The sequence below is a fragment of the Procambarus clarkii genome, chromosome 69, assembly GCF_040958095.1.
Source record: "Procambarus clarkii isolate CNS0578487 chromosome 69, FALCON_Pclarkii_2.0, whole genome shotgun sequence".
Taxonomy (NCBI): Eukaryota; Metazoa; Arthropoda; class Malacostraca; order Decapoda; family Cambaridae; genus Procambarus; species Procambarus clarkii.
Genome location: NC_091218.1, coordinates 20,617,244 through 20,687,857, shown reverse-complemented (window position 1 = coordinate 20,687,857; position 70,614 = coordinate 20,617,244). Strand labels below are relative to the sequence as shown.

The following is a 70,614-nucleotide window of genomic DNA, read 5'->3' as shown; positions in this document are numbered from 1 at the left end:
AGAGAGAGAGAGAGAGAGAGAGAGAGAGAGAGAGAGAGAGAGAGAGAGAGAGAGAGAGAGAGAGAGAGACGGAGAGAGAGAGAGACGGAGAGAGAGAGAGAGAGAGAGAGAGAGAGAGAGAGAGAGAGAGAGAGAGAGAGAGAGAGAGAGAGAGAGAGAGAGAGAGAGAGAGAGAGAGAGAGAGAGAGAGAGAGAGAGAGAGAGAGAGAGAGAGAGAGAGAGAGAGAAAGAGAGAGAGAGAGAGAGAGAGAGAGAGAGAGAGAGAGAGAGAGAGAGAGAGAGAGAGAGAGAGAGAGAGAGAGATGACATTAGCATACACATAAAGCCTCAGACAGTGAGAGAGAGACGGGGACGTACTGGCCAGAGGCTACAGTTCCAGGAAAGCAAGGGCCACCAGGATGCCGCCGCCGCCACCCCATGAACGTGGTCAAGCCCCACGCCTGCCTCTGTAACTCACTCCACCACCCCCCACGGCATGGGTATGGGGTGCATAATTAAGAAAAAAATTGAAACTGCTCGGCCTCACTCCCTCTTCCTCCACTAAAAAGCTTTTGGTTTACGAGGAAAATTAAGCAACACTCTCCACCATCTACAGGGGCCCCGACGGGAATACGACGTTATTTATTTATTTATTTATTTATTTATTTATATACAAGAAGGTACATTAGGATTGTGAGGATACATAGCCTGGTATTTACAATCTTGTAAAGCCACTAGTAACCGCAGCGTTTCCTTTATTCCTGAGAACGTCAACCCGCTAAATATTAAACTGATTTACGGCTTCGGTGAAGAGGCATCTATTCACCGAAGCCTATCCTTCGTCCTATCCTTATGTCCTATCTTGTGGCTTGTTGAGCTCTTGCCCCTTCCCCTCCTTACATTTGACCCCATTACATCTGCCTTAATATCTCTGTTCGGTATTTTAAAGGTCTCGATAAATTAGCGCTGACAAATTTGGCTTATAGTGTTATTAGTGCTGAAGCCCTCTATACCGATCCTGGTATGACAGTTGACAATTCTGCGATGAGTTTTTTTGTCAGCTGGATAAACATTACTTTTCCTTGACGTCAAAAGGATATTTGGACTATTTCTAAGATCTGGTTGACTTCATTTACCTCGGCCCCCACTTAGTGAGCAACTTTCAGTGAATGGGGGATCCTAGGTCCTTTTCTTCACCAATCAATAAGGCGCCTGACGGCTGAATGGACAGCGCTTCGGATTCGTAGTGCTGAAGTTCCGGGTTCGATCCCCGGTGGAGGCGGAGACAAATGGTCAAAATGTTTCACCCTGATGCCCCTGTTACCTAGCAGTAAGTAGGTACCTGGGAGTTAGACAGCTGCTACAGGCTGCTTCCTGGGGGAAGGGCGTGTAACAAAAAAAATGCCTAGTCGAGGACCGGGCCGCGGGGACGCTAAGCCCCGAAATCATCTCAAGATAACCTCAAGATAACCTCAAGATGGTTGTATTGTTGATATGATACGATGTGCCATGTTATACCCTACATGCAAGGTCTTGCGTTTTCAATATTAAAAGCCTTTGCCAGTCGTCCGACCATTTGTGGAGTTTATGTAGAATTTATGTATTTTATCTGAAAGGCCTCAGTATAGTTTTGCTTCCTGCTTTGCCATAAATATTATTGTACATTTTACAGATAGTATAGTCCATCTTATACATATTATTATACATTTTACAGATAGTATTGTCCATCTTATACATATTATTATACATTTTACAGATAGTATTGTCCATCTTATACATATTATTATACATTTTACAGATAGTATTGTCCATCTTATACATATTATTATACATTTTACAGATAGTATTGTCCATCTTATACATATTATTATACATTTTACAGATAGTATTGTCCATCTTATACATATTATTATACATTTTATAGATAGTATTGTCCATCTTATACATATTATTATACATTTTACAGATAGTATTGTCCATCTTATACATATTATTATACATTTTACAGATAGTATTGTCCATCTTATACATATTATTATACATTTTATAGATAGTATTGTCCATCTTATACATTTTATAGATAGTATTGTCCATCTTATACATATTATTATACATTTTACAGATAGTATTGTCCATCTTATACATATTATTATACATTTTACAGATAGTATTGTCCATCTTATACATATTATTATACATTTTACAGATAGTATTGTCCATCTTATACATATTATTATACATTTTATAGATAGTATTGTCCATCTTATACATATTATTATACATTTTATAGATAGTATTGTCCATCTTATACATATTATTATACATTTTATAGATAGTATTGTCCATCTTATACATATTATTATACATTTTACAGATAGTATTGTCCATCTTATATATATTATTATACATTTTACAGATAGTATTGTCCATCTTATACATATTATTATACATTTTACAGATAGTATTGTCCATCTTATACATTTTACAGATAGTATTGTCCATCTTATACATTTTACAGATAGTATTGTCCATCTTATACATATTATACATTTTACAGATAGTATTGTCCATCTTATACATATTATACATTTTACATATATTGTCCATCTTATGTATATTATTATACATATTTTATGTTCATTATTGTTTAAATCCTATATACACTTGTCTTCATAAAAACAAATTGTTAGGTAGCATGTTGTTATCACTGGCCGCTAAGGTTATTATCTCCCAAATAATCAATACAACAAATAATATTTAATAAAATCATCAATAAAATAGGTCCCCAGGAATTAGGCAACTGTTGCGTCCTGGGGAAGTTGAGTCGTTGGCATGAGGAGACCTGGATGACACTTACAGGCTTCCTGTCCCCAACAATACGAAACCATTCATTCCTAAATGTAGACGATGAGTCACTATAACATGGCTGAAGGTATGATGACCATCAACGCATCACAAGATGAAGAAACGACGATGTTTTCTGTCACGCCACGTCCAATTACTCGGGGTGGACGGTAGAGCGACGGCTTCGCTTCATGCAGGTCGGCGTTCAATCCCCTCGACCGTCCAAGTGGTTGGGCACCATTCTTTGGTGTTTTCTCCTGATAGTTCCCTTCCATTCGGTCCCTTCTCTCGCACACGACTCAATAATGGTCCAGGACGGACCGAAACGTCATCGTTTATCTCTTCATCTTGTGATGTGGGGTTTGATCCTTCCTAAATGTATCATGCATGTAAGTTTCCGAGTTTCCATCCCTGGAGGCTACGCTATCGAGGCACTCCCAGGGCCTTGTGCTCCTCATCACACGGTATCTGTGTTATCCGATATGTTATCTTGTATTGTGATTATATGGTAGTAGATACATGATGGGGGGCGCCGTCTACACCTCTACATGTGTTACATGTGTGTGAAGCACGGAGTGAACTATTGTGTATTAACTTTATTACCAGCCAACGTATGAGAGATTATTTAACTTTACTTACGGGATGTTAGCTTTGGCGCTCGGGTCCCGCCTTCTATAGTTATTAGTACATGGGATATTGTTCACCAGACCACACACTAGAAGGTGAAGGGACGACGACGTTTCGGTCCGTCCTGGACCATTCTCAAGTCGATTGTGAGAATGGCCCAGGACGGACCGAAACGTCGTCGTCCCTTCAACTTCTAGTGTGTATGGTCTGGTCAACATACTTTAGTCACGATATTGTGACTCATCGCCTGTACATGGGATAGTTACACCTCCCGACATTATTGGCCACAGATATTTCACCAAATCACTTCAGCGCTAGGGCGTGCCTCAAGTGTGCATAAAGCCAGGATTCGAACCTGCCTGACCGGGTTCGAATCCTTCAAGGGCCAAGAGTTTTCGGTTGTATATTGGCTTGGGGGACCATTCAAGCTTTATGCATATTTGATGCTCATGCGTGAACAAAGGCATCAGGTGAAAGAAACTCTGCCCATTTGTTTCAGCCTCGGCCTTGAATCGAACTCTGGCCCCTAGGACTACGACCTCCCCCCCCCCCTGTGCGTGCGTGCGTGCGTGTATATATTCATCTAGATGTGCTTCCGGGGGTTGAGCTCTGCTCTTTCGGCCCGCCTCTCAACTGTCAGTCAACTGTTACTAACTACTATTCCCCCCCCCCACACACACATCCCCAGGAAGCAGCCTGGGACAGCTGACTAACACCCAGGTACCTATTTACTGTTAGGTAACAGGGGCATAGGGTGAAAGAAACTCTGTCCATCGTTTCTCGCCGGCGCCTGGGACATGTGAGGTAGCACATATGTGTTGAAGTTACAGTATTACAGACTACTGTGTGTGTGTGTGTGTGTGTGTGTGTGTGTGTGTGTGTGTGTGTGTGTGGGAAGGTGTGGCTAGTGTGAGCTGACTCACCCACCCCATACTCACTACCCCCCTCCCTCCCTCCCCAAGGCCCAGTACACTTCCTCAACACACGTGACTCACCTCAGCCAGGAGTCATGAACCATTTACGCAACTACTTACGAAACCTGTACATCTTTCCGTAATAAATAGATTAAACAGTACATGAGTTCTGATCAGCTACGAAGCTGTTCATAAGGAACAAACCTTTGATCGTAATGTTTTTAAGCTGGTAAACTGTTTATTTAATGTAAACAAAGCTGCTATAATTGTTGAAACGTGTACAGGTGGTCGTAGGTGGCTGCGTCAGTGGTTAATGGAAGATGTCTCACCTGTAATGTAGACATAACCAAATGTAATGTCACCAGATAAACAGATAAACAAATATAAATACAATATATTTAGTTCACCTCAACTGTAAATTACTTAGCTTAAAGATGTTTCGGGTCCAGTTAGTACGGGTTCGAGGTTCTTTACAAGCTAATTTCAATTGAACTAAAAATGTGTATCGTATTCTCTAAGGGATAAGGTTAGAAGTCAGACGCTTCGGGCTAGCCTCATTAAACTTTGCGAGGTGACTAAGAGCCATGACGGGGGTTGGGAATGTCATAGGCGGCTCGGGCTGGCTGGCCCCATTGCCGCGAAGTCAGTCAAGATGAACTGGTGGCCGCAGAGTTCACAGAGCTTCATTATCTGTTCATAATGCTCAGAATTTGTATGTTACGACTGTAACTGTAACTTGTAAAGTTACAGTTACCGTACAGCAACAATCACCTGCTACGGCCGAGTGTTTAGTAGCCCTTGACGCCATGTAAGTGTGTATGTACATAAGTCAGAGCAATAGTATGCACCATTATAACTGAAATGAGGCAGTTATGAAGAGGAAGCGCTAGATCAGCGCTTTGCAGGGATACGAGGATTGAGTGAAGATATAGTGCCCAACCGGAGATGAGATAATGACATAAAAGGCTTCAATATGCCACAAACGAACTTGCTCATTGTAACTGACTTGCTCTTCCTTTGTGGTAAGATGTGACACAATGATATAATGGAACTCCGTGCACACTGTCATTATGTCATCTACACCGGGGCGTGTGAACTCACGCGGTATGAATTTCATTTTTTCTTAAAAGTAGATGACCAATATTTTTTTTTTTTCACCAGACGTTCTTTACCTTGTTTGTCTTCACTGGTCATTATTATTATTATACAACCAAGCAATGTTGACCACACCACACACACTAGAAGATGATAAGACGACGACGTTTCTGTCCGTCCAGGACCATAATCAAATGAGTCGATTGTAATGAGACAAGTTGTTGTTTTAGATTCAGCTACTCAGAACAAAAAGTTCCAAGTAGCACGGGCTATGGTGAGCCCGTAGTGGACTTACCTGGCACAGGAGCGGGGCTGTAACTGAGACGAAGGATGTTGTTGTTGTTTTAGATTTAGCTACTCAGAACGAAGTGTCCATGTAGCACGGGCTATGGTGAGCCCGAGGACGAGGGAGGCAGTACGGACATAAGTAAGACAAGAGAGAGAGAGAGGTGAGGAGGAAAACTTATTAGGAAAGCGCCTAAACGCTGACTACTCAGCCACAGGCCCCGCGTGTGTGTGTGTGTGTGTGAGAGAGAGAGAGAGAGCCCGGTAGGTGTGGTGACCTCTGGGGTGTTGGGTAAGTTTATGCCTATTACAAGATGGTGACATCATCATCAATAATAGTGTGACGTGTTTTCGGTAGCACAGTTTTTTTTTTGTTTTTTTTAGGGATATTCCTGCGCGGGCCCTAACCCTCTGGTTGGCTAAGTGTTGCTTGTTTCTGTTTTACTTGAGCAGAGTATGAGTATTTATGACTCATATGGTCGCTTCAGTAAGATTTTGTCCCATGTGTTTAACAACTTCTGCTCTGTTGAATCTAAGTTAAAATCTTATTGGGTTTGTAACTGTGCACTATGTTAGATAATGTTCCAGTGGTCTGTCGGGCATTTCTCCACGGTGCTACCAATTAGATCCGGCGTAATTGATGAGCAATTGGTGAACGCTTGACAAGCCTGGCAAGTTACACCTGGCTGGGGGTCACAGGGCTTGGTAGGGTGAGCCTGGTACAGTGTGCAGAGGTCTATCTGGGGCGGCTGTCTGGTTTTGCTGTCGTAGAGGGTATGCTGTAGCATGTAGGCTTTGAAGGTGTGAGGAAGAGGCAGCTTTCCACTATGCAGGGGAATTACGTGACAGTATCAACAGCAACAACGATTCTTTTAGCAGTAACAGTAACAACGGCACTAGTAAAGTAACAACAGCACCAGTAATAGTAGCAATAGCATCACTAAAAGTAGCAACAGCCTCAGTAACAGTAACAACAGCAACAGTAGCAACAAGAACACAAACAACGGCATGAGCCAAATACCCAAAATATGACTCAAGTTAACTGAAGGAAAACTTTGAGGTTGGTCATTGCCAGGTCTCACCAGCCAGGGAGCGTGAAGTGGCCCACGATGTGGTCGAATACGCCTCGATAAAGCTCGCCTTTGGAGGTTAGAATATATATTACCTTAGGGTAGGTTGTTAGGCTTAGTTGGCTTGGATTAGGCTCGGCTGGGATAGGTGAGGTTGATTTGGGTTAGGTAAGGTTAGGTTAGTTAAGCTGGTTTGGGTAAGGTTAGATTACGTTAGGTAAGGTTAGGTTCAAGTTCAAGTATGTTTATTGAGACAAGAAACACATCTCAAAGGGATAGAGTAGCTTAGGCTATTTCTACCCCCTCTCTCCCCCCCCCCCCCCCCCCGGCCCCAAAGTTAGGTAGGCTTTTAGATCTTTTGGCGAACTGTCTTGTGTACGATGTGACTTGTATCCATTGTACAATATATATTATTCGCTGTTAACTTAAAACTTTAGACAACCTTACCTTGCGATGATGTCCGGGCTCAACGTCCCCGCGGCCCGGTCCTCGACCTGGCCTCCATTGATCTCTTTGTGGAGGTAATTTCTTAATAATTGTCAAATATCCAGCTGATGGGTCTCTGAATTCTCTGCCGAGTAGCTTTACTCTATCCTGTAGACCTTTCACACCATCATGTATCATCGCTCATTCGTAAAATGTATTTCCTAACAGCAAAGTTGCTATTGTTGTTTAAGATTCGCTACTTGGAAGAAAAAGTTCCAAGCAGCACGGGCTATGGTGAGCCCGTGATAATTCTGACAGTGTGGGTGGCTAGTGATAGCGAGCACCTAAAAAAAGTTTATGGAGGTTGGTACGTGGGTGACTCCTTTTGGACATGTTGACGAAAGGAATTAGTTTGTGGAGCTCAGTCTGGCGGAAGATTGCAAATGAATGCGAGGATTGACTCATAAGAGACGTCTACAAGTTCTTAATCAGTTTAGCTTGCTAAGATCAACATTTTGAATATGTTTCCTTCCACCTGATGCCTCTGTTCACTTAGCAGTTAATAGGTACCCTGGAGTTTGGCAAGTATTGTGGGATGTCCGCGTCCTACCGCCATTGTGATCAGCATACATAATGAATTATACCGTAAGTCAGCCGCAGCCTCGCGCACTGAAGGGCGTCTATAGCCGACGTCAATATCCCTCAGTATAGTCAAGTTTTATCATGCTCAAAACACTATTTTGGGTTAAAAATTTGCGTCGCAAACAGCGACGCATCTTTCTAATGCCATTTGACAAACTATGACCATTACAGTAGCCAAAACCTGTAGAAAGTACAGTTGTGACGTAATGCTTGTGATAAGCACTTGTCAAGCAGAGAGCCTGAGATAAGCTCAGAGATATAATATACACACACATATATACATATGACTACATTATGTATTATACAAATCCTGGTACATTCTAGAAACAAGAGTGACATTTACGCGGGCTTAAGAGATCGAAGAGTAATAATGATGACTCGAGAAATTTGATGCCAGGGTGGTGTGCCAGTGTTGCCAACGTGTGCGTCCTACACAGCTTTTGTGTACACGTCTGTCGTACACATGACTGTTATGTACACTGTTGTCATACACACTGCTGTCATACACACGGCTCTCGTGTATACCGCTGGCAATGCACACTCGCTCTAAAGAAGAAAAACTTGTGCAACCATTGTTGAGCACAGACAATGTTGTTGCACCAAGATCCTCTGCTGCTCTCTCCCCTCCACCCAGATCCGGTACCCACACAGTTAGTTATAATGTTGCTGCAGGAACACTCTTGACAACACAGTGTTGCTGCAGGAACACTCTTGACAACACAGTGTTGCTGCAGGAACACTCTTGACAACACAGTGTTGCTGCAGGAACACTCTTGACAACACAGTGTTGCTGCAGGAACACTCTTGACAACACAGTGTTGCTGCAGGAACACTCTTGACAACACAGTGTTGCTGCAGGAACACTCTTAACAACACAGTGTTGCTGCAGGAACACTCTTGACAACACAGTTTTGCTGCAGGAACACTCTTGACAACACAGTGTTGCTGCAGGAACACTCTTGACAACACAGTGTTGCTGCAGGAACACTCTTGACAACACAGTGTTGCTACAGGAACACTCTTGACAACACAGTGTTGCTACAGGAACACTCTTGACAACACAGTGTTGCTGCAAGAATGTATCAGATGGTCGTGGTGGTAATACTTAAGATAATACCAGATCAGATCAAATAATACTCAGTCCAGTCAGAACTGTAACGACTTGTATAACTTCTTAAGAATATAGTTTCATGTTCAGATTCCTCGAGCCGTTCAAGAATATGTATTTCAAACGAGTTCAATATCTGGGGCCAGATTCACGAAGCAGTTACGCAAGTACTTACGAACGTGTACATCTTTCCTCAATCTGTGACGGCTTTGGTTACATTTATTAAACAGTTTAGAAGCATGAAAACTTGACAATCAACTGTTGTTGTTATAAACAGCCTCCTGGTGCTTCCGAGCTCATTAACTGTTTAATAATTGTAAACAAAGCCGCCAAAGATTGAGAAAAGATGTACAGGTTCGTAAGTGCTTGCGTAAATGCTTCGTGAATCTAGTCCCTGGCCACAATACCTTACGTAAGGTATCTTAACGTAATCTTAACGAATCTTAACGTAAGCAATAAAGTAACTTACCAAGATACCAATACCTTAAAGATCAGTTATCTTCACACCTATCAAGCTATGGAGAAATCCGGCCACATTGAGGGGTATGTATCTTTTAGCACAAATCTGGTTACAGATTTCGTAGGCTTTTAAAGGTTATAGATCTATTGACTATTGGGATTATTGAGGCCTTTGTTTACCGTAGTTTGCAACCTAGATGAATACTTTAATCACAGAGTTCAGGAGTAAACTTATTGTAAGTACACTGACAAATACACTTCTGGGTGTAGATACACTGAAATAATGAGCGTATGGGTTGTAGATGGTGTGCGGTGAGTGTGTGTCAAGTGTGTTGACGAACTGAAACACTTAAGTCACTAGTGTAGAGGGTGGTGGGCGGGGCCCTCACCACCCTATGAGGGTGTGAGGGTGGTGGGCGGGGCCCTCACCACCCTGTGAGGGTGTGAGGGTGGTGGGCGGGGCCCTCACCACCCTGTGAGGGTGTGAGGGTGGTGGGCGGGGCCCTCACCACCCTGTGAGGGTGTGAGGGTGGTGGGCGGGGCCCTCACCACCCTGTGAGGGTGTGAGGGTGGTGGGCGGGGCCCTCACCACCCTATGAGGGTGTGAGGGTGGTGGGCGGGGCCCTCACCACCCTATGAGGGTGTGAGGGTGGTGGGCGGGGCCCTCACCACCCTGTGAGGGTGTGAGGGTGGTGGGCGGGGCCCTCACCACCCTATGAGGGTGTGAGGGTGGTGGGCGGGGCCCTCACCACCCTGTGAGGGTGTGAGGGGGCTCCTCGTGTCCTCACACTCAAGATAAAAAGTACGTTGATTTATTTGACGATTGAGATAAGATTACCGACACATTACCGTTGTTCTCTGTCCCAGCTGTTATGGACGCAAGACTTGGCGCGCGACGACACGCATGCACGCACGCGCGAACACACACACACACACACACACACACACACACACACACACACACACACACACACACACACACACACACACACACACACACACACACACACACACACACACACACACACACACACACACACACACACTTGCAAGTAGTCATAACTCCAGACCTAACACCAGAGGCACACACTATTACCTAGCATATACCGCACTGACAAATGGTAGAAATTTCCGCAAATATATAAACCAAAGAATGGTGCAAAGATATGAAACACTGATCATTCCTAGTAAGAAAGAGTAAGAGAAATGGACCTCATCATCCCACTGTAGGAAAGACAGGACAATGATCTAAAGAGAAGTTATAGAATTATTGACGAAATGTCACATCTTAGATTGTGTCACAGTTCCGTCTCTGAGCTCATCTGCTTTGTTTTGCATTCCATCAGCATTGCTTCACCAGAGTTGTAGACTCTTCAGTGTCACTGCTCTCTATCTGGGGGTGACAGGATGAACAACCCAGCGGGTTTTCTTTCTATTGGGGAGTGTTGTACATGCTGCTATGGCGGTGTGTCCACTCACAAGATGAGTGACGCTGCCCAATACTGTCACTATGGCGGTACGTGTGTCCACTCACAAGATGAGTGACGCTGCCCAATACTGTCACTATGGCGGTGTGTCCGCTCACAAGATGAGTGACGCTGCCCAATACTGTCACTATGGCGGTGTGTCCACTCACAAGATGAGTGACGCTGCCCAATACTGTCACTATGGCGGTGTGTCCACTCACAAGATGAGTGACGCTGCCCAATACTGTCACTATGGCGGTGTGTCCACTCACAAGATGAGTGGACGCTGCCCAATACTGTCACTATGGCGGTGTGTCCACTCACAAGATGAGTGACGCTGCCCAATACTGTCACTATGGCGGTGTGTCCACTCACAAGATGAGTGGACGCTGCCCAATACTGTCACTATGGCGGTGTGTCCACTCACAAGATGAGTGGCGCTGCCCAATAAACTCGCCCCTCGGGGCAAAATTTAAAATTTATCTAGGGAAGCCCCTAGGCCGGAGTACTGGGTTGGTTGGTGTGTAGAGCGGGAAAAGGTGAAAGAGGGGGGGGGGGGGAGTTTTAGTGTGGACTAGTGAAGTAGTGTGGGGGGGGGTGTGTGGGGGGGGGGGCGGGGGTTACCTTGGGGACAGCTGTGGTAAACATGGTCTCCAGGTTACAACAGCCATCACCACCACACTACCACGCCCACCGCTCTCAACCACTACAACTACCAATCACCACTACTACCGACAACCACCACTACTACCAACAACCACCACTACTACCAACAACCACCACACTACTACCAACAACCACCACTACTACCAACAACCACCACTACTACCAACAACCACCACTACTACCAACAACCACCACACTACTACCAACAACCACCACTACTACCAACAACCACCACTACTACCAACAACCACCACTACTACCAACAACCACCACACTACTACCAACAACCACCACTACTACCAACAACCACCACACTACTACCAACAACCACCACACTACTACCAACAACCACCACACTACTACCAACAACCACCACTACTACCAACAACCACCACACTACTACCAACAACCACCACACTACTACCAACAACCACCACACTACTACCAACAACCACCACTACTACCAACAACCACCACACTACTACCAACAACCACCACTACTACCAACAACCACCACACTACTACCAACAACCACCACACTACTACCAACAACCACCACACTACTACCAACAACCACCACACTACTACCAACAACCACCACACTACTACCAACAACCACCACACTACTACCAACAACCACCACTACTACCAACAACCACCACACTACTACCAACAACCACCACTACTACCAACAACCACCACACTACTACCAACAACCACCACACTACTACCAACAACCACCACACTACTACCAACAACCACCACACTACTACCAACAACCACCACACTACTACCAACAACCACCACTACTACCAACAACCACCACTACTACCAACAACCACCACACTACTACCAACAACCACCACACTACTACCAACAACCACCACACTACTACCAACAACCACCACTACTACCAACAATCACTACTACCAACAACCACCACACTACTACCAACAACCACCACACTACTACCAACAACCACCACAATACTACCAACAACCACCACTACTACCAACAACCACCACACTACTACCAACAACCACCACACTACTACCAACAACCACCACTACTACCAACAACCACCACACTACTACCAACAACCACCACACTACTACCAACAACCACCACTACTACCAACAACCACCACACTACTACCAACAACCACCACACTACTACTAACAACCACCACTACTACCAACAACCACCACACTACTACCAACAACCACCACACTACTACCAACAACCACCACACTACTACCAACAACCACCACTACTACCAACAACCACCATACTACTACCAACAACCACCACTACTACCAACAACCACCATACTACTACCAACAACCACCACTACTACCAACAACCACCATACTACTACCAACAACCACCACTACTACCAACAACCACCACTACTACCAACAACCACCATACTACTACCAACAACCACCACTACTACCAACAACCACCACACTACTACCAACAACCACCACACTACTACCAACAACCACCACACTACTACCAACAACCACCACTACTACCAACAACCACCACTACTACCAACAACCACCACACTACTACCAACAACCACCACTACTACCAACAACCACCACACTACTACCAACAACCACCACACTACTACCAACAACCACCACTACTACCAACAACCACCACACTACTACCAACAACCACCACACTACTACCAACAACCACCACTACTACCAACAACCACCACACTACTACCAACAACCACCACACTACTACCAACAACCACCACTACTACCAACAACCACCACACTACTACCAACAACCACCACACTACTACCAACAACCACCACTACTACCAACAACCACCACACTACTACCAACAACCACCACACTACTACCAACAACCACCACTACTACCAACAACCACCACTACTACCAACAACCACCACACTACTACCAACAACCACCACTACTACCAACAACCACCACACTACTACCAACAACCACCACTACTACCAACAACCACCACACTACTACCAACAACCACCACACTACTACCAACAACCACCACACTACTACCAACAACCACCACACTACTACCAACAACCACCACTACTACCAACAACCACCACTACTACCAACAACCACCACTACTACCAACAACCACCACACTACTACCAACAACCACCACACTACTACCAACAACCACCACACTACTACCAACAACCACCACTACTACCAACAACCACCACACTACTACCAACAACCACCATACTACTACCAACAACCACCACACTACTACCAACAACCACCACTACTACCAACAACCACCACTACTACCAACAACCACCACACTACTACCAACAACCACCACACTACTACCAACAACCACCACTACTACCAACAACCACCACACTACTACCAACAACCACCACTACTACCAACAACCACCACACTACTACCAACAACCACCACACTACTACCAACAACCACCACACTACTACCAACAACCACCACTACTACAAACAACCACCATACTACTACCAACAACCACCACACTACTACCAACAACCACCACACTACTACCAACAACCACCACTACTACCAACAACCACTACTACTACCAACAACCACCACTACTACCAACAACCACCACACTACTACCAACAACCACCACACTACTACCAACAACCACCATACTACTACCAACAACCAGCACTACTACCAACAACCACCACACTACTACCAACAACCACCACACTACTACCAACAACCACCACTACTACCAACAACCACCACACTACTACCAACAACCACCACTACTACCAACAACCACCACTACTACCAACAACCACCACACTACTACCAACAACCACCACACTACTACCAACAACCACCACACTACTACCAACAACCACCACACTACTACCAACAACCACCACACTACTACCAACAACCACCACACTACTACTAACAACCACCACACTACTACCAACAACCACCACTACTACCAACAACCACCACTACTACCAACAACCACCACACTACTACCAACAACCACCACACTACTACCAACAACCACCACTACTACCAACAACCACCACTACTACCAACAACCACCACACTACTACCAACAACCACCACACTACTACCAACAACCACCACACTACTACCAACAACCACCACTACTACCAACAACCACCACACTACCAACAACCACCACACTACTACCAACAACCACCACTACTACCAACAACCACCACTACTACCAACAACCACCACTACTACCAACAACCACCACACTACTACCAACAACCACCACTACTACCAACAACCACCACTACTACCAACAACCACCACACTACTACCAACAACCACCACTACTACCAATCAAGAAGCCCAAGTAGCAACCTCACCCAAGATATAACCCCACAACATTTGCCTAACTCAAAGGTAACTTTTTAGTGTTGGGTGAACAGAGGCATCAGGTGAAAGGAAACGTGCCCAATCGTCTCTGTCCCGCCCAGGGATCAAACCTGGGAACCTTAAGCCGTACACATAGACTACTGCGCTACAGGACCCTTTCATTGCTCCTATATCGTAGCTTCTTTCTTATTCCCTACTTTATTCGCGAATTAATTGATGATTGCATCTTGCGGGGTAAAATATACAGTATAATTGTATACATATAAATATACATGATAACTGAAGACCCGATGGTATGTGTTTAGTGTTTGGCAAGAGCCCAAAATGGAGTATAAGCGCTCTACCTGGATACATAGTCATGTGTTGATCAACATGACGGGTGTGTTGCGTGGGGGACACTGCCCTCTCCCGCTACACTGTCATGCTCCACACTGCCCTCTCCCGCTACACTGTCATGCTCCACACTGCCCTCTCCCGCCTGGTTGATACCTGGTTGATGGGGTTCTGGGAGTTCTTCTACTCCCCAAGCCCGGCCCGGGGCCAGGCTTGACTTGTGAGAGTTTGGTCCACTAGGCTGTTGCTTGGAGCGGCCCGCAGGCCCACATAACCACCACAGCCCTCTGATGTTTATATCACACTGATAATATCACCTCTGATGTTTATATCACACTGTCCTCTCCCGCCACACTCATGCTCTAGACACACAGCTCCCCCCTAGACACGCTAAACATAAGTTCACTCCACACATTCTCTTGTGTCAATTACATTTACAAAACCTTTTCTTAAGTACAAACCCTGTTCTGAAACTCTTCCTGGACAGATGTAATAGAACACATAATCACCACACCAGACATAAATATCTCTTTGATATCCCCAGAGTTAAACTTAACCTGTGTAAACATTCTATGCAAATAAAGGGACCTAGTCTATGGAACTCACTCCCTAATGAATTGAAAAGCTGTCCAACTTTTGCCTTATTCAAAAATAAAACCATAAAGTACCTAATTTCGTCTTCATAATTTCCTACCTTGTGCTTTAACTCTCACTGTCTCTAGTGCTACTCAATCCCCCAATATATGTACCTATGCCATACAACTTACCATTGTAATCATTGCTGCTATCTTGTATCATATTATACACATGTTTGCTACATTATATCTTGAAATAAACTCAAATTATGCTAAAATGTACTTATGGATGACCCTTAAATTTACTTTAATGTACCTACCTTTTTTACTGCCAAATTTCTTATACAATGCATTTTTTTTGTACTTTCTTGCAATGGGTTTTGGTACCTTGCGATGTGTTTTTATACTTTCTTACTATGTATTTTTGTACTCACAATGTACATGTAATTTTTTTTTTTTTAATTTTGCTATAAATTACCTTCTTAAGATCATATGTTAGATTAAGGGTCTGCCCGAAACACTATGCGTGCTAGTGGCTTTACAAGAATGTAATACTTCAAGTCTCTGTACTCTCATGAACTTAATGTACCTTCTTGTATATAAATAAATAAATAAATAAATAAATAAATAAATAAATATATATATAAATAAATAAATGCCCCACACTCACCTCAGAAACCCACACTCTGGATAAACATCAAGAGAAACATCAGGAGAAACATCAGGAGAAACATCAGGAGAAACAGCAGGAGAAACAGCAGGAGAAACAGCAGGAGAAACAGCAGGAGAAACATCAGGAGAAACAGCAGGAGAAATATCAGGAGAAACATCAGGAGAAACAGCAGGAGAAATATTAAGAGAAACAGCAGGAGAAACAGCAGGAGAAACAGCAGGAGAAACATCAGGAGAAACATCAAGAGAAACAGCAGGAGAAACAGCAGGAGAAACATCAGGAGAAACAGCAGGAGAAATATCAGGAGAAACAGGAGAAACAGCAGGAGAAATATCAAGAGAAACATCAGGAGAAACAGCAGGAGAAACATCAGGAGAAACATCAAGAGAAACAGCAGGAGAAACAGCAGGAGAAACAGCAGGAGAAACATCAGGAGAAACAGCAGGAGAAACATCAGGAGAAACAGCAGGAGAAATATCAGGAGAAACATCAGGATAAACAGCAGGAGAAACATCAGGAGAAACAGCAGGAGAAACATCAGGATAAACAGCAGGATAAACAGCAGGAGAAACATCAGGAGAAACAGCAGGATAAACAGCAGGATAAACAGCAGGAGAAACATCAGGAGAAACAGCAGGATAAACAGCAGGAGAAACATCAGGAGAAACAGCAGGATAAACAGCAGGATAAACAGCAGGAGAAACAGCAGGATAAACATCAGGAGAAACAGCAGGAGAAACATCAGGAGAAACAGCAGGAGAAACAGCAGGAGAAACAGCAGGAGAAACAGCAGGAGAAACAGCAGGAGAAACATCAGGAGAAACAGCAGGATAAGCATCAGGATAAACAGCAGGAGAAACAGCAGGAGAAACAGCAGGAGAAACAGCAGGAGAAACATCAGGAGAAACAGCAGGAGAAACATCAAGAGAAACAGCAGGAGAAACGTCAGGATAAACAGCAGGAGAAACATCAAGAGAAACAGCAGGAGAAACAGCAGGAGAAACATCAGGAGAAACATCAGGAGAAACAGCAGGATAAACATCAGGAGAAACATCAGGATAAACATCAGGATAAACAGCAGGATAAACATCAGGAGAAACAGCAGGAGAAACAGCAGGATAAACAGCAGGATAAACATCAGGAGAAACATCAGGATAAACAGCAGGAAAAACATCAGGAGAAACAGCAGGAGAAACAGCAGGAGAAACAGCAGGAGAAACATCAAGAGAAACAGCAGGAGAAACATCACGATAAACAGCAGGAGAAACATCAGGATAAACAGCAGGAGAAACAGCAGGAGAATCAACAAGAGAAACATCAAGAGAAACAGCAGGAGAAACAGCAGGAGAAACGTCAGGAGAAACATCAGGAGAAACACCAGGAGAAACACCAGGAGAAACAGCAGGAGAAACAGCAGGAGAAACATCAAGAGAAACAGCAGGAGAAACATCATGAGAAACAGCAGGAGAAACAGCAGGAGAAACAGCAGGAGAAACGGCAGGAGAAACATCAAGAAAAACATCAAGAGAAACAGCAGGAGAAACGGCAGGAGAAACATCAAGAAAAACATCAAGAGAAACAGCAGGAGAAACATCAGGAGAAACAGCAGGAGAAACAGCAGGAGAAACAGCAGGAGAAACGGCAGGAGAAACATCAAGAAAAACATCAAGAGAAACAGCAGGAGAAACATCAGGAGAAACATCAGGAGAAACAGCAGGAGAAACAGCAGTAGAAACAGCAGGAGAAACATCAGGAGAAACAGCGGGAGAAACAGCAGGAGAAACATCTGGAGAAACAGCAGGAGAAACAGCAGGAGAAACAGCAGGAGAAACATCAAGAGAAACATCAAGAGAAACAGCAGGAGAAACATCAGGAGAAACAGCAGGAGAAACAGCAGGAGAAACAGCAGGAGAAACAGCAGGAGAAACAGCAGGAGAAACATCAGGAGAAACAGCGGGAGAAACAGCAGGAGAAACATCTGGAGAAACAGCAGGAGAAACAGCAGGAGAAACAGCAGGAGAAACATCAAGAGAAACGTCAGGAGAAACATCAGGAGAAACATCAGGAGAAACAGCAGGAGAAACAGCAGGAGAAACAGCAGGAGAAACAGCGGGAGAAACAGCAGGAGAAACAGCAGGAGAAACAGCAGGAGAAACAGCAGGAGAAACAGCAGGAGAAACATCAAGAGAAACAGCAGGAGAAACAGCAGGAGAAACATCAGGAGAAACAGCAGGAGAAACATCTGGAGAAACAGCGGGAGAAACAGCAGGAGAAACATCTGGAGAAACAGCAGGAGAAACAGCAGGAGAAACAGCAGGAGAAACATCAAGAGAAACGTCAGGAGAAACATCAGGAGAAACATCAGGAGAAACAGCGGGAGAAACAGCAGGAGAAACATCTGGAGAAACAGCAGGAGAAACAGCAGGAGAAACATCAAGAGAAACGTCAGGAGAAACATCAGGAGAAACATCAGGAGAAACAGCAGGAGAAACAGCAGGAGAAACAGCAGGAGAAACATCTGGAGAAACATCAGGAGAAACATCAAGAGAAACATCAAGAAAACAGCAGGGGAAATAGCAGAATCAACATCAGGAAAAACAGGTGAAACCGCAATAGAATGAGCAGGAGAAAGAGAAAAAGAAACAGCAGGAGAAATAGGTGAAGCAGCAGGAGAAGCAAGGAATATGCCACAATAAAATGTTCAGTGCCTAGACATGGTGGCAGATCTGGCACTTCTGTCAAGACAGCCAATGGCTGCTTGATTTCGCCGCTCCTGCTAGGAAGCGCCTGCGTTGACGCTGGAGTATATTTTAGAAGAATTAGAACCGTAATCTAAGTATTTATGGCAGAGTTTTAGAATTTAAATTGTTTGGTGGAGGTGTGGATGGGGGTCGCGGTGTTCCAACATGGTGCAATAATCCTCTGAGGCCGCGGCCGACCGCCGACCGCAAGCTGCTGGCGTTGGATTTCCAATCAATTAATTGAGCGATTTTAGAGGGCACTGAAGGCGTATTTCTCGCTGTATTTATAAAATGTGATTGTTGTATGGTATTCACATTCTCTACATCTCTGAATGAAGAAGAAACGTTCGTGAAAACCACGAAATATGAATATTTATTTGGGAATAAGTGTTTGCGTGAATTATATGCGTCAGCGAACGCTTTACAGTTTCCTATTATTTTAAACCCGTTTGATTAAATATTTCGTAAATATTGGTAAGAGTAATTTCTATTTTTGTCTGTAGTTCAATAATTTTCATGGCCTATAGATAACTGACGAGCAATACATGTAAACTCGCTAACATGTGTTATCGTGTATGGGTTGCTCTGGCCGAGCAACTTTTGCCTCAAATATTTCGATTTTTCCATCGAATTATTTCACTTAAAGCATATTAATAAATTTTAAAAATTATTTTTAATTCATATAATGCTATATATTAATAATGGATAATTACACTACATGTTAATATGTCACATAACATAGAATCTTCATATTTAGTCAAATACGTTTGGGAGGGCCGGGACACAATACTTGCCCTGATTGGTTGAAAGTGATGTCATATCGTGACGTCACGTAGATTATATATAGAAGCGCGGCAGGCAGCCTGTGGCATTTCCTAGCTTACTTTTGGTGGACACGGATGTCTGCACGTCTGGCTCTGGCACACCTGTCTCTAGCGCGAGTTGTATCACCTTATGGGTGTCAAACCCTCTCATAGTGTACAAAAGCGTTCTCTGTCGTACTAATTGTACGTTTGGAAAGGTAAATTCCACTTAAGCATATTTTAACATAGAATTAAGAATTGGAAAGTTATTTTTTGATGACATAGTGACTAGGAAAATTTTGTGGCGGTGCTCTTGAGTGACGGAAGGTGCCAGTCCTTGGTGAAGTATTATGGCAGCGGCCGTAAAGTTATTCACATCGAAAAAGGATAAGAATTCACAAGTGTGGAATATACGCACACCTATAGGTCTAAATTGACACATTTACCTTGTGTACTCAAGTGTTAATCTTGTAAAAACACAAGTCATCCTGTATGTTGATCACGTGATATTGGTCGAGAAAAACTAACATTCTCCGACTATTAAAGAGTTAACTCCAATGTTAATGGAGTTAATAGTTAATGTCACTGAGTTAACATTGTCACTGATGACACTGCTTGACCAGGTTCGGTCCTCGACACGTGACTCCTTCGTTACGGCAATTGGTAACGTAATATTAATTATTATATATTAAATTGCCTTTTATTAGTTTTTATGAAGAAATGACTAGTTTAAAAAGCTATATTTAAATTAGTCATAATTTGTTCAAATACTGTATGAACAAAGTGCTGCGATATGCTATGTCCTAATGGTATAGTGAAATTTAGTCCTGACCGTGTTCACTGGTGCTGGACGTGTTCACTATATTGGTCACCGGTGCTGGACGTGTTCACTATATTGGTCACTGGTGCCGGACGTGTTCACCATATTGGCCACTGGTGCCGGACGTGTTCACTATATTGGTCACCGGTGCTGGACGTGTTCACCATATTGGTCACCGGTGCTGGACGTGTTCACCATATTGGCCACTGGTGCTGGACGTGTTCACCATATTGGTCACTGGTGCTGGACGTGTTCACCATATTGGTCACCGGTGCTGGACGTGTTCACTATATTGGTCACCGGTGCTGGACGTGTTCACTATATTGGTCACTGGTGCCGGACGTGTTCACTATATTGGCCACTGGTGCCGGACGTGTTCACTATATTGGCCACTGGTGCCGGACGTGTTCACTATATTGGCCACTGGTGCCGGACGTGTTCACTATATTGGCCACTGGTGCCGGACGTGTTCACTATATTGGCCACTGGTGCCGGACGTGTTCACTATATTGGCCACTGGTGCCGGACGTGTTCACTATATTGGCCACTGGTGCCGGACGTGTTCACTATATTGGTCACTGGTGCCGGACGTGTTCACCATATTGGCCACTGGTGCCGGACGTGTTCACTATATTGGTCACTGGTGCCGGACGTGTTCACCATATTGGCCACTGGTGCCGGACGTGTTCACTATATTGGCCACTGGTGCCGGACGTGTTCGCCATATTGGCCACTGGTGCTGGACGTGTTCACCATATTGGCCACTGGTGCTGGACGTGTTCACCATATTGGCCACTGGTGCTGGACGTGTTCATCATATTGGCCACTGGTGCTGGACGTGTTCACCATATTGGCCACTGGTGCTGGACGTGTTCACCATATTGGCCACTGGTGCTGGACGTGTTCACCATATTGGCCACTGGTGCTGGACGTGTTCACTATATTGGCCACTGGTGCTGGACGTGTTCACTATATTGGCCACTGGTGCTGGACGTGTTCACTATATTGGCCACTGGTGCTACAAGTGCTCACTGAGATTGGCCACTGGTGCTGGACGTGTTCACTGTATTGGCCACTGGTGCTGGATGTGTTCACTATATTGGCCACTGGTGCTGGACGTGTTCACTATATTGGCCACTGGTGCTGGACGTGTTCACTATATTGGCCACTGGTGCTACAAGTGCTCACTGAGATTGGCCACTGGTGCTGGACGTGTTCACTATATTGGCCACTGGTGCTACAAGTGCTCAGTGAGATTGGCCACTGGTGCTACAAGTGCTCAGTGAGATTGGCCACTGGTGCTACAAGTGCTCACTGAGATTGGCCACTGGTGCTACAAGTGCTCACTGAGATTGGCCACTGGTGCTACAAGTGCTCACTGAGATTGGCTACTGGTGCTACAAGTGCTCACTGAGATTGGCCACTGGTGCTACAAGTGCTCACTGAGATTGGCCACTGGTGCTACAAGTGCTCACTGAGATTGGCCACTGGTGCTACAAGTGCTCACTGAGATTGGCCACTGGTGCTACAAGTGCTCACTGAGATTGGCCACTGGTGCTACAAGTGCTCACTGAGATTGGCCACTGGTGCTACAAGTGCTCACTGAGATTGGCCACTGGTGCTACAAGTGCTCAGAGCTTGACCACTGGTGCTACAAGTGCTCAGAGATTGGTCACTGGTGCTACAAGTGCTCACTGAGATTGGCCACTGGTGTTACAAGTGCTCAGAGCTTGACCACTGGTGCTACAAGTGCTCAGAGATTGGTCACTGGTGCTACAAGTGCTCACTGAGATTGACCACTGGTGCTACAAGTGCTCACTGAGATTGACCACTGGTGCTACATTTGTATAATTAACATCTATAAGAGTTGACTTGATTTTATATTGATGTGTGTAGTTATTTGACTATATTGTGTTTTTTGTTTTGGTACACATAATGAGATTTTTGTTCTTTCAGGCCTGGCAGTGACCAGCTTTCCTTTGGTGGCCCTCAACCCTTCAAGATTGATTTAAATCCTTCTTTGTCTGATCCAGTGAGTATTTTTAACGTACTCTTTTACCTTTTACTTTGGCCTTTTTAACATACTCTTAAGTTTATATTGTAATGTATCATTCATTTAAACGTGGCTTGTTCAGTTTTTATTGTTATTCTCTGTTAAAAGTATAACTACGGTAGTAATTTTGTAGATGTGAATTAATATAATCAAATTATTTAGCTAACTAGAAATTTATAGTATTACAATGTTAGTCTTGGTGTGTATAAAATTACACGGCCCAACGAGACGGATTTAGCTCAAACCTGTAATTGACTTGCATCTTATTGTAATATGTAATTATTGCTGTGGCTAAGTGACTGGCAGCCAAACAGTAACATCATGTCTAGTGATAGGATCTTGTCTTGTTGACTAAACCACACACTAGAAGATGAAGAGACGATGATGTTTCGGTCCGTCCTGGACTATTATCAAGCCAATTGGGAAAGATCTTGTCTTATGTCAAGCCTGACCTAACCCCAAGAGTACGTCTTAGGAGGGATGTTATGAAATTGTAGCAAATATAGTTGTTAGCATTGATTTTCCTAGCATTAACAGGCATTTTCATTTTCTTAGATTTAGTTAAACTACCTTTTCTAAGCAGAATTATGATTGTTTTAAAATATGACATAAGGATACTAATTTAAACACTTTTAATGGAATACCTTTTAAGACGGATCATGTCATGCTGACTTACAAAAGTTAGATGACAGGTACTAGGAAGGTGGGACACCACAACTGTAGCTCTATTCCTGTAATTGCTCTTGGGTAATTACAAACTTATTCATCTGTCACAAACCCATCAACTGTCACTCAAATACATTCACGCTGTTTTAAATGACGGTATTTGTGTAATGTACAATTTTATCATGTCTGAAAATGGGAGCCAATTTTCCCCCATATATTATAAAGCTTGTATAACACTTTTCTAATACTTCATTTTCCAGGAAGATAACTACAAGTATTATATAGGGGTCGCCTGTATATGATTTACCTAGTTGTCGCGAGATCATGACTAGTGAGGTAATTAGACATCTAAGTGTCAGTGCAGAAGTTGGTTATATATTCAGCAGTGCAACACGCTTTTCATGAAATTAGATTATTCGGCTTAGAGATCCGTTGTGTTAAGATGCTATTTAAATTTGAATGCCACATGGTCTTTCTTATACTCTTATAAAAAGAAAAAAATCTTAATGTTCAATGTAGAGGTGCAGTTATATACCTAACTTCCTTATATTAAATATCTTGAGATATGGGCTCTGCTAGTTCAGGGTTAAGACATTTTGAAGTACTCAAAATTTTCTTTATTTCTCTTCTCATTCATCTGTGCCAAACATTCCAATAGTTGTCTATATGATCAATTAATTTTGATACTGTAGTAAAGAGCTCCTGAGTGTGGAGCAGTAACATTCAGTATATGGTCCAGATGCCTCTTCATCCATTTTCATATTTTAGAATTAAGGGATATTGGTTCAGCATCCCTTTGAACTTTTATAAGAATATAAAAGGTGGAGGAATTATATATTTGACACATTAAGAATATATATTTGGCTTACCGTGCAATGATTTCGGGGCTCAACGTCCCCGCAGCCCGGTCCCCAACCAGGTCTCCTGGTATGCTTTAGGGTAATTAGTGCATAACATTCACTTTTTTCATTGAGTTTTGTTACTGTAGTTTTGAATGGAATATTTGGCATCATTTGCAAGGTCTCTAAGAAAGCTTCATTTGTGCAGCATACATGAATAGAACTGTAGCATTACACAAATCTTAGAGAAACCACTTTGCAATATGGGTCAGTTTTTCCAGCTCTTGTTCTACTGTACACTACTCAACCTGTCCTCTTGTGTTGATATAACAAACAAAAAACAGTGTACTAAAATGTGCAAGCCAAACCTAACCGACCACACGCAGAAAGAGTGACTGTTTGTGAGCCGTTATGGTTCGTACAGTAGTGTATATTTTGTCCGTTGGGGATTTGGCCATCAAAATATTATGTATTATGAGAGGACAGGTTGCACTGCCAGCATCAGTGAGGTAATTGCCATTTTTCAGTGGTCAGCCTACTACTTTACTGTACAGTGATTCAAAAGGTAATGATGTATATTCATCTTGATTATAGCATAATCTTTTTCTCTTATCATCCAAGGATTGAATGTGATGAATAAGACAGTAATGAATATATGGCTTCAGGTTGGTGGTCCCTTGTGTGGTGACCTGCACATTGCACCTTAACCTGCAACCTTCTGGAGCAGGGCTGCAGGACATTCCTGAAGAGGTGTGGCAACAGCTGGAGCAACCTAGCCTTGTCACGCACGTTCTTAGTGGACACCTATCTCAAGAAGTCGACAGTTGCACAGCTGTACCAATTGTCACGTGCATAATAATGCAGTGTCTGTAGTAAGAAGCCACAACTTGGAAAGAATTATATGAATTAGAACTAATTAAGATAGTTTGGCTTTTGGAGCCATAACTTCAGGAAGTTCCAAATCTTGTCCAATGCAGAGCACATCTCCAACAGCAATGTTGCAGCCTTTGGTAAAAATAATAGGTTACCTTGAGTTGACAAGCGTAAGACCGAGCAATGAGAAGTCATGCTCTGTTTTTCGCTGTTTGATTTACTTAACGTACACCAAAATAATTCTAGGATCAAGCATCAGCTTCCAATATATAGATGTGTAGATTCAAAAGACCACATTGGTGTAAATTAAAGAACATCTCTCAAGTCAGTCCCTGGTTAAGTTACCTTGGTAAGTAATTATTGACAATTACTTCTTTTTTTAATATCCCTGCAATGTTTTTCTCAGATTTCACAATGGTATTCGGTGAAGCTGCCTTCCCCCTTCAAAATGGAGCGGTGTGTCGGAACTGGGAAAGGGGCCCTGATCTCGGATCAGAAAGGGGCTTCCCCAGATCTAGGGAAAGCGGCTGGAACTTCAATCAAAATGAAGGTAAGAGTGATTTAATATTATTTTAGTTTTCCATGCTCTTGTATTACAGTATATTTCTTTGACTGTTCGTGTACTAGAATACTCTTTATTTATGCATAAATCTAGCATTACTCATGGAACTTCTTACAGCCAAAGCTTATGCTGAAGCCGAGTGGATTTGGAGACGACAATCAGTTTATGGCCGCGGTGGACAATTTTATCCCTGGTTCCTCGTCTGATCTCAACACTCCTGAAATCAGTGAGTGATCATTTCCAAGACCCTGGTTAATTTCCTTCAGTACTCCTCATACTAACTCCATAACTTGCTGATGCCCATTTTGTCTAACAGGGGATTGTTTAGTTATGATGGTGTAGACAATTTAAAGATTGAATTTAAATTGTGTAATTTTTATTGCAAAATCTTGTTTTAAGAAAATTGTTCTTATATTTACTTTCTACTTTCAGAATTTAATGAAAAGTTCAGTGGAACACACACTTACAGTTACAGTGACAGTAACATGCAAGTGGAAACTGAAACTGCAAGTTCGGTGGGTGCTGACTTCAGTAATTCTCTGAACTCTGCTCCATATCCTTCCTCTTCGATGGCATTCTTTGACCTGAGTCCACCCCCAGCAGACGGTAATTCACAGTCTGACCAGGTTGAAGACTTGTTCGAATTGGATGGGTCTACTACACAGTGTGATTCTGTAAAAGATTCAAATTGCTTCATTTCCGCCACATCTGAACCAAGCCTTTGCAGACCTAAGCGCCTGCTATCTCCTTCCGACTTTCTCGTCTCTGCCAGTGAACAAAAATCAAGTACACAAGTAAATACAAGCTCTACAAACTTCCAACCTATTTTTGATCCTGTACCCAGCATGCCTTGGAATGATGACTTTGAGATTCCCCCAGATATTCTGGAGCAGATGTGTAAACTTTTACCAGACTCTGACTTACCTGACAATGGCAATCCAAGTTCCACAGAGCTGGACATGTACCTCGGTGAGCAAGACCTTTTAAGTGGCGCTCTTGATGAGGCTGGCATCTTGGACCAAGAGGTAAGATTCATAAAATATACACGGTAGTCTGTATCTTCTACTAAAATAAATTGGTTTACACTTAAGCAGCATGACAGTAATTGTCAGGCTTGAATATTGTGGTGCTTAATTGGTATCAGTAGTGGTAGAAAATGCAGGTAGCAAGGAAGTCTTGATGTTAATGATCAACTAGTGTGAAGTTGGTCTCGATATCAGCTAGAAATAAAATGTTATGAGATGCTTATAAGTAGGTAAATTTGCCTATTCATAGTTAACAAAATGATTTAGTTAAGGTGTTAACAAATAAGAATACCATACTGTCTTACAGTATGTGGCTGTTTTCTTCATTCATTTACATTCTCAGATAATTATACCTTTCATAGTCATAGGTGCTACATCGTTTCCCTGGCTTGGCACCTTCTTTTGATAATTACTTACTTCATAGTCATGGTTGATTGTAATGCCCTCTCTTGTTCTCCATAGTCTTGTTATCCTCTTATTCATCTCTTATCTAGTCCTGTCTTAATGTCCATCACCTTTGTTCTCTTATTCTTCCTTGTTATATCTTTCTCTGTTATTTTAGTCCTCTCCTATACCCTATCTTATTCCTCTTACTTCAACAACTTCCTCCTTTGACTTTCCATCTCCCATCAATTTGAAGTCATCCCATCCACTTCATTGTTTCTATCCTCCATCTCAGTCAGTTTGTTTTCCTTTTATGTGTGAAAGGGGTTGTAAAACAAACTCTTGTGGCCTTTTCTTTATTATGTGGCCTTTTCTTTATTATATAAGATACTGTACTGTACATGTATATGGGTAACATGTGTTCAAAATATATGGCCACATATCTAGCTATCAAGTATTGGTGGCTTCCACTGCCCTAGTCAGTAGATGATAGATCTGATCCACTCTTGATGTTAGCTCAGTCCCTTGTGTGAAGAATGCTGACCCAGCACAGGTCACTAGCATGATTAGGAATGTTGCCGTGTGATACTACTAGCACACCAAAGTGACTTGGCACCACATGGCATACTGCCACTGGCATCCTCAATGATCTGCTTGATGAACTTCTTGGTTATGTACCTGACTAGTATACATTTACAGTGGCCATAAAACAGTGTAATCTTTACATGAAAATACTCGCTTTCATGATGGCTCAACGTTATTACAGTTGATGTCTACTACACTTACACCATTGATGTTCCCACTGTATACTTCCAACATTGATGTTCCTACTGTAATCCTCCCCATTCCTATTGTATACTTCCAACATTGATGGTCCTACTGTATACTTCTACCATTGACAGTCTTCTATCCAATTCCTGCAGTGTTTACATCCTTTTAACATCAACTTCCTCTGACTTTTCAAATTCCACACACAATTCCTTCTGGGTTTGGTTTCTGCTCTATTATCCTAATAATTCTTATCATACACTTTATTAGTGGTTTCTTAATCTCTCATAATTAAGTAAATTTTCATCATCTGATAGGACAAAAATATTAGATTTGAACACTTTAATACATTTTTAGTGTATGAAATTTGCATTTTAAAAGAAAATCTGTTTGCAGGAGTTCGAGGTAGCACCTCCATCTGAAGCAGAAAGATTTGCCAAATCAGAACTGCCCACTGAAGGAGCCAAAGCCATCTCCCAAGTAAGCATTCAACAGGATCAGCTCAATGTTCCACAAGGTCAAACAAGCGGCCACTGGCTTGGGTCAGATTCAGCGGAGAAACCCGAACTTCCTTCAAGGATGGATGGGTGTAATTCTATGTCAAGAGCACTTAAATATGAGACAGTGGAGGGATTTGAAGGTTTGGTTGCATCTCCATCACCTGCGTCTGGAGTATCGAATGAGAGTACAGCATCCTCTAGTGTTGGTCCGATTAGAGGAACTAGACAGAGAAGGAACTCTAGAAAGCCTCTCAGGTTCAGGGACACGGTTCCGTGCGACGATCTTGGCATAACCCAAGAAATGGAACTTCCTGTGGCCTCTCCATCGGAACCTGTAGCTACGATTTCTGGTCACACTACAAGGCATGGCAGACGGTCATTGCTTGAACTCACAGAACAAGAGAAATATCAAAGAATAAGAGAGTTAAACAATATGGCATCTAAAAAGTGTAGGCAGAAGAGAAAAGCTACAGTCAAGGAGATGGAAGAGCAACTTGTAACACTTAAAGCAAGAAATGATCAATTAAAAAAGAAAGAAGCAAATCTCAGAAAATTAAGAGACAAAGTCCAGATGTTTGTTAATGACTATTTTAGAAAACGATTGACCTCGGATAACATGAATTAATAGTTGTTTTTTTAAAGTAATAATAATGTACAAATTTTATATTGAATTATGTCCATTGTAAGCAAAGTTTTAGATTTAGTACAGTACTGAACTAATTTATATTGTGCCTTGCGATTGTAGACACACCATTCAGGAATGTGATATGATTGCAAGCACATAATGCAACAACACCGGTACCAGTGATTAATATATTACCATGTGGTTTTATGATATATACAGTATATACATATTTATTTTTTATCGTGTTAAGATAGTTGAAAATGATATAATAGTATGATTTTAGACAATAAATATTTGAAAAGATCCTTGTGGTTTTCATAAATATGTCCTTTTTTTATTACTTTTTATTACTTAGCAATACAAACCATATTGAGCCCGAAGCCTTTTACTAATAATGAATGAAATGACCGCACATGAGTTAAGTACTGTATGTGCTAGGTGCTTGGCATCTACCTGAGGCGCTATTTCTGCCATTAATGTTTATTTTGAAATATTTCAATGTTCCATTAAGGAAACTAGCAACTACTAAATTCGTTAAGTTTTCTTGATTGAGGTAGGTCATGTGGGTACTTAATGAATGAAAGATTATCGAAAAGGTCCCTGTAGCACAGTTGGGTTAGTTCTCTACTCACAATCGGGAATCTCGAGATTGACAGAAATGGTTTGGCGCGTTTCCTATCTCCTAATCGACTGTTCACCTAGCAGTAAATAGGTACCCAGGAGTTAGCCAACTTGGGCTGCATCCTGGTCAGTAGATCGACCTTTGGGGCACCTCGATATAAGCTTAATATATATACACTGGTTGCTTGTCCCTTCCCCCCGACTGAATTATTGTTAACATTGTGATAAGAATGTTGAATGTCCTTTGGTAAATACTTCGTTAATCAGTTGCCTTTGACATCAGTCAAAGGAATTAAAGCCAGAGACCAAGAATTTCATAACAAAGCTACTTAATCAATGTTATGCGCTAAGAAGTGATCAGTGTTAGATGCAGAACCCATTTACAGATTCAAATGTAGATGTCAGCCTAAAAGGCTCTGAAACCTGACCAACAGTTGACTGAAGGTTCTGAGAAGAGAACAAGGAGTTGAAGTTCTACCCCTGTGAGTTCAAATTCAAGTTCAAGTATGTTTATCGAAACAAGAAAAAATACATCTCAAAGGGATAGAGTAGCTTAGGCTATTTCTACCCCCCCCCCCTACCCCTGTGTGTACCCGGTTATGTGCGCTGGGGTGTAGGCTTGACCAGATTTGAGACGGCTAATTTGGTTATTGTCATCAGCATCCAAACCCCATGTACTTATAGTCAATGGAGAGCTTCCCTCAAAACGGCATCAGTGCTTTTGTCACATTCTAAGGAAGTCTTGACAGTAAAATTTAAAACCTGATTATGACGTCACAAAATTTTATATACAATATGCACAAAATATTACGTCATACCTTGTGCATACTACATATATAAAACACAAACTATTCACTTCTCTTTTGATTAGGATAGAACAAGTGAGGTATACTTAAACAGTTGTGATGACTTAGTGATGAAAACTTGTTCAGGTAAGGCCCTAGACCCTATTGGTTCAAGTTCAAGTATGTTTATTGAGATAAGCAATAAATACATCTCAAAGGGATAGAGTAGCTTAGGCTATTTCTACCCCCCTATCCCCCCTATTGGTTGTCACGGCCTCACGTGTAAACACGAACACACAGGCATGAACATATCCCTCAGTCGAGTGCTAGCTCCAGAGCTCCGCCTTACCAACAGTCACTGCCTAATGAAGTGACTGACCGTCCTGTTTGCTGTCGTAGCTACTTTGGAAACAGTTTATTATATTACCTTTATCTGTCTCTCCCGCTATATATAATCCATTCCGTTTGTTCACCTCTCTCATAAAAAAATATTTTTGTTCAGCATTGTTGTGACTTATCTGCATATTCTTTAAATTTCCATTCATCTCTTCTGAATAAACGTGCCTTGTTCTGAATATTTCTTGTTTATTGACCTTATCAAGCATCTTTTTAAATCTTACATATCGTTATCATGTCTCAGCGATTCCGTTTTGTATAAAGTGAGGTGAAGTTCAGTTCTTTTAGCCTTTCATTGTATCGTTTCTCTCCTACAAATTATGAACCACTGTGGCCCTTATGTCATATATAAGTTTAATTTTGCGTGTCTCTACCACTTGTACTATTGCGTGATATGCTTCTCGGTCGAGCTCCTGGTTCCCTAGGAAATGTAGATGTTTATCTCTCAGAATGTTTGGTAATATGTTTATTGTTTGTGATGTGTGAATATGTATGTATTAACACGATGTACTGAACGGGGTGAGAATAGCTTGAGCTACCTCATCCCTTTGTGTGTATTTTACCTCAATAAACTTATTTCAATTTCAATTTCCTGGTTCCCATTTTCTGCCACAAGAGCGTAAACAGACGTGGCGCAAGCCGCCATAGTGCCGTTTTGGTGCCTTGTATTGATAATGACTTACCGTGTGCTGTGGCAGTGTTGCTCAGAGTTCTTGATGCAGAGGCAAGTTCTGCGACACCAAGGAGGTGAAACACAGCGGACCACAGAAGTTCTTAGTGGCGTCCTGTGGTGTTTACGGGATTCTTCAACTCTTACCAACACGTCTTGGCTGGTGCCCTCCTGAGGATTATGGTGGTTTGGGTGCCCGAAGGTGGTAGGTGAGCTCAATGTGTGTTCTCTGGGCCCCTCACTTGCCGGCGTTCAGTTTCCTGGTCTAACTTAGCCATTACTGGCCTTATGATCTAATTTATCCATTACTGGCCTTATGGTCTAACTTATCCATTGCTGGCCTTATGGTCTAACTTATCCATTACTGGCCTTATGGTCTAACTTATCCATTACTGGCCTTATGGTCTAACTTATCCATTACTGGCCTTATGGTCTAACTTATCCATTACTAACCTTATGGTCTAACTTATCCATTACTGACCTTATGGTCTAACTTATCCATTACTGGCCTTATGGTCTAACTTATCCATTACTGGCCTTATGGTCTAACTTATCCATTACTGGCCTTATGGTCTAACTTATCCATAACTAACCTTATGGTCTAACTTATCCATTACTGACCTTATGGTCTAACTTATCCATTACTGGCCTTATGGTCTAACTTATCCATTACTGGCCTTATGGTCTAACTTATCCATTACTGACCTTATGGTCTAACTTATCCATTACTGACCTTATGGTCTAACTTATCCATTACTGGCCTTATGGTCTAACTTATCCATTACTGGCCTTATGGTCTAACTTATCCATTACTGACCTTATGGTCTAACTTATCCATTACTGACCTTATGGTCTAACTTATCCATTACTGACCTTATGGTCTAACTTATCCATTACTGGCCTTATGATAATCCCCATTTTAATGATCGTAGCTGCAAGTATTATGCCGCAAACACTATATTAACTAACAAATTACTATGATGTATCACTATTAGCTTTTATGTATAAGGTGTAAGCAAACATCATCATGATGTCAGTGCCTTACTGCAAGCACTAAACAGCAAATTTTATATTGTAAATTTAACTGAAACGTGGTTGAGAGATGACCATCAAGAGCTATCATGCTCAAACATTATTAAAACTAGAGACACTTGTATGTATATCTAAGGGTCTCGGTAGTATAGTTGGGTTCATTTTCCGCTCACAATCGCAGATCCCGGATTCGACTGAAAGGCACCTTTCCTTTCACCTAATGCACCTAGTCACCTAGTAGCAGTAAATAGGTACCCGAGAGTTAGGCAACTTGTATAGTTACATCCTAGGAAAGATGCTATTGTAGTTCGACCTTGGAGGGGGAACTTCGATACCAGCCTAACGTATATACATACACACAGGCTGCCTGTCCCACAATAAAAACGAATTATTATATTTAATACAAAATCAAGGGATCGGACACAAACTTAATTGTACTGTAGCGTGAGTGTTTTGCGTACAGTGTGAGGCTGTGTTGAATTGTAGTGTATGATTTGTACAGTGTGAGGCTGTGTTGAATTGTAGTGTGTGATTTGTACAGTGTGAGGCTGTGTTGAATTGTAGTGTGTGATTTGTACAGTGTGAGGCTGTGTTGTATTGTGGTGTGATTTGTACAGTGTGAGGCTGTGTTGTATTGTGGTGTGATTTGTACAGTGTGAGGCTGTGTTGTATTGTGGTGTGATTTGTACAGTGTGAGGCTGTGTTGTATTGTAGTGTGAGGCTGTGGTTTAACAGTGGGAGCGGTCTACATGTCACTCTACAGAATTCCAAACACAGATCAGGAGTTAATTTCTAATCTTCCTGCTTCAGTGAAGAAAAACAAGGAGTATCGAGAAGATTTGCGCCAGAATCATAAATCTATAACTTTTTGCCTTGCTGCCTTGGTCTTGTTGGCGAGTAGCGGCTTTGAGGGTCCTGGTGCCCCTGCTGGTAACATTAACTGAGAGATTGAACTCTGTAATACTCTCTGTCCCAGTAAGTATGAGTGAGGTATGTGAGTCTCACTCATACTCATTAACCTATGAGTGAGGTATTAATATAAAGAGAGGTACAGGGATCATTAGGGAGGTGCAGCGAGTATTAGGGGAGAATGAGGAAGGTGTAGGCTTCAAGGGAGGTACAGGGAGGATTAGGGAGTATTGTGGAGGTACTGGAAGTATTATGGAGGTACAAGGAATATTAGGGAGGTGCAGGAAGTATTAGGGAGGTATAGGGAGCTGCAGGGAGTATTAGGAAGAATAGGGGAGGTGTAGGATATATAAGGGAGGTAAAGGGAGATGCAGAGAGGCGCAGGGAGCATTCAGAATATAAGGAGGAGGCTAGAAGTATAAGAAAGGGGTTGAAAATATAATTGAGGTATAAGAAGTACAATGGAAGAGTTGGAAGTATAAGGTAGGGTGAGGGCGTATAAGAGAGACATGGGATATTAGGGAGGGGTGGGGAGTATAAAGTAGATACACGAAATATAAGTGTATTTCCGAGAATGGTTAGTTTTCAGGGCGAGCAATGAAGGTCAGCGTCACTTCCTGCACACACTGGCGAAGGAAGGTGGTGGTGATGCCGTCACAATGGTGGTGTGACGTGTGTGTGGTGTCCGGCGCCTGGGAACTGGCACGTAACATGTGCATTCACGCCTCTCCATCTCCCTCACCCTCCTCTGTTGTTGTTGTTGTGGTTTAAGATTCAGCTATTGTGACCAAAAGTTCATGGTAGCACGGGCTATGGTGAGCCCGTAGTTGACTTACCTGGCACAGGAGCGGGGCTGTAACTTGGGTCACCCTCCTCATCTTTCCCATCTTTATCCTCACTATATAGGGCTTCCATGCCCGCTTCTTCCTTCTCCAGCCTCTCTGAAAAACCAACATTAACCACTATAGCATTAACATTAACCTCCTATATTAGGAGACAAGAGGGTCACCAACATGCAGAGCGAAACTGGTAGAAGCCATGGAGGCAAACTTCATAACACAATATGCCAAAGAGGAAATGTGATTTTGAGGGATAAACAAGCAAGGCTAGACCTGATCTATTCCCATGATCAGACAGACATTTATATATATATATATATATATATATATATATATATATATATATATATATATATATATATATATATTCAAGAGTTGTTATATTCTTGTACAGCCACTAGTACGCGTAGCGTTTCTGGCAAGTCCTTAATCGTATGTTCCCTGGAATACGACCCCCGCGAAGAATCGTTGTTACAACCAAGTACCCATTTTATTGTTGCGTTAAACAGCGGCTACAGTTAAGGATTTGCGTCCAGTAAATCCTCCCCGGCCAGGATACGAACCCATGACAAAGCGCTCGCGGAACCCCAGGCGAGTGTCTTACCACTACGTTTATCCACAAACTAACGTTAGGAGTTAATGGTTGTTGTTCTCTTTGAGTATATTGCTGGAATGAAAACCAAACCAAGATGGGAGGATATTTAAGGTTAAAGAAGAACATACCAGAAAGAAAAGCATGATAAGTAATGAAATTCGCGTTAGTGTTAGAGAGGGGTGACCCCGAGGAGGCGGTTGTGCAGTGTTATGTTGTGTAGACCCCCACACATTGTAACACTTATGAACAATGAAGCAAAGCGCGGGTTGGACATGTATATGAGTGGGATTGGGGGGTTATAAATAGGAGCTGCATCGTATGGGCCAATAGGCCTTCTGCAGTTACCTGTGTTCTTATGTTCTTATGTTCTTAAAGCACATTGTTAGTCCATAATATATTGTTAAGGGATTTACAACAAAAACATGTAAATGTACAGCAAAACATGCTGTACATGATGTATATGATTTGTAAACCATGTAAATGGAAGGAAAGAAAGTCAAGAATCAAAACAACTGCAAAAGAACAAATTGATATATCAAAATTTGGAGGGAAATATAAATAGTATTAGAATAACATAGCACTTCAGGCTACAGAGCGGCGCTGACAACTACAGAGTAATGTCAGAAAAAGATGTTTGTAAATATTAGGAGCCAAGCTCAATAAGAAGTGTTGAGGCTCTTCACCAAACACCTCCAGGGTGTAGGGCGCAGGACAACCTTCAATGTTACCTGGTTGATGGGGTTCTGGGAGTTCTTCTACTCCCCAAGCCCGGCCCGAGGCCAGACTTGACTTGTGAGAGTTTGGTCCACCAGGCTGTTGCTTGGAGCGGCCCGCAGGCCCACATACCTACAATGATGGACTATGCGACATAAAACTAACAATAGAGGAAGTAGAGCAGCATCTCTCTAGCGGTATGAGAAGCCGCACACCCTGATACTTCCCAGTGAATACTGAAGAAAGTTGATGGTAAACAACGTCTGACGCTGACGTACGCACCCTTTAACCTACTCTGAAATTACTCGGGAAGAAACTCGTGGAACTCGTAGATCCTAGAAATAATAGATCCAATATGGTGGAATCATTGACGATAAGTCGCGTCAGGTGAACATACCGGAGGTCGACACGGAGCCGGTGACCAGGCTGGAAAAAGAAGGATAGGCTGACTGTATATACATCCACCTGGGCTGCCAGATATCCTTTGATGTGCCTCAAACGAGGCATCTTTGCTACCATGAGAAGCAAGGAGGTGTAGCTGCGTGTTGAACTGGTTAAGAGAATATCTTTTTAAGAGGAAGGAGAGAATAATAGAGAAAAACAGCGTCCCAGTGCTAGGAGAGGAGGCAATGTTAGACGAAAGACTGACTAAGGTAACAGCAGAGGAAGTAATCACACAACTAGCATCACTTGTTGACCAGACCACACACTAGAAAGTGAAGGGACGACGACGTTTCGGTCTGTCCTGGACCATTCTGAAGTCGATTGTGAGATCAACTTGAGAATGGTCCAGGACGGACCGAAACGTCGTCGTCCCTTCACTTTCTAGTGTGTGAGATCAACTTGAGAATGGTCCAGGACGGACCGAAACGTCGTCGTCCCTTCACTTTCTAGTGTGTGAGATCGACTTGAGAATGGTCAAAGACAGACCGAAACGTCGTCATCCCTTCACTTTCTAGTGTGTGGTCTGGCCAACATACTTCAGCCACGTTATTGTGACTCATCGTCTGTATTAGCATCACTTGATGAGACAACACTATTAGACCAGACAGTGCATCATCATGGAGGTTAAGAGCTACTCCACACGCCCGCAGTGTGTCCCTATACCTGTGGTCTTCACTAATTTAATTCTGAAAGGAGATTTGTCCAGCTGCTGGAAGACTAGGTACCAATATGTAAGAAAGGGGGATAGGGAGGAGGCATTTAACTACAGACCAGTACCACTGAGAAGCATCCTCCTGGAAGGTACTCAAAAGAATAATAAGGATAATGCTAGTTAAACACCTTGAGAGGATTGGATATATAAACAAGATCCAACATGGCTCCAGGAAAGAATCATACCAAACGAACCTACTGAACTTCAGTGATAAAGTAACCAAAATATGACAAAACAGAGGTTAGAAAGATTGTGCATTTCTGGACAGCAAAAAGTCTTCGACTCAGTTCCACACAAGAGACTATTACACAAGCTTGAGAGGCAGGTGGGAGTAAATGGCAGAGCCCCGACACTTGTACCGCACTTGTACCAGGCAGGAGTCAGCGTCGCAGGGAGAGGCGACAAGGAACAAGTTAGAGGTCCATCTCGCGTTGGTAACAAGCGGAGTACCTGAAGAATCAGTGCTGGGATCTGTACTATTTCTCATTTATGTTAATGGTCTACCTACAAGTATTAATTCGTATGTGTCGATGGTTACAGAGGCTGCAAAACTAACAAGAAGAGTCGAAACAACTGATGATTGAAAAACATTTCAAGAAGACTTAGAGAAGCTGCAAAATTGGTCCGAGAAATGGCTACTGGATTTTAATATCAGCAAGTGTAAGGTGATGGAACTGGAAACAGGTTAAAGGAGACCAAAAGGATAGTACACAATGAAGGGAAACTACCTTTTGTAACGACTAAAGAAAGAGACCTGCGAATGGATATAACACCAAACATAATTGTGGATGCACATAGGTATATAAAACCCAATAAGATTTCAACTTAGGTTCAACAGAGCGAAGCATTTCGACCAGGCAATAGTCATAACATTATCCAGGAACCTAAGTAAGGAAGCATTCACATCACTTTACACCGCCCACGTGAGACCAACCTCCTAGAGTATCCTCCCTATCGTGGAGCCCCGTTTCAAGAAACGCCTAAGGATACTTGAAATGGTTCAGAGGGTTGCAACGAGGTTCGGCCCAGAATGACGAAGAATGGGGTAAAAATACCGAAAGAACTTAACCTAAGTTCGCTAGAGAAAAGGAGAGAGTGGAGACATGTTAGAGACAAAATACTTAGTGTGATTGACAGGATGTAACAAATAGATGTTTAAAAGTAGCAATCAAATATAAATATACTTTTGTTAAAATAAGAATATAGGGGTGAATAACATAAGATAATATGTTAGTGTTTAATTAAGCACAATGCGTAAAAGTTATGATGGATGGCGAGAGTTGTCTACGACTCGAGGTTGTCCGTCGGCGCCATAGTAGGTGTTGTAGCAGGTCTTCATGTCCTGCAGGAGTTGCTCTAGACCCGCTGCTTTGGCCTGCAGGATGGTGTTCTTATGCTCCAGTTCTTTAGCCAGCTCTGAAGTTTTCATCTTGGACTGCGACCTGCGGCGTCGGTACTCTCGCGAGGACTCATTATTGAGAGTCCGGATCCGCTCAGATCGCTCCTCGTGTCGTCTGGAAGTGACTGGGGCAGACATCCCGCCGCCTCCGACGTCAGCTCTGCCGGGAGCAACAAAGGATGTGACCCGAGGCAAGGCAGTAAGCGTGTGACAAGCGGCAGCACCACTACCCCAAGGGCTTGAGAGACAGGAAGCGCCGGAAGAGGTGGCGGTGGTCGACGGCTGCCCACCAGTTGCCACAGGAACCAAGCTGGCATCCTGCGGCAGCACCTCGTTCGGTTTCACCATGGGACCAAGATCCTGCAGGAGATAAACTTTCGCGTCAGAGCTTACAATCGTGTCACAATGCAAAATATTAAGGTTAAGACAGAGAATCAGTGTAATATTAAGCCAGGTCCCAGAGCCGTGTCTTGAAGTCTAATCTTAGTGGGACATTATAGTACTATGCCACAGTGATAGGTTCAAGTATCCAATGCTTGACAGTCAGACTAAACTATCAGGTCTTAGTGAGAGTCAGTCACTAGTACGAAATCATATTGCTAGACTTTAGTATCCTGTGGTAATGCCACCATGCATTCCACCATACAAAGAGCCGCGTGTTTTAGTGAAGTTCATTGAATATGCATCCCATACACATCTTGTGGGTGGTAGCGGACCCCATACCCATCCTATTGATGGTATGGACCCAATACCCATCCTATTGGTGGTAATGGACCCCATACCCATTTTGTGGGTGGTAGTGGACCCCATACCCATTTTGTGGGTGGTAGTGGACCCCATACCCATTTTGTGGGTGGTAGTGGACCCCCATACCCATTCTATCGCCTATAGTGGACCACCAGAGGCGCTCTTACACCCAGAGTAAGAGGTCCACCAGAGCCGCTCTTACACCCAGGGTTAGAGAACCACCAGAGACTTCCTCACGCCGATCTATACGTTGGGTGTAGCTGACTACATGTCGTTCCTAAACTAGTGTATTATCGCAGCCTACAGTTATATAGTTGCACTGTAACCCACTCATCAAAACAACAAGGACAGTTGAACTTACCTCTTCGAGAGACCCAGCTAGGGTGAGGGAATGCGTCCCTTGTATCAGGCAACTGAGTGACTCCTTGGAGAAGGCGCTCGGGTCCTCTCCGCGGGGATAGACGTCTTGAGAGCCGGGAAAAATGTTCGCAGTGGGGTTGAAACGTCCAGTCGCAGACTCGGGAGGAGGTAAGCGTAGCTGCGTGTCTGGGAATGCGTTCAGAGATGCGCGCTCATGCACGTCCGACCGCCCCTCTAAGCTAACTGGACCTGTAGTTCCGTAAGAATACATGCTGGGGTCACCTGGAGTATAGTAAGAGTCCAAGCTCATTGTATCTACAGTTCCGAAGAGATTCAAACCTGTCGTGCCAGTATTTCCGTAGGGATTCAATCTTTCTACATCTGTAGTTCCATATGAAACCAAGTTTGTCACACTTGTGGTTTCGTAGGATTCCAAGCCTGTTCCAGTTCTTCCATACGAAGGTGTGTAAGAATCCAGGCCGCTTGTGCTTATAATTCCATCTGAATCCAAACTTGATGTATCTGTAGCTCTATATGAATTCAAGCTTGCTGCATCTGGAATTTCACAAGAATCAAAACTTGTATCATTAATTCCGTACGAAGTCAAGGTTGTTGCGTTTGCTGTACCGTATGTATCCAGTCTTGTACCTGTAGTCCCGTAAGAATCTACGCTTGTTGTGCCATGAGGTGCATACAAATCCAAACTTACACTACCATTAGTTCCGTACGACTCCAAGCTTGTTGTATCTGCAATTCCGTACGACTCCAAGCTTGTTGTATCTGCAATTCCGTACGACTCTAAGCTTGTCGTGGCAGAATCATCGCTGTAATTGAAGTTCGCCATGTAATGAGTTCCGCCGAATTCTGGTGTCGTTAGTCCGCCGCTCGTGGCCGGGGTGACACTATACATGGACCCAAAATCGTCAAAATTGGAGTTGGAGAATGCCATGATGCCAGCACTGGAGCAGGAGGTCAGGGGGGCCTGTGTGTGTGTGACTGGCACTCCTAACGTTATAACTGCCTCAACAACGATCTCTTGCATATATATATATACAGCTGTTGCTATTTTCCGCTACCGTTGATTTACGAACGAAACTCGAGACGTTTCCTCTGCTTGCAGCCTGGACACTATTGTTCATCACAGTGTTACTGTAACGTTGTGAGTCACTTTGAATTATCACTTCAGTTTGTAACGTAGCTTTCCTCCCCAGTGCTGGAGAAGTTTCGTTACCATAGCAGGATGTTGACATTATAACTGGTCGTAAACTGTATTTATTAAAGTTTTCCTGTATACACTTGAACTTTGTTCACAGAGCCATACATCAGTGTGTGACATAGAGCCTCAGGTCATGACTCGGAGACCCCTTTGTCAGTGCCTCATAGAGCTGGAGGTCACGACTCCAGCTACCCACTAGCGCCACATAGAGCTGGAGGTCACGACTCTAGCTACCCACATAGAGCTTGAGGTCACGACTCTAGCTACCCACCAGTGCCACATAGAGCTGGAGGTCACGACTCTAGCTACCCACATAGAGCTTGAGGTCACGACTCTAGCTACCCACCAGTGCCACATAGAGCTGGAGGTCACGACTCTAGCTACCCACATAGAGCTTGAGGTCACGACTCTAGCTACCCACCAGTGCCACATAGAGCTGGAGGTCACGACTCTAGCTATCCACATAGAGCTTGAGGTCACGACTCTAGCTACCCACCAGTGCCACATAGAGCTGGAGGTCACGACTCTAGCTACCCACCAGTGCCACATAGAGCTGAAGGTCACGACTCTAGCTACCCACCAGTGCCACATAGAGCTGGAGGTCACGACTCTAGCTACCCACCAGTGCCACATAGAGCTGGAGGTCACGACTCTAGCTACCCACCAGTGCCACATAGAGCTGGAGGTCACGACTCTAGCTACCCACCAGTGCCACATAGAGCTGGAGGTCACGACTCTAGCTACCCACCAGTGCCACATAGAGCTTGAGGTCACGACTCTAGCTACCCACCAGTGCCACATAGAGCTGGAGGTCACGACTCTAGCTACCCACCAGTGCCACATAGAGCTTGAGGTCACGACTCTAGCTACCCACCAGTGCCACATAGAGCTGGAGGTCACGACTCATAGAGCCATCCATCAGTGCCTCATAGCAACACAAATAGAAACGTTAACAATAAAATATAGAAGCATTAATTCGATCTATTGAAGCATTATATAGCCATATCTTCTCGTATTAGTCCCCCCATTTAGACTATACAGATCAGTTTGGATAACCATTAATAAATGGCCATTAATTAACTTGTACGTCTTAGTGGAGGATGAAAAAATGATTCAAAATTCAAATTCAAATTCAAAACGATTATTCCGGTAAAAGTACATACATAGTACATTATAGACGGTTATAAACGGTTTATGATTATTATATAATTATTATTATATAATAATATTTTATTATATAATTCCCAGGAATTATTGACTTTTTTGAAATGTTGATAAAGGTTAATTTATATTCTTTAGGAACCGACCATGTACTAAGTGGTCAGGGCCATGGTTTGTCATGTGGCCAGGGTGGGCCATGGTTTGTCATGTGGCCAGGGTGGGCCATGGTTTGTCATGTGGCCAGGGTGGGCCATGGTTTGTCATGTGGCCAGGGTGGGCCATGGTTTGTCATGTGGCCAGGGTGGGCCATGGTTTGTCATGTGGCCAGGGTGGGCCATGGTTTGTCATGTGGCCAAGGTGGGCCATGGTTTGTCATGTGGTCAGGGTGGGCCATGGTTTGTCATGTGGCCAGGGTGGGCCATGGTTTGTCATGTGGCCAGGGTGGGCCATGGTTTGTCATGTGGCCAGGGTGGGCCATGGTTTGTCATGTGGGCAGGGTGGGCCATGGTTTGTCATGTGGCCAGGGTGGGCCATGGTTTGTCATGTGGCCAGGGTGGGCCATGGTTTGTCATGTGGCCAGGGTGGGCCATGGTTTGTCATGTGGCCAGGGTGGGCCATGGTTTGTCATGTGGCCAGGGTGGGCCATGGTTTGTCATGTGGCCAGGGTGGGCCATGGTTTGTCATGTGGCCAGGGTGGGCCATGGTTTGTCATGTGGCCAGGGTGGGCCATGGTTTGTCATGTGGCCAGGGTGGGCCATGGTTTGTCATGTGGCCAGGGTGGGCCATGGTTTGTCATGTGGCCAGGGTGGGCCATGGTTTGTCATGTGGCCAGGGTGGGCCATGGTTTGTCATGTGGCCAGGGTGGGCCATGGTTTGTCATGTGGCCAGGGTGGGCCATGGTTTCTCATGTGGCCAGGGTGGGCCATGGTTTCTCATGTGGCCAGGGTAGGCCATGGTTTGTTATGTGGCCAGGGTGGGCCATGGTTTCTCATGTGGCCAGGGTGGGCCATGGTCTGTCATGTGGCCAGGGTAGGCCATGGTTTGTCATGTGGCCAGGGTGGGCCATGGTTTGTCATGTGGCCAGGGTGGGCCATGGTTTCTCATGTGGCCAGGGTAGGCCATGGTTTGTCATGTGGCCAGGGTGGGCCATGGCTTGTCATGTGGCCAGGGTGGGCCATGGCTTGTCATGTGGCCAGGGTGGGCCATGGCTTGTTATGTTGCCTGGGTGGGCCATGGCTTATTATGTGACCATGGTGGGCCAGGGTGGGCCATGGTTTGTCATGTGGCCAGGGTGGGCCATGGCTTGTTATGTGACCTGGGTGGGCCATGGCTTGATATGTGGCCAGGGTGGGCCATGGCTTGATATGTGGCCAGGGTGGGCCATGGCATGTTATGTGGCCAGGGTGGGCCATGGCTTGTTATGTGGCCAGGGTGGGCCATGGCTTGTTATGTGACCTGGGTGGGCCATGGCTTGTCATGTGGCCTGGGTGGGCCATGGCTTGTTATGTGGCTTGGGTGGGCCATAGCTTGTCATGTGGCCAGGGTGGGCCATGGCTTGTCATGTGGCCATGGTCTGTCATGTGGCCAGGATGGGCCATGGCTTGTCATGTGGCCAGGGTGGGTCATGGCTTGTCATGTGACCAGGGTGGGCCATGGTTTGTCATGTGGCCAGGATGGGCCATGGCTTGTCATGTGACCAGGGTGAGCCATGGCTTGTCATGTGGCCAGGGTGGGCCACAACCTGTCATGTGGCCGGGGTGGGCCATGGCTTATCATGTGGCCAGGGTGGGTCATGGCTTGTCATGTGGCCAGGGTGGGTCATGGCTTGTCATGTAGCCGGGGTGGGCCATGGCTTGTCATGTGGCTAGGGTGGGCCACAACCTGTCATGTTGCCAGGGTGGGCCATGGCTTGTCATGTGGCCAGGGTGGGCCACAACCTGTCATGTAGCCAGGGTGGGCCATGGCTTGTCATGTGGCCAGGGTGGGCCACAACCTGTCATGTTGCCAGGGTGGGCCATGGCTTGTCATGTGGCCAGGGTGGGCCATGGCTTGTCATGTGGCCAGGGTGGGCCACAACCTGTCATGTAGCCGGGGTGGGCCATGGCTTGTCATGTGGCCAGGGTGGGCCACAACCTGTCATGTAGCCGGGGTGGGCCATGGCTTGTCATGTGGCCAGGGTGGGCCACAACCTGTCATGTAGCCAGGGTGGGCCATGGCTTGTCATGTGGCCAGGGTGGGCCACAACCTGTCATGTAGCCGGGGTGGGCCATGGCTTGTCATGTGGCCAGGGTGGGCCACAACCTGTCATGTAGCCAGGGTGGGCCATGGCTTGTCATGTGGCCAGGGTGGGCCACAACCTGTCATGTAACCAGGGTGGGCCATGGCTTGTCATGTGGCCAGGGTGGGCCACAACCTGTCATGTGGCCAGGGTGGGCCATGGCTTGTCATGTGGCCAGGGTGGGCCATGGCTTGTCATGTGGCCAGGATGGGCCATGGTTTGTCATGTGGCCAGGGTGGGCCATGACCTATCATGTAGCCAGGGTGGGCCATGACCTGTCATGTAGCCAGGGTGGGCCATGACCTGTCATGTAGCCAGGGTGGGCCATGGCTTGTCATGTGGCCAGGGTGGGCCATGGCTTGTCATGTGGCCAGGGTGGGCCATGGCTTGTCATGTGGCCATGATGGGCCATGGCTTGTCATGTGGCCAGGGTGGGCAATGGCTTGTCATGTGGCCAGGATGGGCCATGGCTTGTCATGTGGCCATGATGGGCCATGGCTTGTCATGTGGCCATGATGGGCCATGGCTTGTCATGTGGCCAGGGTGGGCCATGGCTTGTCATGTGGCCATGATGGGCCATGGCTTGTCATGTGGCCAGGGTGGGCCATGGCTTGTCATGTGGCCAGGGTGGGCCATGGTTTGTCATGTGGCCAGGGTGGGCCATGACCCATCATGAAGCCATGGCGGGCCATGGTTTGTTATGTGGCCAGGGTGGGCCATGGCTTGTCATGTGGCCAGGGTGGGCCATGACCTGTCATGTGGCCAGGGTGGGCCATGACCCATCATGTGGCCAGGGCGGGCCATGGTTTGTTATGTGGCCAGGGTGGGCCATGGCTTGTCATGTGGCCAGGGTGGGCCATGACCCATCATGTGGCCGGGGTGGGCCATGGCTTGTCATGTGGCCAGGGAGGGCCATGGCTTGTCATGTGGCCAGGGTGGGCAATGGCTTGTCATGTGGCCAGGATGGGCCATGGCTTGTCATGTGGCCATGATGGGCCATGGCTTGTCATGTGGCCATGATGGGCCATGGCTTGTCATGTGGCCAGGGTGGGCCATGGCTTGTCATGTGGCCATGATGGGCCATGGCTTGTCATGTGGCCAGGGTGGGCCATGGCTTGTCATGTAGCCAGGGTGGGCCATGACCTGTCATGTGGCCAGGGTGGGCCATGACCCATCATGAAGCCATGGCGGGCCATGGTTTGTTATGTGGCCAGGGTGGGCCATGGCTTGTCATGTGGCCAGGGTGGGCCATGACCTGTCATGTGGCCAGGGTGGGCCATGACCCATCATGTGGCCAGGGCGGGCCATGGTTTGTTATGTGGCCAGGGTGGGCCATGGCTTGTCATGTGGCCAGGGTGGGCCATGACCTGTCATGTGGCCAGGGTGGGCCATGACCCATCATGTGGCCAGGGTGGGCCATGGCTTGTCATGTGGCCAGGGTGGGCCATGGCTTGTCATGTGGCCAGGGTGGGCCATGGCTTGTCATGTGACCAGGGTGGGCCATGACCTATCATGTGGCCAGGGTGGGCCATGACCTATCATGTGGCCAGGGTGGGCCATGACCTATCATGTGGCCAGGGTGGGCCATGACCTATCATGTAGCCAGGGCGGGCCACGACCCATCATGTAGCCAGGGCGGGCCATGGTTTGTTATGTGGCCAGGGTGGGCCATGGCTTGTTATGTGGCCAGGGTGGGCCATGGTTTGTTATGTGGCCAGGGCGGGCTGTGACCCACCATGTGGCCAGGGCGGGCCATGACCCACCATGTGGCCAGGGTGGGCCATGGTTTGTTATGTGGCCAGGGCGGGCCGTGACCCACCATGTGGCCAGGGCGGGCCATGACCCACCATGTGGCCAGGGCGGGCCATGACCCACCATGTGGCCAGGGCGGGCCATGACCCACCATGTGGCCAGGGCGGGCCATGACCCACCATGTGGCCAGGGCGGGCCATGACCCACCATGTGGCCAGGGCGGGCCATGACCCACCATGTGGCCAGGGCGGGCCATGACCCACCATGTGGCCAGGGCGGGCCACGACCCATCATGTAGCCAGGGCGGGCCACGACCCATCATGTAGCCAGGGCGGGCCATGACCCACCATGTGGCCAGGGCGGGCCATGACCCATCATGTGGCCAGGGTGGGCCATGACCCACCATGTGGCCAGGGCGGGCCATGACCCACCATGTGGCCAGGGCGGGCCATGACCCACCATGTGGCCAGGGCGGGCCATGACCCACCATGTGGCCAGGGCGGGCCATGACCCACCATGTAGCCAGGGCGGGCCATGACCTATCATGTAGCCAGGGCGGGCCATGACCTATCATGTAGCCAGGGCGGGCCATGACCTATCATGTAGCCAGGGCGGGCCTTGACCTATCATGTAGCCAGGGCGGGCTATGACCTATCATGTAGCCAGGGCGGGCCATGACCCATCATGTTGCCAGGGCTGGCCTTGACCTATCATGTAGCCAGGGCGGGCCATGACCCATCATGTTGCCAGGGCGGGCCATGACCTATCATGTAGCCAGGGCGGGCCATGACCTATCATGTAGCCAGGGCGGGCCATGACCCATCATGTAGCCAGGGCGGGCCATGACCTATCATGTAGCCAGGGCGGGCCTTGACCTATCATGTAGCCAGGGCGGGCCTTGACCTATCATGTGGCCAGAGTGGGCCACGACCTATCATGTAACCAGGGTGGGCCACGACCTATCATGTGGCCAGGGCGGGCCATGACCCATCATGTAGCCAGGGTGGGCCACGACCTATCATGTAACCAGGGTGGGCCACGACCTATCATGTGGCCAGGGCGGGCCATGACCCATCATGTAGCCAGGGCGGGCCATGACCCATCATGTAGCCAGGGCGGGCCACGACCCATCATGTAGCCAGGGCGGGCCATGACCTATCATGTAGCCAGGGCGGGCCATGACCCATCATGTAGCCAGGGCGGGCCATGACCTATCATGTAGCCAGGGCGGGCCTTGACCTATCATGTAGCCAGGGCGGGCCTTGACCTATCATGTGGCCAGGGTGGGCCACGACCTATCATGTAACCAGGGTGGGCCACGACCTATCATGTGGCCAGGGCGGGCCATGACCCATCATGTAGCCAGGGCGGGCCATGACCCATCATGTAGCCAGGGCGGGCCACGACCCATCATGTAGCCAGGGCGGGCCATGACCCACTATGTGGCCAGGGTGGGCCACGACCCATCATGTAGCCAGGGCGGGCCACACGGAAAACAAAACTAGAAATATTGGAGGATCTGAACGTACCGCCTCCTCATCCCGTCTTTATTGACGGGATGAGGAGGCGGGATCGTGAGAACGTTCTAGAAACAGTTGACAGGTCATCAGTGACTGACAAACTCTGACGACAGATCTAAATCTACGATAATGCACCAAAGAGAATTGCCAGACTGATAGAAAACGGGTAATCTTATACAGTACTTATACCTATATATGTGTGTGTGTATGTATATGTATGGGTGTAAAGTATATATGGAAGCTGATCAGAATTACATTTCACCTTTGTGAATGTACATTAATGACACTATGTAAAAGATACATCAAACACTTTATGTAGGGCATACGTAAATCTGTGTATCTATGTATTTACGTATGTAGGTTAGCTTAGCATTTTAAAAGCACCGAATCACCTTCTGTGGTCGAGTGTTCAATAAACCCTTGAACTATATGTTTAACACTTCTCTAACCCTGTCCATGGAGGACAGAAGAAAATGTATATATGCTGGTTAGCATTGTAAATGTCTGGCCACGTCTGTGGTAGAAAATAAAAAAAAAATAAAAATAAAAAAAAAAAAAACTATATATTGGGAAAGAGCTATAGAGAGGAGGCACTAAACCAAAGGCTTGAATGATCGATGCGCTCAGCCTTGTCTAACAAGGCTGTTCGAGTTCTATGAGAAGATGTGAGTACTGTCGTTGGGGAAATTTCTAGGTTGACTGCATATTCCCGGGCTACCAAATAGTCCTTGGTACTCTGCTCGCGTGTATATTTGAGAAGCGGTTTGGAGTACATGGAAGTTTAGTGAACTGGGAGTGAGTACACCAGTCTATTACTTGACAGGGTGTACTGTCCCAGGATAGTACAGGAGGAAAACGTTACTTGACAGTAGATGGGGAGGAAAATATACTGTGACAGGAGACGAAGAGACGTCTCTCCTCTACACCCACAGGAGACAACACTGGCAGCTACACCCACAGGAGACACCACTGGCAGCTACACCCACAGGAGACAACACTGGCAGCTACACCCACAGGAGACAACACTGGCAGCTACACCCACAGGAGACAACACTGGCAGCTACACCCACAGGAGACAACACTGGCAGCTACACCCACAGGAGACAACACTGGTAGCTACACCCACAGGAGACAACACTGGCAGCTACACCCACAGGAGACAACACTGGTAGCTACACCCACAGGAGACACCACTGGCAGCTACACCCACAGGAGACAACACTGGCAGCTACACCCACAGGAGACAACACTGGCAGCTACACCCACAGGAGACAACACTGGCAGCAACACCCACAGGAGACACCACTGGCAGCAGCACCCACAGGAGACAACACTGGCAGCAACACCCACAGGAGACAACACTGGCAGCAACACCCACAGGAGACACCACTGGCAGCAGCACCCACAGGAGACAACACTGGCAGCTATTTGTTTGATAAATGTTTGATAAATCAAACAAATGTTTGATTTATCAAACATTTATATGTTTGATAAATCAACAAATTCAATATTTATTTCCAAACCAGTATTTACCCAGGTCTTTACTGAATTTAAACTTATCCAATTTATATTCATTACGTCTTCTATTTTTGTTGGTGATATATTGAAAACCTTTTTGATATCCCCCCCCCTTGTTATATTCTTTTAAGTCTTTTTTACATTTACCTGCTTCATTTATGTCACCGCTAATTCTTCGTCTTTCTATAGAATGTAAATTTAACTTTTAAATCTCTTTATAAGATCTATAATGATTGTCATCCTTCTTTGTTAGCGTTCAAGTGAATCTATAGTGTACATTCTATAGTTGGAAGACTAAATTTTAACACCATAATGTTAAATGTAGGGGATGAGGATAAGGATTTGGGATGGGACGGGGGAAAGGAATGGTACCCAGCCACTTGGACGGTCGGGGATTGAGCGCCGACCTGCAGGAAGCGAGACTGTCGTTCTACCGTCCAGCTCAAGTAGTTGGGGCCTAACAAGGGCAAGATAAAGCCGAAGAATGACATTTGTCGTCTTACTGTAATGGTACAAGAAATAGATTCCAGTATTCTACTTCCTTTATTCCGTACCTTTAGACATTTATTATTTTGCCTATAAGATCCCAGCTAATCATGACTCACAGATCTTTTAACCGTTCTGATTTCGCAATTTAAGCATTGTCCAGCTGTTATCTGGGAGCCCTCATATTAATCTTGGGTCAGAACCACACGTTTTCAGCATTAAACAGTCTCTGGTGCCGTCATGGTACAGGAAGCCTCGAAATAAAGAATATAGCCAAGATTAAGTACAGTTACATCTGGTTTGTATCGGGATGGGCGGGTGTGTCCAGGGCGCCTGACAGCTGAGTGGACAGCTCTTCGGGTTCGTAGTCCTGAGGTTCCAAGTTCGATCCCCGGTGGAGGCGGTGACAAATGGGCAAAATGTTTCTTTCACTCTGATGCCCCTGTTGCCTTGCAGTAAATAGGTACCTGGGAGTTAGACAGCTGCTACGGGCTGCTTCCTGTGGGGACGGGGGACGCTAAGCCCCGAGATCATCTCAAGATAACCTCAAGATAGGTCCCCTGTGGCTACGGGATACCTCAGTAAGCCAAATACCTTAAAATAGCCTAAGCTACTCAATTCCTTTAAGATGTATTTCTTTCTTGTCTCAATAAACTTGTCTCATACTTGAACTTGAACCAAACACCTTTCCTGACCTCAGGTCTGGTGTTTCCTTACCAACAATTGTTTACAATATTGTTGCAAGAATTATTGAATATTTTAGGAACTTTTATAACTTGAATTATGGCATTGGGTTTTATTATTAAGGAAGCTGATTATCTTGTGAATTATTAAACCAGTAATTAAGGCTAAGAAAAGATTGCAGCTGGAATAATTACTGTATCAGTAATTATTATCAGTAATGTATAATTATAATATCGAACCATTCATGCAACACTGACACACAGCCCAGTCATGCAACACTGACACACAGCCCAGTCATGCAACACTGACACACAGCCCAGTCATGCAACACTGACACACAGCCCAGTCATGCAACACTGACACACAGCCCAGTCATGCAACACTGACACACACAGCCCAGTCTTGCAACACTGACACACACAGCCCAGTCATGCAACACTGACACACAGCCCAGTTTTACAACACTGATACACACAGCCCAGTCATGCAACACTGACACACAGCCCAGTCATGCAACACTGACACACAGCCCAGTCTTGCAACACTGACACACAGCCCAGTCATGCAACACTGACACACAGCCCAGTTTTACAACACTGACACACAGCCCAGTCATGCAACACTGACACACAGCCCAGTCTTACAACACTGACACACACAGCCCAGTCTTACAACACTGACACACACAGCCCAGTTTTACAACACTGACACACAGCCCAGTCATGCAACACTGACACACAGCCCAGTCTTACAACACTGACACACACAGCCCAGTCTTACAACACTGACACACAGCCCAGTCATGCAACACTGACACACAGCCCAGTCTTACAACACTGACACACAGCCCAGTCATGCAACACTGGCACACAGCCCAGTCATGCAACACTGACACACAGCCCAGTCATGCAACACTGACACACACAGCCCAGTCATGCAACACTGACACACAGCCCAGTCTTACAACACTGACACACACAGCCCAGTCTTACAACACTGACACACACAGCCCAGTCATGCAACACTGACACACACAGCCCAGTCATGCAACACTGACACACACAGCCCAGTCATGCAACACTGGCACACAGCCCAGTCTTACAACACTGACACACAGCCCAGTCTTACAACACTGACACACAGCCCAGTCATGCAACACTGACACACAGCCCAGTCTTACAACACTGACACACAGCCCAGTCTTACAACACTGACACACAGCCCAGTCATGCAACACTGACACACAGCCCAGTCATGCAACACTGACACACAGCCCAGTCTTACAACACTGACACACAGCCCAGTCATGCAACACTGACACACAGCCCAGTCATGCAACACTGACACACAGCCCAGTCATGCAACACTGACACACAGCCCAGTCTTACAACACTGACACACAGCCCAGTCTTACAACACTGACACAGCCCAGTCATGCAACACTGACACACAGCCCAGTCTTACAACACTGACACACACAGCCCAGTCTTACAACACTGACACACAGCCCAGTTTTACAACACTGACACACACAGCCCAGTCATGCAACACTGACACACACAGCCCAGTCATGCAACACTGACACACAGCTCAGTCATGCAACACTGCCACACAGCTCAGTCATGCAACACTGACACACAGCCCAGTCTTACAACACTGACACACAGCCCAGTCTTACAACACTGACACACACAGCCCAGTCTTACAACACTGATACACACAGCCCAGTCATGCAACACTGACACACAGCCCAGTCATGCAACACTGATACACACAGCCCAGTCATGCAACACTGACACACAGCCCAGTCATGCAACACTGATACACACAGCCCAGTCTTACAACACTGACACACAGCCCAGTCATGCAACACTGACACACAGCCCAGTCATGCAACACTGACACACAGCTCAGTCATGCAACACTGACACACAGCCCAGTCATGCAACACTGATACACACAGCCCAGTCTTACAACACTGACACACAGCCCAGTCATGCAACACTGACACACAGCCCAGTCATGCAACACTGACACACAGCCCAGTCATGCAACACTGACACACACAGCCCAGTCTTACAACACTGACACACAGCCCAGTCATGCAACACTGACACACACAGCCCAGTCTTACAACACTGACACACAGCCCAGTCATGCAACACTGGCACACAGCCCAGTCTTACAACACTGACACGCACAGCCCAGTTTTACAACACTGACACACACAGCCCAGCCATGCAACACTGACACACAGCCCAGTCATGCAACACTGACACACAGCTCAGTCATGCAACACTGACACACAGCCCAGTCATGCAACACTGATACACACAGCCCAGTCTTACAACACTGACACACAGCCCAGTCATGCAACACTGACACACAGCCCAGTCATGCAACACTGACACACAGCCCAGTCATGCAACACTGACACACACAGCCCAGTCTTACAACACTGACACACAGCCCAGTCATGCAACACTGACACACACAGCCCAGTCTTACAACACTGACACACAGCCCAGTCATGCAACACTGGCACACAGCCCAGTCTTACAACACTGACACGCACAGCCCAGTTTTACAACACTGACACACACAGCCCAGCCATGCAACACTGACACACAGCCCAGTCATGCAACACTGACACACAGCCCAGTCATGCAACACTGACACACAGCCCAGTCTTGCAACACTGACACACAGCCCAGTCATGCAACACTGACACACAGCCCAGTCATGCAACACTGACACACAGCCCAGTCTTACAACACTGACACACAGCCCAGTCTTGCAACACTGACACACAGCCCAGTCTTGCAACACTGACACACAGCCCAGTCATGCAACACTGACACACACAGCCCAGTCATGCAACACTGACACACAGCCCAGTCTTGCAACACTGACACACAGCCCAGTCATGCAACACTGACACACACAGCCCAGTCATGCAACACTGACAGAGGGACAACTGCATACGGTATCTTCCTGGTGTGATGGAAGGGTCTATCGGTCTATCAAGAGCTTCTGCCTGGGGCTCCTCTTGTTATGACTGAAGAGGACTTTTCTAGGGACTGTTGTGTGCTGGGTCCTCCTGGTCTGATGAGGTGGGGGACCAAGAGCTGCCGTGTGGCGGCTCCTCCTGGCCAGGAGGCAAACTGCTCGCTTCTGGGAGCGCGGGAAAATGCTCCTTGTGTCTGTGGTAAAACTCATAACACCATTGGTTGTGACTCTTCAGTATGGCGGACTTCTTCTGTAACCGCTGGTTTTCTTCCTCCAGCAACTGGTGACGCTGCTGCAGACTGTCAGACGCTTTCCTTCTCTGCCGGTACAGCTGCGACGCTTCCTTGTTCAGTTCCTGCCTCCGTCTCTTTTTGTCTTCTTCCTCCTGCAGAAACTGTCGTGTGTGTCTGTGGCGCCAACCTCCTCTCCCTCTCGGCGCAGCAGTCGTGGCCTCCACGGATGGTTGAGGGGCAGCTTCTCCTGTTGGATAGCTGCTGTGTGATGGTCCTGGCAAGTTGGTTGGTGTATGGGTGCTTTTTGCTCTCCCGGGTGAATAATGGTATGTGCTGCCGCCTGATGTCCATAACAGTGGCGGCTCCTTGCTGCGAGCTCCACCGAACATATCCGTTAGCCTGTAGAGCGTGCATGATGAAGAACCATCCTGAGGTTGTTGCTGTGGGTCCTCACTGAACTGGTACTCATCCAGGGAGAGTGGTGGGTCCTGGGGCAGTTGCTGTGGGTCCTCACTCAACTGGTACTCATCCAGGGAGAGTGGTGGGTCATGGGGCAGTTGCTGTGGGTCCTCACTCAACTGGTACTCATCCAGGGAGAGTGGTGGGTCATGGGGCAGTTGCTGGAGGTCCTCACTCAACTGGTACTCATCCAGCAAGAGTGGTGGGTCCTGGGGCAGTTGCTGTGGGTCCTCACTCAACTGGTACTCATCCAGGGAGAGTGGTGGGCCATGGGGCAGTTGCTGGAGGTCCTCACTCAACTGGTACTCATCCAGCAAGAGTGGTGGGTCCTGGGGCAGTTGCTGTGGGTCCTCACTCAACTGGTACTCATCCAGGGAGAGTGGTGGGTCATGGCGCAGTTGCTGGAGGTCCTCACTCAACTGGTACTCATCCAGGGAGAGTGGTGGGTCATGGCGCAGTTGCTGGAGGTCCTCACTCAACTGGTACTCATCCAGGGAGAGTGGTGGGCCATGGCGCAGTTGCTGGAGGTCCTCACTCAACTGGTACTCATCCAGGGAGAGTGGTGGGTCATGGGGCAGCAGCCGGAAGTGTCCAGAGTGGGTATTCCTCAGCACCTCATTAGGGTTAACGGTACCCAAACCCTAAGTACAAAAGGAAACATTTACCTCGACATTAAGAAGCAGGAGATAGTTTGTTGTTTTATATATAAATCATTTATGACAATGACACACACACACACACACACACACACACACACACACACACACACACACACACACACACACACACACACACACACACACACACACACACGCACACACACACACACACACACACACACACACACACACACACACACACACACACACACACTCACACACACACACACACACACACACACACACACACACACACACACACACACACACACGCACACACACACACACACACACACACACACACACACACACACACACACACACACACACACACAGCGAGTGGACAGCACTCGGGGGGTCGTAGTCCTTAGGGCCCGGGTTCGATTCCCAGCCGAGGCAGAAACAAATAGACAGTTTCTTTCACCTGATGCCCCTGTTCACCTAGTAATAAATATAGATGCCAGGGAGTTAAACAGCTGTTACGGGCTGTATCCTGGGGCTGTGAGAGAGAGGTAAATATGTAGTAGATATGGTAGAAGAAATGGATATGGTAGAAGGTAGAACATGGTAGAATATGGCAAGAACACAGACGTGCATCACAACACCCTGCACACTGCTCCAGTACTTGAGACACAAGCTAACATTAATAACCACCACATACTACTAATAGCTTTACGGGCTATTCATGCCCGTGCCACATCTTGGGTGGCTTAATCTTTATCAATCAATCAGTAGTAGGCATCCATCAGTTTTAGGAGACTATGGAGTTGCACTCTGGTTGTCAGTCTGGAGCGACAGGGGCGCAAAGCCAAGATAGGTTGATTCAGGGGAGAAGCTGTCACCCATGCAGCAGGTCACCCCCTGTCCACGGCGCCGAAAGTCTCCAGTGGAAAGGCAAACGCCAGTACGATTGGTTCCAGCGCCGTCACAGGAACTGTCAGAACGAGGTTGAAGGCAACAACGAACTGCCCAAGGAGAACAAGAGAACATAACAAGAGAACATTCAACAATTCTTCGGAAACTTTTACATAGAAGCCTTTTACATGGAAGCCTTTTACGTGGAAGCCTTTTACGTGGAAGCCTTTTACGTGGAAGCCTTTTACACCGTTCATCACTACCTCTGCTGCACCAGAACTGGAATACCACGCCACAGTCTACAATACTCACCTAAAAACCATACACTTAAACCAGAGAAAGTTGGGAAATTTCCTAAAAGGTAAACGAGAAAGTAAAATGAGACATGTTTACGACATATACGATTCATATAAGCATAGACAAAGTATACAGAACCGAATTGTTTTAACATAAGTAGGACAAGAGGACATGGGGTGGAAATTAGTAACTGAGGTTAGCCATAGGGACGATCAAATGGGAGGCAGTTAAGAGACTAACTCCAGCCATAGTGTCAAGAGCAGGTGTGATGAGACGCCGGACCATATAGATCAGAACACCTTGAACACGGGTGTGACACGCCGGTGAACACACACCTTGAACAAGAGTACGAGACAGGTGAACACGATGAACAAGAGTGCTAGAGTGTCACTCACCAGATCATCATCACTATCATGAGCCAAGGGCGGGCGCGTCGCGCGGTGGGGGTCACGGGCCATGGCGGCCGGGGGCGCAGGATGCCAGGGGCGCAGGATGCCAGGGTGCCGCGGGCGTCAGTGTGCCGCGGGCGTCAGGGTGCCGCGGGCGTCAGTGTGCCGCGGGCGTCAGTGTGCCGCGGGCGTCAGGGTGCCGCGGGCGTCAGGGTGCCGGGGCCGTCTGGGTCCCGGGGGCGGGTCGAGCACGTCTCCAGGGTCAGTCAGCATAAGGTAGCGAGATGGCTTGTGCTGCTGTGCGCCTGTCATGGCTGCTGGGACGTCTGGCGCTCGACTCCAGCACCACCCATATATATATATGTGTGTGTGTGTGTGGAGCACCGGGACGCGACGCGTGGAGAACAGGTAACTCCCGCGCTCACCGATCTCACCTTCTTATAGTAAACGTTTTGGTCTATTCCTTTCTAAAGACAAGCCAGGTTGACGCTCTTTCACCGCTGTCTCGGGTCTCTTTCCCTGGCCTTACTCCCTCTCTCTGCCTCACTTTCTCCACCTCTCCCACGCGTACAGTATTGTTGAGATTAGTCAAGTGGGTCAGGAAGTGTAGTGTCAGGTTGTAACTTGGTCATATTATTATTATTATTATTATTATTATTATTATTATTATTATTATTATTATTATTATTATTATTATTATTATTATTGTTATGTAGTTTAGTATACAAGGTTACACAGTTACATAATTGATTGGTTACAAAATGCGAACATTAAATGAAAACAAAAGTATATTTCTTTTTTAGAGGCTGTAGGTTTCTTTGAACTCCGACACCGGGTAGGAACCGAGGATGCTGCGGGCATTTCCCCTCTGGACCGCCACACTAAGGCGCTGGAAAAGGAAGCTCGCTGTGCTCTTGGGTCTCTTGTTATTTCGATGAGCCTGGAGCCCAGACCCTTGAGAAACCTCCTTGCACTCTCTCAAAATGCCCCAAGGGGTCTCGGATTCTATAGGAACAAAGTTGTACCGGTGATCTATCTCTCTGAACTTGCTGGAATGGTCTATTTGTGTGTGGCAACTGCTCTAACTTGACCAAGAAGGTGATGTATGTGTGTACACATACATCACCTTCTCTCTCTGTCTCTCTCTGTCTCTCTCTCTCTCTCTCTCTCTCTCTCTCTCTCTCTCTCTCTCTCTCTCTCTCTCTCTCTCTCTCTCTCTCTGTCTCTGTCTCTGTCTCTGTCTGTCTCTGTCTGTCTCTGTCTGTCTCTGTCTGTCTCTATCTGTCTCTGTCTGTCTCTCTCTCTCTCTCTCTCTCTCTCTCTCTCTCTCTGTCTCTGTCTCTGTCTCTGTCTCTGTCTCTGTCTCTGTCTCTCTCTCTCTCTCTCTCTCTCTCTCTCTCTCTCTCTCTGTCTCTGTCTCTGTCTCTGTCTCTGTCTCTGTCTCTGTCTCTATCTCTCTCTCTGTCTCTCTCTCTCTCTCTGTCTCTGTCTCTGTCTGTCTCTCTCTCTGTCTCTCTCTCTGTCTCTCTCTCTGTCTCTGTCTCTCTCTCTCTCTCTCTGTCTCTGTCTCTGTCTCTGTCCCTGTCTCTCTCTCTCTCTCTCTCTCTCTCTCTCTCTCTCTCTCTCTCTCTCTCTGTCTCTGTCTCTGTCTCTGTCTCTGTCTCTGTCTCTGTCTCTCTCTCTGTCTCTCTCTCTGTCTCTCTCTCTGTCTCTCTCTCTGTCTCTCTCTCTGTCTCTCTCTCTGTCTCTCTCTCTGTCTCTCTGTCTGTCTCTCTGTCTCTGTCTCTCTGTCTCTGTCTCTGTCTCTGTCTCTGTCTGTCTCTCTCTCTCTCTCTCTCTCTCTCTCTCTCTCTCTCTCTCTCTCTCTCTCTCTCTCTCTCTCTCTCTCTCTCTCTCTCTCTCTCTCTCTCTCTCTCTCTCCTTTCTCTTATCTCTCCTTTCTCTAATCTCTCTTTTCTCTCTTCTCTTTTCTCTTCTATCTCTTTTTTTATCTTTCTTTTCTCTCTCCCCCTCCCTCCCTCACACAATATCAGTATTAACACTAAAGGAACACCACACACACACACACACACACACACACACACACACACACACACACACACACACACACACACACACACACACACACACACACACACACACACACACGGGGCCATGTCCACAATGGCCACATCGTCACACATTACTCGCCAGTAAAAGATTTCAAAAAATGTATATTTTATTGAATTAATGCTTTTATTTCACAGTCCATAAATAATAACATGAATCAAATATTTACAAATTCGCCATAAAAAACATTCTACATCTCCGAACACAATAAAACACACCGTAGTTTTAGGTGTGTGTGTTTTTATCAGGTCGCTCACGGTATGTTGTTCTCCCTAGCTGGGTCAGTGTCACCTGGGTCAGTGTCACCTGGGTCAGTGTCACCTGGGTCAGTGTCACCTGGGTCAGTGTCACCTGGGTCAGTGTCACCTGGGTCAGTGTCACCTGGGTCAGTGTCACCTGGGTCAGTGTCACCTGGGTCAGTGTCACCTGGGTCAGTTTCACCTGGGTCAGGCAAGATCTGGAGGGTCATTTAAGCGTCCACAAGAGTTTACTAACCATCCAGTAAGTATACTGTAGCTCAGGATATTGGTCAGGGCTCAGTATGTGTATGTGATGGAGAAGCTAGGGATCACTTCACAAGTCGAGCCTGGCCTCGGGCCGGGCTTGGGGAGTAGAAGAACTCCCAGAACCCCATCAAGCAGATATCACCTCTCAAGAGTATATGTAATATACGCCCTAGAGACTGTTGTGTGTGCTCCGGCTCCTCCTGGAACCCCTCCTGGTGAGGTTAGGGGCTTGGTGTTGCCTCACATGTTGTTAGGTCATCAGTTAATTTATTCTCGGTGAAGGGCCTGGCAGCAGAGAGCCCACATCCGTGGCTGTGATTGGCTTTATCAGAGCCGCGTGTGCTCTGATATTCGTCAAACATCTGTCTGAGGTCTTTGGCTAGAATTGGTTTGATAATGATATACAGGACAGATACCCGTCAGAGGTCCTGTCAGTACTGTCTATTGACTCTATCTATCAGGTTGTGGGTCTAACAGGTTATGTGTTAAGAGTCAATTAGCAGCACCTGTAAGTCCTAAGTGAAAGGCACTGTTTCACCAAAATATACCTTATACATCTCCCGGAACCTTTGTACTTGTAATTTCAGGGACTGTTGCTTGGCCGTCAGCTGCTGCTGTCGCTTCTCCTCCGCCTCCAACAACTGCTCGACCATCTTCAAAGTCATTTTCTTATTCTCACGATAGTCCTTCGACGCCACATTGTTCAGTTTTTTTCTACGTTTTTCCTTCTCTTCGCCGTCTGGCAAATATTTTCTTGTGACTCTGTGGTGGTAACCTTTTCTAGTGGCGGGTCGCGTCCCGAGCACGGCTTCCAGGGCAGAGGAAGAGGAACGGAGAGGAGGTGTTCCTGCTGGTAGATTTGATGAATAGGGACTTTCTGTGGCCCCAGACAGAGCTCCAGCTGGATGAGCACGGTGCTCTGATTCTTGTGGGTAGACACTGTGTTGTTCCCTTGAAATATCCTCTGAAAGATACTGGCTGCATTCATCAGTCAACAAGTGAGACAGGTCGTAGAGAGCACTAGGAGGGGAAGGAGTTCGGTTCTGGGCCAGCACCTGGTTGGGATCAACCATCATCTGAAAACATCGTACAACATCAATATAAAACCAAATCATTGATTATTGAAGTGTAAGGAGTATTTTTGTGTGTGGGTACGTTTAATTATCAACAAAGTAGATCTAAGTAATTAAAAGTTAAACAGTAAAGCAAGCAGTGCTGCTGTTGACAGTTTAACATAACGTTTTGAAAGCAGGTTCAACAACGCGTTACTCAAGGCTCAACTTACGAAGCACTCGCCGCTATCTTCTCGGGCTGAACACGGAACAACACGAAGTCCCACGTGATCACTGGTCTTCCTTGACGATGCTGGTCCTTCACGTCCCAGGTGGTCCTGTGGGTCCCATCCTGAGGCTGGTCCTTCATGTCCCAGGTGGTCCTGTGGGTCCCATCCTGAGGCTGATCCTTCACGTCCCAGGTGATCCTGTGGGTCCCATCCTGAGGTTGATCCTTCACGTCCCAGGTGGTCCTGTGGGTCCCATCCTGAGGCTGGTCCTTCACGTCCCAGGTGATCCTGTGGGTCCCATCCTGAGGCTGGTCCTTCACGTCCCAGGTGGTCCTGTGGGTCCCATCCTGAGGCTGGTCCTTCACGTCCCAGGTGGTCCTGTGGGTCCCATCCTGAGGCTGGTCCTTCACGTCCCAGGTGGTCCTGTGGGTCCCATCCTGAGGCTGGTCCTTCACGTCCCAGGTGATCCTGTGGGTCCCATCCTGAGGCTGGTCCTTCACGTCCCAGGTGGTCCTGTGGGTCCCATCCTGAGGCTGATAATGGTGCTTCTGGTGGTCCGTCGACACCACTGTGGCCGCTGGTGGCTCCCTCACCATCACCCAAATGGTTGGATGACATGTCTGATAATGAATCCAGATAAGCAACAACCATGTCCAAGTCAAAACTGGCGATAGCGTCCAGCCCTGAGATATAGTTTTGCTCAGCCGTCTCGGGAAGGACGGCGTTCAGGGCACTATGGATGTCCTCCATGTTGTATTGGTCATCCATGTTGTATTGGGACGCCATGTTGTATTGGTCATCCATGTTGTATTGGGACGCCATGGTGTATTGGGAAGCGGGTGGGCGTGGATTTGAACACTATACGCGTCACTTGCTGGAAGTCAGTAGAGTGGAACCTTTCTTGGCAGTGGAGGGGAAGAGGGTGAGCGAGCATGGCGCTTATCATGACTACCGGTGCGAGAGTGATGGAGAGAACACGCTTCCCGCCAATATATATGTGTACGCGGGGCCGCCCTACAACACGAGAACAACCAGTACCGCCCGACTTACGCTCCCGCTTGCCAACCCTGACAAACGTTTGTGGCGGCCGCCGTTCTGTCCCAGACTCGTTCCTGAAGTCGAGTTCAGGTGAGGCCGTTCGACTCCCGCGGCTGACGCAATATTCTGACACATTCATAATCTTCCATCATTGTCAATTATGTACTTCAGTGGAGAATGTGCACCCTGCACACGCTTCGTTAGCCACTTACCTTGACCCAGTTATTAATGACCCCATACACTATCATTTAACGATTGATTGTTGCCGCCAAAGGCGGCTAGTTTATTGTGCACCCCATACTCATCCTGTGAGCGGTAGCGCAAAAGCATTACAGAGGGCACAAAAGGTCTTTATCAGACCTATGGATAAATTACCTGAAATCCTTGCACTGTACCCACATTTCGCTTCCAGTAGATGAACGACATATGAGATTCAGAAACAAGTAGTGTATTGTGAGGACTAATAATAAACAGAAGCTCCCCTATGACTCTGTAACTATCCCCATTGGTCAAACTATTATGTATTAGCGATAAGACCTACCATTAATCATTTAACGACACACTACACACCCTGGACCACATTCTTACTTACACCCTATACACCCTGGGGCCAGATTATTATTTACACCCTGGATCAGACTATTACTTACACCCAACATACCCTGGACCAGATTATTATTTACATCCTAGTCACCCTGGAATAAAAATATAACTTACACCCTACACACCCTGACCAGGCTATGACTTACACCCTACACACCCTGGACCTGACAGTAATTCCTAACCATTTTTGCTTGGAGAAACGCTGAAATTTGCTAACAAACAACCAACATTTTCACTCTACATCTGGCTAACTGGTCACAAACATTGTGTATATATTTAGTAATGATTTTATGTTAATATATTTTTTAATAAGTTTAATAAAATTTACCTAGTTTTTAATTGTTTTATAAGACATTCACGACTGAAAATTACACGTTTAAAGAGAATAACATTGATTGTAATGCTCGCGGGACCCTGGTCAGGGATGACTGCTCTAAAGTAGGCAAAATTGTAATTAATTTTGTCAATAAAGATATTAATAATAATAATAATAATAATTATATTCCATGTTATTTCTGCAAGATCAACCTTCCGTTTAGAGCACCTCTGTCAGCGTGGCTTCTCGCCCGCGTAGACACCTTCTGGAGCTTTAATAGTTGCTTTAATTGTTATCTTTGACCATTGTTATCTTTGACCGGACTTGTGCATTAGTGCATAACATGTTGAGATCTTGTCGAGCACACCACACACTAATGTAAACGTTATCTCTAGTTGACCATTGAATGTTCCGCCAAGGTCGCTCTCAAACGTATCAGCGAGTCACAGACATGCCTCCGCCGACAATCTCTCCTAATTGTACTCATCTAATTGCGCTTGCCGGTGTTGAGCTTCGGCTCTTTACTCCCGCCTCTCAACTGTCCATCAACTGGCATACAGGTTCCTGAGCCTATTGAACTCAATCATATCTACATTTGAAACTGTGTATGGAGTCTGCCCCGACATCTCCTATGCCAGGTAAGTACGGCGGGCTCACTATAGCCCGTCCAATGCATTTCATTTATTAACTATTCGATTGGCCTAAGTATAGAGCCCCTTAACCGCCTTGAAGACCTGACATCGATATAGAGCTCTTCAGAGACCAGATTCCCGGTATAGAACCCCCCCCCCCCCAGGGACCTGAGCCTGGTATAGAGCCACAGATGTCAGACACCGGGACACCACGAAGACCACGACACAGACGAGGAAGACCAACACACAGACGAGGAAGACCAACACACAGACGAGGGAGACCAACTCACAGACGAGGAAGACCAACACACAGACGAGGAAGACCAACTCACAGACGAGGAAGACCAACACACAGACGAGGAAGACCAACACACAGACGAGGGAGACCAACTCACAGACGAGGAAGACCAACACACAGACGAGGAAGACCAACTCACAGACGAGGAAGACCAACTCACAGACGAGGAAGACAACACACAGACGAGGGAGACCAACACACAGACGAGGAAGACCAACTCACAGACGAGGAAGACCAACACAGACGAGGAAGACCAACACACAGACGAGGAAGACCAACTCACAGACGAGGAAGACCAACACAGACGAGGAAGACCAACACACAGACGAGGAAGACCAACTCACAGACGAGGAAGACCAACACACAGACGAGGGAGACCAACACAGACGAGGAAGACCAACACAGACGAGGAAGACCAACACAGACGAGGAAGACCAACACAGACGAGGAAGACCAACACAGACGAGGAAGATCAACACAGACGAGGAAGACCAACACAGACGAGGAAGACCAACACACAGACGAGGAAGACCAACACAGACGAGGAAGACCAACACACAGACGAGGAAGACCAACTCACAGACGAGGAAGACCAACTCACAGACGAGGAAGACCAACTCACAGACGAGGAAGACAACACACAGACGAGGAAGACCAACTCACAGACGAGGAAGACCAACACAGACGAGGAAGACCAACACAGACGAGGAAGACCAACACAGACGAGGAAGACCAACACAGACGAGGAAGACCAACACAGACGAGGAAGACCAACTCACAGACGAGGAAGACCAACACAGACGAGGAAGACCTAAATATAGAAGTTTTCCTTGAAAACTCTCTAACAAACTTTCCGCTCCCGACAAGTACACAGCATTACGAGTATACCAGAGTTTACACGAGTATACCAGAGTTTACACGAGTATACCAGAGTTTACACGAGTATACCGGAGTTAGCTGGACTCTCGTCTATACGTTTCACGGGAGGAAACATTCACTATGAACGCAAGCAACGAATATTTCCGGACACGGTGTTTGATCCATCTGGATAATAACGTGTAAAGCCCTCTTAACACCAGGATTGATACGCGCTTACACTAGCCTGCTCTCTCCGTGGCTCACTCCGTAAAAAAGCAACTGTTTTCCCCCCAAAACATAAACGTACAAGCAACCCACTGCGATGCATACAGAACGTCAATATTGCGGTGTTGTAACGTTGATGGATTGGTTGAGTTGGCTGCAAGTGTGAGACCTAGGGTGAGACCTAGGGTGAGGGGATAGGGTGAGAGGGGGTCCTGGGCCAGCGGGTTTGGTCTCTCGCAGTCATACTGGGACTTGTGATGACCCCCTTGGGGGAGGCTCTTAGGGTGAGAGTCTCACCTTGGGGCTCCATGTTCATTGTTGACGCTGCTGTCTGGTCCAGGGTGTGAACCACAGTCTGGTCCAGGGTGTGAACCACAGTCTGGTCCAGGGTGTGAACCACAGTCTGGTCCAGGGTGTGAACCACAGTCTGGTCCAGGGTGTGTAGGGTGTGAACCACAGTCTGGTCCAGGGTGTGAACCACAGTCTGGTCCAGGGTGTGAACCACAGTCTGGTCCAAGGTGTGAACCACAGTCTGGTCCAGGGTGTGTAGGGTGTGAACCACAGTCTGGTCCAGGGTGTGTAGGGTGTGAACCACAGTCTGGTCCAGGGTGTGAACCACAGTCTGGTCCAGGGTGTGAACCACAGTCTGGTCCAGGGTGTGAACCACAGTCTGGTCAAGGGTGTGTGTAGTGTCTCATAGTCTGGTCCAGGGTGTGAACCACAGTCTGGTCCAGGGTGTGTGTAGTGTCTCATAGTCTGGTCCAGGGTGTGTGTAGTGTCTCATAGTCTGGTCCAGGGTGTGAACCACAGTCTGGTCCAGGGTGTGAAACACAGTCTGGTCCAGGGTGTGAACCACAGTCTGGTCCAGGGTGTGAACCACAGTCTGGTTCAGGGTGTGAACCACAGTCTGGTCCAGGGTGTGTAGGGTGTGAACCACAGTCTGGTCCAGGGTGTGAACCACAGTCTGGTCCAGGGTGTGAACCACAGTCTGGTCCAGGGTGTAAACCACAGTCTGGTCCAGTGTGTGAACCACAGTCTGGTCCAGGGTGTGAACCACAGTCTGGTCCAGGGTGTGAACCACAGTCTGGTCCAGTGTGTGAACCAGTCTGGTCCAGGGTGTGAACCACAGTCTGGTCCAGGGTATGAACCACAGTCTGGTCCAGGGTGTGAACCACAGTCTGGTCCAGGGTGTGAACCACAGTCTGGTCCAGGGTGTGAACCACAGTCTGGTCCAGGGTGTGAACCACAGTGGTCCAGGGTGTGAACCACAGTCTGGTCCAGGGTGTGAACCACAGTCTGGTCCAGGGTGTGAACCACAGTCTGGTCCAGGGTGTGAACCACAGTCTGGTCCAGGGTGTGAACCACAGTCTGGTCCAGGGTGTGTAGGGTGTGAACCACAGTCTGGTCCAGGGTGTGTAGGGTGTGAACCACAGTCTGGTCCAGGGTGTGAACCACAGTCTGGTCCAGGGTGTTTAGGGTGTGTCATAGTCTGGTCCAGGGTGTGTAGGGTGTGTCAGTCTGGTCCAGGGTGTGTAGGGTGTGTCAGTCTGGTCCAGGGTGTGTAGGGTGTGTCAGTCTGGTCCAGGGTGTGTAGGGTGTGTCAGTCTGGTCCAGGGTGTGTAGGGTGTATCAGTCTGGTCCAGGGTGTGTAGGGTGTGTCAGTCTGGTCCAGGGTGTGTAGGGTGTGTCAGTCTGGTCCAGGGTGTGTAGGGTGTGTCACTAGTCTGGTCCAGGGTGTGTAGGGTGTGTCATAGTCTGGTCTAGGGTGTGTAGGGTGTGTCACAGTCTGGTCCAGGGTGTGTAGGGTGTGTCATAGTCTAGTTCAGGGTACAAGGTGTATCACTTAAAATTACAGAACAAATCAACCATAAAAATTTGCTATTTAAAAAAAAAAGGCTGAACACAACATAGCATTGTGATGAGTGTTGCGTCAGCCACTTGAGCGGCCGCACGTGAACACAACTTGAGGCTGGAGTCGTGGTGAGAACGCCCATAACAAACGTTTCTCACGTGGAGCGGAACCTGGACTGTGGTAGAGTACTTGTTGATCCCGTGTTGCTTTATTCAGTATATATAGTAACGTCACAGGCCAGGCATAGTCATCATCTTAGCATTCACAATGAAGAGAGGTTCCACGCCACTGCCTTCCAGCAAGGGCCGCGTCTCTCGTTCAAATCAACGTCCACTACCAGCGTCCCAGTACGCCATGGCGTCCCAGTACAACATGGAGGACATCCGTAGTGCCCTGAACGCCATCTGTCCAGGCTCAGCCTCGGGTCTGGACGCTAACAGCAGCTTCGACCTGAACCTCTACCTGGAGACACTGCCAGATATACCACTATTTTGTGATGGTGAGGGAGCCGCCGGCGGTGTCAACGGACCACCAGAAGCGGCATCAGCGTCTGGATACAGCGCCCAGAGCCACCTGCCACTTGAAGGATCAGCGTTTGGATACAACACCCAGAGCCACCTGCCACTTGAAGGATCAGCGTCTGGATACAACACCCAGAGCCACCTGCCACTTGAAGGATCAGCGTTTGGATATAACCAGCACAGCCAACTGGAACTTGAAGGATCAGGACGGAGTTGGGACAGACAGAGCCACCTGGCAGTTGAAGGATCAGCGTTTGGATATAACCAGTACAGCCACCTGCCACTTGAAGGATCAGAGTTTGGATATAACCAGTACAGCCACCTGCCACTTGAAGGATCAGTACCGAGCTGGGAGAGACAGAGCCAGCTGGTGCCTGAAGGCTCAGCGTCAGGATGGGGCGCCAGTAGCCACCTGGGACTGGGGGAAGCTCCGTCACCCACCTGGCAACACAACGACTATCTCGTAAGTTTATTATTTTGTCGAAAATTTGATTTTACAGAAAACTTTATATTTTTCTGACTTGATAATTAACTCCACCCGACCTTTCGCTGACACTGCTCGTTTAGATAAAAAATTACTCATTTGGTATCTTAGTTGTATATTATATGTAACATATATGAGCTTGTGAACTAATTAGTTGTTAGTGTCATGTTGTATAATGACTTACTGTGCCTTCAGAGGATGGTTGACCCCAACGAGGTGTTGAGAACCCCAGCCACGGAGGACCACCAGCTGTGCCAAGGACCCCAACTCCTGCCTCACGACCCAACTGCTCTCCACTATCCCTCAACAACTCTCAACAGCTTTACTGACTCCTCTGAATGTTGTTTATTTCCACAAGATGATATGTCAAGGGAACAACACAGTGTCTACCCACAAGAGTCAGAGCACAGTGCTTATTCACCTGGAACTCTGTCTGGGGCCACAGCAAGCCCCTATTCATCAAATCTACCAGCAGGAACACCTCCTCTCCGTTCCTCTTCCTCTGCCCTGGAAGCCGTCCTCGGGGCGCGAACCCGCCACTAGAAAAGGTTACCACCACAGAGTCACAAGAAAGTTTTTGCCAGACGGCGAAGAGAAGGAAAGACGTAAACAAGATCTGAACAATGTGGCGTCGAAGGACTATCGTGAGAATAAGAAAATAGCTTTTAAGATGTTAGAGCAGTTATTGGAGGCGGAGGAGACGCGACAGCAGCAGCTGACGGCCAAGCAAGCAGTCCCTGAAATTACAACTCCAAAGGTTCCGGGAGATGTATGAGGAACAGCGTAGTAAGCAGATGCCTCACACTCACAATTTGCCAAACCCATATCCAAATACTTAGCATATGTATAAGAGGCCATGTTTAAAGCCAATGCTTGGTACACTGTGCCTGAAAAGCCCACTATCTGAAGCAGGAGCCACTGCCTGAAGCAGCAGCCACTGCCTGAAACAGGAGCCACTGCCTGAAGCAACAACCACTGCCTGAAGCAGGAGCCACTGCCTGAAACAGGAGCCACTGCCTGAAGCAACAGCCACTGCCTGAAGCAGGAGCCACTGCCTGAAACAGGAGCCACTGCCTGAAACAGGAGCCACTGCCTGAAGCAACAGCCACTGCCTGAAGCAGGAGCCACTGCCTGAAACAGGAGCCACTGCCTGAAGCAACAGCCACTGCCTGAAGCAGGAACCACTGCCTGAAGCAGGAGCCACTGCCTGAAGCAACAGCCACTGCCTGAAGCATGAGCCACTGCCTGAAGCAACAACCACTGCCTGAAGCAGGAGCCACTGCCTGAAGCAGGAACCACTGCCTGAAGCAGGAGCCACTGCCTGAAGCAACAGCCACTGCCTGAAGCAGGAGCCACTGCCTGAAGCAACAACCACTGCCTGAAGCAGGAGCCACTGCCTGAAGCAACAACCACTGCCTGAAGCAACAGCCACTGCCTGAAGCAGGAGCCACATTCTGCAGGAACTCCTACCTGATGGAGGAGCCACTACCTCACAATGCCTAAAATAGACTTTACCTTTTATGTAACGAGCGGTTCCAAGCGGCCCTGCCCCCCCCCCCCCCCTCCCCTAATGCCAAGCAACTTCCATTGCCCACAACAAGTACTCTTATGTATGCATATAAAATATTTGAGATATATAATAGAGATATGAGCAAGTCGTTTGTCTATGTCAATGTTCTACAATAAATAATTTATTATATTTAATGCTGGAATTAATTTCACTCATTAATGAGCCAATGACTAAGATCCATGACGTATTAATCGCTGGCAGAAAATCACAAGGTGAACTCCGTGCTATAAAGTTGAAAATATGAACTATTTTGGGTTTTCCTTGATAATTCCTTCCTTCCTTGGCTATTCCAAATTACAAAATATTAAAATTATGGTTAGTCGTGATCCTCCTGTTATTCCACACAGGAGTGAAGATGGATCTACACGGGCGCCATCCACCCCTCAAATTGGGGAGGTTTATAGGGTGTTTTGTGCAACCTGTCCTCTTAAAAAGAACGTCGCTTTTGGCCGTTTGCCGGTATGGCCGAATAAGGACGTAATTTGAAAATGAAAAAAAATGAAAATAAATTTGGGATTTTTTTTTCAACAACAGTAAGTTAAGGGTCCTCTGATAGGTTAGGTGTTCAGGAAGTTCTCATAAAGTTTCAAAACGGTATGAAAAACGTTAATGGAAAGTTGCCTCTTTTAAGCTTGCCGAGTAAGCCGGACGACTCAAACAGAAAACGGAACAGCACGTCACTTTTGTGAGTCGATTTCATTTCAAATTACGTCCAAATTTGGCCATAGTGCGCATACGAGTCAAAAGTGACGTTATTTTTAAGAGGACGGGTAACAACCTGTTGCCACTGTAATTCCCTTACCCATTGACTTATCTCCTTTATGCCGTATAATTCACATATACGCTAATGTGGGCGAGATCATTTAAATTTGTCAACAGAGACATGAGTGTCTAGGATTTTGCTGGAGTTACCTATCTTTGTAGACGATGATGCCTCGTTCACACAAGGATCCAGCCGTTGGACTCTATTTTCCGAACTCAGTAGTCTCTTTACCGGAGCTTGCTGGCCACGAGCCAGGTAATGGTACCAGAGATACGTGGGTCTTGGTTAACTAGAGCATTCACTCGACCGTCTCTCTAGCTGCTGTCAGCCTCGACCGTCTCTCCCGCTACAGTCAGCCTCGACCGTCTCTCCCGCTACAGTCAGCCTCGACCGTCTCTCCCGCTACAGTCAGCCTCGACCGTCTCTCCCGCTACAGTCAGCCTCGACCGTCTCTCCCGCTACAGTCAGCCTCGACCGTCTCTCCAGCTACAGTCAGCCTCGACTGTCTTTCCCGCTACAGTCAGCCTCGACCGTCTCTCCCGCAACAGTCAGCCTCGACCGTCTCTCCCGCTACAGTCAGCCTCGACCGTCTCTCCCGCTACAGTCAGCCTCGACCGTCTCTCCCGCTACAGTCAGCCTCGACCGTCTCTCCCGCTACAGTCAGCCTCGACCGTCTCTCCAGCTACAGTCAGCCTCGACCGTCTTTCCCGCTACAGTCAGCCTCGACCGTCTCCAGCTACAGTCAGCCTCGACCGTCTCTCCAGCTACAGTCAGCCTCGACCGTCTTTCCCGCTACAGTCAGCCTCGACCGTCTCCAGCTACAGTCAGCCTCGACCGTCTCTCCAGCTACAGTCAGCCTCGACCGTCTCTCCAGCTACAGTCAGCCTCGACCGTCTCCAGCTACAGTCAGCCTCGACCGTCTCTCCCGCTACAGTCAGCCTCGACCGTCTCCAGCTACAGTCAGCCTCGACCGTCTCCAGCTACAGTCAGCCTCGACCGTCTCTCCAGCTACAGTCAGCCTCGACCGTCTCCAGCTACAGTCAGCCTCGACCGTCTCTCCAGCTACAGTCAGCCTCGACCGTCTCTCCAGCTACAGTCAGCCTCGACCGTCTCTCCAGCTACAGTCAGCCTCGACCGTCTCTCGAGCAATATTTATACCTGTGCCGCCACCCGGGACGTGTCCTGATGTCTGAAACACCGACTCAAACTATTCCACTATTCCCGTCTTCCTTACCAAGGAGGGCAGCTCTCACCTGTCCTGTGTAACTGTCCTGTCCCGACCTCTCGTGTAACTGTCATCTTAATGACCTTTTCCAGAGGATAACTTCAGTTTACTTGTGTTATATTGATGTGTGTGTGAAGACGCATCATATTCAGTCTCGTATGTATCACGTGGGAGGGTGAGACCATCACGAGGGAGGGTGAGACCATCACAAGGGAGGGTGAGACCATCACGAGGGAGGGTGAGACCATCACGAGGGAGGGTGAGACCATCACGTGGGAGGGTGAGACCATCACGTGGGAGGGTGAGACCATCACGTGGGAGGGGTGAGACCTTATATAATCTACTACCCAATTTCCGAGGG

At 46.7% G+C, this 70,614-nt stretch overlaps 6 protein-coding genes across 13 annotated transcripts; 3 read left to right on the top strand and 3 right to left on the bottom strand.

The window, feature by feature from the left end:
- Positions 1-15,264: 15,264 nt before the first annotated feature.
- On the top strand, positions 15,265-19,178 carry LOC123772242 (trichohyalin-like). The gene is made up of 4 exons (XM_069311427.1): positions 15,265-15,285; positions 16,770-18,202; positions 18,244-18,301; positions 18,336-19,178. The coding sequence occupies exons 1-4, from the start codon at positions 15,265-15,267 to the stop codon at positions 19,176-19,178; spliced, it is 2,355 nt and encodes a 784-aa protein (XP_069167528.1).
- A 995-nt stretch (positions 19,179-20,173) lies between these two features.
- Positions 20,174-29,535, top strand: LOC123772086 (uncharacterized). Of its 6 annotated transcripts, XM_069311181.1 has the most exons (7): positions 20,174-20,335; positions 22,894-22,969; positions 25,161-25,505; positions 25,775-25,918; positions 26,048-26,156; positions 26,363-26,955; positions 28,504-29,535. In XM_069311181.1, the coding sequence occupies exons 3-7, from the start codon at positions 25,467-25,469 to the stop codon at positions 29,230-29,232; spliced, it is 1,614 nt and encodes a 537-aa protein (XP_069167282.1). In that variant the 5' UTR covers positions 20,174-20,335; positions 22,894-22,969; positions 25,161-25,466; the 3' UTR covers positions 29,233-29,535. The 6 variants fall into 6 exon arrangements, with proteins under 6 accessions (XP_069167282.1, XP_045620971.2, XP_045620973.2 ...); XM_045765015.2 differs by lacking the exon at positions 25,161-25,505; XM_045765017.2 differs by lacking the exon at positions 26,048-26,156 and having other exon boundaries at positions 25,161-25,367.
- An 8,538-nt stretch (positions 29,536-38,073) lies between these two features.
- LOC123772301 (serine-rich adhesin for platelets-like) lies at positions 38,074-40,657 on the bottom strand. 2 transcript variants are annotated; one of them, XM_045765388.2, is made up of 3 exons: positions 40,170-40,657; positions 39,457-40,010; positions 38,074-38,708 (listed from the first exon to the last, which is right to left on the bottom strand). In XM_045765388.2, the coding sequence occupies exons 1-3, from the start codon at positions 40,495-40,497 to the stop codon at positions 38,211-38,213; spliced, it is 1,380 nt and encodes a 459-aa protein (XP_045621344.1). In that variant the 5' UTR covers positions 40,498-40,657; the 3' UTR covers positions 38,074-38,210. The 2 variants fall into 2 exon arrangements, with proteins under 2 accessions (XP_045621344.1, XP_045621343.1); XM_045765387.2 differs by having other exon boundaries at positions 38,075-38,708; positions 39,457-40,657.
- Positions 40,658-52,932: 12,275 nt separating this feature from the next.
- Positions 52,933-58,549, bottom strand: LOC123772302 (defective chorion protein, FC125 isoform-like). The gene is made up of 3 exons (XM_069311425.1): positions 58,338-58,549; positions 55,339-55,564; positions 52,933-54,412 (listed from the first exon to the last, which is right to left on the bottom strand). Exons 1-3 carry the CDS (start codon positions 58,547-58,549, stop codon positions 53,144-53,146), a joined length of 1,707 nt encoding a protein of 568 aa, XP_069167526.1. The 3' UTR covers positions 52,933-53,143.
- Positions 58,195-61,014, bottom strand: LOC123772303 (involucrin-like). Of its 2 annotated transcripts, XR_011224030.1 has the most exons (3): positions 59,872-61,014; positions 58,507-59,662; positions 58,201-58,431 (listed from the first exon to the last, which is right to left on the bottom strand). XR_011224030.1 is itself a non-coding variant. In XM_045765391.2 (2 exons), the coding sequence occupies exons 1-2, from the start codon at positions 60,688-60,690 to the stop codon at positions 59,102-59,104; spliced, it is 1,380 nt and encodes a 459-aa protein (XP_045621347.2). In that variant the 5' UTR covers positions 60,691-61,014; the 3' UTR covers positions 58,195-59,101. The 2 variants fall into 2 exon arrangements, 1 of the variants encoding a protein (XP_045621347.2); XM_045765391.2 differs by having other exon boundaries at positions 58,195-59,662.
- A 4,943-nt stretch (positions 61,015-65,957) lies between these two features.
- Positions 65,958-68,306, top strand: LOC123772304 (uncharacterized). Its single transcript, XM_045765392.2, has 2 exons — positions 65,958-66,674; positions 66,891-68,306. Exons 1-2 carry the CDS (start codon positions 65,958-65,960, stop codon positions 67,236-67,238), a joined length of 1,065 nt encoding a protein of 354 aa, XP_045621348.2. The 3' UTR covers positions 67,239-68,306.
- Positions 68,307-70,614: the final 2,308 nt, after the last annotated feature.

Bases quoted from the DNA above. Each gene is read 5' to 3' on its own strand.
- LOC123772303 (XM_045765391.2), bottom strand. From the start codon at position 60,690: ATGGCGTCCCAATACAACATGGATGACCAATACAACATGGCGTCCCAA. The intron at 59,663-59,871 runs GTAAGTTGAGCC...CGATGTTTTCAG, and splicing joins AAGATAGCGGCGAGTGCTTC to ATGATGGTTGATCCCAACCA.
- LOC123772302 (XM_069311425.1), bottom strand. From the start codon at position 58,549: ATGACCCTCCAGATCTTGCCTGACCCAGGTGAAACTGACCCAGGTGAC. The intron at 55,565-58,337 runs GTGAGCGACCTG...GTGGTATTCCAG, and splicing joins GCTAGGGAGAACAACATACC to TTCTGGTGCAGCAGAGGTAG. The intron at 54,413-55,338 runs GTACTGGCGTTT...TTTTGTACTTAG, and splicing joins TGACGGCGCTGGAACCAATC to GGTTTGGGTACCGTTAACCC.
- LOC123772242 (XM_069311427.1), top strand. From the start codon at position 15,265: ATGATAACTGAAGACCCGATG. The intron at 18,203-18,243 runs GCAGGAGAAACG...AAAAACATCAAG, and splicing joins GAGAAACAGCAGGAGAAACA to AGAAACAGCAGGAGAAACAT. The intron at 18,302-18,335 runs GTAGAAACAGCA...CAGGAGAAACAG, and splicing joins AAACAGCAGGAGAAACAGCA to CGGGAGAAACAGCAGGAGAA.
- LOC123772304 (XM_045765392.2), top strand. From the start codon at position 65,958: ATGAAGAGAGGTTCCACGCCACTGCCTTCCAGCAAGGGCCGCGTCTCT. The intron at 66,675-66,890 runs GTAAGTTTATTA...CTGTGCCTTCAG, and splicing joins GGCAACACAACGACTATCTC to AGGATGGTTGACCCCAACGA.
- LOC123772086 (XM_069311181.1), top strand. From the start codon at position 25,467: ATGCAGAGCACATCTCCAACAGCAATGTTGCAGCCTTTG. The intron at 25,506-25,774 runs GTAAAAATAATA...TGTTTTTCTCAG, and splicing joins CAGCAATGTTGCAGCCTTTG to ATTTCACAATGGTATTCGGT. The intron at 25,919-26,047 runs GTAAGAGTGATT...AACTTCTTACAG, and splicing joins GAACTTCAATCAAAATGAAG to CCAAAGCTTATGCTGAAGCC.
- LOC123772301 (XM_045765387.2), bottom strand. From the start codon at position 40,497: ATGCAAGAGATCGTTGTTGAGGCAGTTATAACGTTAGGAGTGCCAGTC. The intron at 38,709-39,456 runs GTAAGTTCAACT...TATCTCCTGCAG, and splicing joins TAGCTGGGTCTCTCGAAGAG to GATCTTGGTCCCATGGTGAA.